The sequence below is a fragment of the Macaca fascicularis genome, chromosome 18 (assembly GCF_037993035.2).
Source record: "Macaca fascicularis isolate 582-1 chromosome 18, T2T-MFA8v1.1".
Taxonomy (NCBI): domain Eukaryota; kingdom Metazoa; phylum Chordata; class Mammalia; order Primates; family Cercopithecidae; genus Macaca; species Macaca fascicularis.
The window spans coordinates 14,790,380-14,862,468 of NC_088392.1; positions in this window are offsets into that span (position 1 = coordinate 14,790,380).

Below are 72,089 nucleotides of genomic sequence, written 5' to 3' on the forward strand. Positions count from 1 at the left end.
TGACATATATTATGCAGTAAATCCTTAAAGATAATTCTATTTTGAATGGGTTAAATGTGGTAACTAAAAATATTCTATTACAAATATAATACTTAAGCAGCCTATGGAAAGAAAAAGTTTAAAAATAAACAGTGACAAAGATAGTTTGACCACTCAAATACGAGATACAAATTAACCTATAAGACCCTGTAAGAGAACTACTGGGTTCATACTAAGTCCCAGGTTCTGTGTAAGACTTGGGATAATTGTAAATGTACAGATAGGCTCCATATTCTCATGCCACAATCTAATGGGGGGCAGAGATAATAAATCAAAAATGCATAACAATTATATATTAACAATGGTGACATCTATTATAAAGAACAAGTAAAAAGAAGTACAGTGTGTTATATGAAGGTATAACAGAAAAATTTGATCTTGATGAGATGTTAGGAAAGTAAAATTTACACTGAATGCTGAAAGATGCTTAAGAGTTAGGCACAGAGGAAGGCAGGCACTTCTCAAGAACCAGAGACAATCTATGTAAGAACTTGAACCAGAAAATACCTTGATGTATTTGGAAAACTAAAATAAAGTGCACTACTCAATGTAGTGAATTTTAAATATAACAGATAAAATTGTATCTCAAGAGCAAGAATTTCAATCACAGAAGTCCTTAAAGGCCACGTTGAGAAATTAAGAGTTGATCTTTAACAAAAAAAGGAGCCTGTTCAAAAATGTGCTTCAAAAAAGTAAAGAAAGAAAACCTATGGTATCTGAAGGAAATTTCACAGAAAAGATGCAGAACTATAAGAATATCTTAAAATTCTGAACTCCATACAGCATATATATCAGTTTTTACTTTACTCAGTAACAATGGTAAATACATTCCCCCAAGTAACCAATATTTGTATCACTTAAGAGAAATACTGTATATTAAAAAATGGCTAGGAGAAGGCAGACCCTCCTTCAGATACAGGAACCAATAATCTTCATCACTTAGACACATTTTTCCTAAACATTAAACCATAACATAGCAAATATCTACATGACTCTATTAAAATTTTCTGTGATATATCTCATATATACAAAAAGGTGTAACTATTGCATGACAGATGGGACTTCTGCCTCCAGTTAGACTGTAGAAGTTGATGAAAAAACACTCTAACAATTAACAAAATCAGATAAATTAAAATGCTTATTTTTTTTAAGTGTCGGAGAGTTGTGATTACAATGGAACTTAAAAGACCTGCAGTATAAAGGACAAGCCTAGGTGAGAAGAAGATGGGGTGCAGGGCCTACTTTCCTTCCTGAGGGTCCCTAAAGGAGCCTTAGCAGGGGCAGAATCAGAGCACCTGTCATGGGCAGAGGACCCAGATGAGTAATTAAAACCAGGCAAACATGGAGAACAGTTACCATTTTTCTATCTAATCATTCTGTTCCCCAAATCTTAGACTTGACTTTTTTTTATTTCAGAGAAAATCTCAACTATTATCTACGCACATGTTGGCTTTCTTCCTAATTTTTCATGTTATCGTCTGATTTTCCAATTAGATAATTAGATATTTCTCTTTTTAACACATTTTCACTTAAACTCTTCCATAATTTCTTTTCCTTATTTACCTAGTGGTGAACTAAATATCTGTTGACTGACTGGTTGGTCCACGTCCATATGATCCAAAACTCTAGGTCAGACAAAAAACAGCATCCTCATTGAATAGGAATTAGTGGAATTATATGGAATTTAAAGAATCTTTAATGAAACTGTTAGAAAAAGAGACTGTTTTTGACAAACCAGAAGCAAGTAAACTGTTTCACAATTACTGGGCACTATTCGATTAGAAAACTATTAATAAGTTTTGGAAATTTATATAATTACCCTTTATAAATACCATCATAAATGGTTTAAAGACTATATTCTTAAAGAAAACAAAGACACTCTTCAAAAATTGCTAAGAAATAGGTTGATCTGCAATTTAGATACTTATGTCAATATCAACTTTTCATCTGGTGTGCTGTATTGAACTCTTAGTTATTTGACTAAGAATTTTATATGACAAATGATTATCAAGCGATGTTACATGGTTCTTTTTGTTAATATTACCCAGGAGTTTTACTAATTCAGAAACTTTTCACACAATTCAATTATATAAAATATTGGATTAAAAAAATGGGAGAAAATTTTAGGTTAATAAGCAACAAAACAGTGTTGCATACTGTGTGTTCATTTTCAAAACGGTAATTAGAGCATGACTATTTGTGTAAATTACAGATTAATTGAATTTCACCAGGGTTAATTTTATGCTCATGATACTTATTTCAATGCTTTTCCGTGTGCAGTAGCTCATACCTGTAATCCCAGCACTTTGGGAGGCAGAGGTGGGAGTGCAAAAGGTTGAGTCTGCAGTGAGCCATGATCACACCACTGCGCTCCAGCCTGGAAAACAGAGCAAGACCCTGTCTGGAATAAATAAATAAATGTCGATATAATAGTACTAATAATTCACAATATAGAACAGAACCAATTTAAAATATAAAAATGTGTCAATTATCAATCCCAGTAAAAATGAAAGACTTTAAAATTTGCCTGAAAATCTGAAGTTATTATTTTGTGTATAAACACTAAGGAACCTAAAACATACTAATATTATATGTATATATATATTCAATGATAAATAAGCACTAAAATATTCAAAGTATTAAAAGACCCAAAGTAAAATAAATTAATTTGTATAACATATTGTTGAGAACTTTTTAATCATTTACTCAAGAATTCCATAATCATTTTGGTTAATTCAGAAGCCAAAAGCAATATAATAAGTTTTCATTTTAGAGTCAGAGAATCATGGGTTGAAATCTCTGCTTTTAAAATTCACCCTATCTTTTACCCCACAAATGCAATTTAATTTATCTGAGTCTCAGTTTCTCATTTATTCATGAGAATGAATAAATAAAATGAAAGGGACAAATATTAATCTCCTGTGCATGTGTAAAAATCAATTACATTCATTTTTATGAAGTATCTAACAGTAGGTTCAACCTGTAGTGAACACTGAGAAATATTTTCATTTGAATCAATAAACATTTTATCACGGTTCGCAAAGTTATTCACATATTTTTTTAAATCTCAGAAGTTCTACACGCAGCAAGAATTAAACCTCAGTGAGCTGGCAGAACCTCTCCCTGAAAACGCAGGTGGCAGAGGAGTAATGAACATCAACAACTTGTGTTTCTCCAGATTGTAAAGCTGAAGGATTACTTACATGTACATTGGTATGAAAATAGCTTGGTTTACAATAGTGAAGTAAAGGAAAGCAAAATATGGCTTGGAAGATAAGGATAGTCTCTTTAATAAATGGTGTTGAGAAAACTGGATATCCACATACAAAATAATTAAACGAGACTCTTATCTTACACTATACACAAAAATCAACATTATAAGGATTAAAGACCTAAATGTAGACCTGAAACCATAAAACTCTCAGAATAAAACTCCTTGGCTGGAAAGCTCCTTGATATTGGCGTTGGCAATGATTTTTTTTGACTGACACACCACACCAAAAGCTCAGGCAACAAAAGCAAAAGTAAGCAAGTAGGATAAAGTTAAACTAAATATGTCTGCACAACAAAGAAAACAATCCAAAAAAGGCAGCATAAGGATTGATGGAAAACATTTCTGAATCAAATATCTCATTAACCAAGGGACTAAATACAAAAATATATAAGGAACTCGCACAACTCAATAGCAAAAAGCAAAAACAAACAAACATTCGAAAATGGGCAAAGATCTGAATAGACGTATTTCCAAAGATGTCATACAAATGACCAACAGGTATGTTTAAAAAATGCTCAACTCTATCAATCATCAGAAAAATACAAATCATAACCACCATGAAATATTACATCACATCTATTAGAATGGCTGTTATAAAAAGACAAGAGGTAAGATGTAGTGAGCAAGGGCGTTGAGAAAAGGGACTCCTTATATGCTGTGGACAGAAATGTAAATTATGTTATTATGAAAAACTGTATGGAAGTGCCTCACACAATCAAAAACAGAACTACCATACGACCCAGAAACCCCTCTGCTGGCTATGTACCCGAAGGAAATGAAACCAGCATTCTGTAGAGATCGCTACAGTCCCATGTTCATTCTAACATCATTCACAACAGCCAAGGTACAGAACTAACCTGCATGTTCATTGATGAATGAGGACATAAATTGTGGTACACATATATAATGAAACATTATTCAGCTGTACAAAAGAAAAAAATACTGCCATTGGTGACAACACAGCTGAAATTGATAGACATTATGCTAAGTGAAAGAGGCCAAATACTGCATGATCTCAGAAAGACAAATATGGCATGATCTCATTCATATTTGGAGTCTAAAAATAAGCTGAATACATAGAAACAGAAAATAAAATAGATAGAGCAGTGGTATAACCAGAAGCAGGGAGGAGAAGGAAATGAGGAGAAGTAGGTCAAAATGTGTAAGTTTGCAGTTATATAGAATGAGTAAACTGAGGGACCTAATGTACTGCATGAGGACTGTAACTTAATAATATTGTGAAGCATAATGAAAATTTGCTGAGTGTAGACCTTGAGTCCCATTTCCTCAAAAGAGAAAGTAATGTTAACTATGGAAGGTGAGGAATTTGCTGACTAATTTGCTTGACTAATTATTTCACTATGTATATGTATACCAAAACCTTATTCTATATACCTTATATATATATGCAATAAAATAAATAAATAATGAAAATGTAGTAAATCCAAATTTGAATTACCATGCATATAAAATACAAAATGCACCTTGAAGACTTACTATGAAAAAGAATGCAAAGCAACTCATTACATTTTTAAATACAAATTTCGTGTTAATAGAGTAATATTTCAAATACATTCAGTTAAATATAACTTGCCTCTCTCTAACTTTGCTATTTCAAGAAAGTTACATAAATGGAATCATCTAGTATGTGATCTTTGGGGATTGATTTTTTTTCACTCAGCACAATACCATTGAGATACATCCACGTTGTGCTTATCATTAGTTTATTCCTTTTTATTGCTGAGTCTGTTCAACATTGACCTGTTGTAAGATATTTTGGCTTTTTTTTTTTTTTTTTTTTTGAGATGGATTCTAGCTCTGTCACCCAGGATGAAGTGCAGTGGCGTGATCTTGGCTCACTGCAACCTCCGCCTCCCGGGTTCAAGCTTTTCTCCTGCCTCAGCCTCCTGAGTAACTGGGATTACAGGCGCGTGCCACCACTCCCGGCTAATTTTTGTATTTTTAGTAGAGACGGGGTTTCACATGTTGTCAGGCTGGTCTCCAACTCCTGACCTCGTGATCCACCCACCTCGGCCTCCCAAAGTACTGGGATTGCAGGCGTGAACCACTGCACCTGGCTGAATTTTGCCTCTTATGAATAAAGCTACATATGAACTATCAAAGAAAGAAGAAGAAAATGCATGAACTATCCAGTTTAAAATCTAAATGACAAAACATCTAAGCCAACAACAGAGCTGCTCAGTACTTAGACAAATAAAGGTAATCTAGGTCTACAGTGCTTTCTAATTCTGGCTCAGTCCTACTCTCAGTAAGTTCCATGGCAGGCTTTGTGAGAAAGGGGGCCAGTCTATGTTACACTGTATTTTCCTTTTTTTTTTTTTTTTTTTTTTTAACCTTTTTTGTTATTAAACCAGCACAACCCTATCTCTTTAATTTTATTTCACGAATGCTCAACTTCTCATGCTTTGACCCAAAATTTAAATCTCTCTAGTGACTTTTAAAAAACTCTTGTTTTCCATTGCCTTTTGCTTCATATTGGAATAGAATGGTTCCTAGGGGAATAGGTGAATGAATCAGCAAATGGTCAGCAGGTGAATGTTAAATAGGCTCAGAAATAATAAAAAGGTATAAATTATTGGTAAACACAACATGGTCCCTAGGGGACGATCTGAGCCAATGTCCTATCTTCAGTTTACTGTTTGAAGAATAAATGTTTTTAGCATTTAACTTTCTATTCCAAGCTATATATTCTATTTTTTAAAGCTACTAAATTTTATAAAATTCCATCAGTATTATGTAACATAATTTTCTTTTTAAAGATTAAGAACTAGATAAAATCCTTTATTTGAAAAAAAGTGTATGTACTGTGAAGATTGTTATAGAAAGTCACAAATATTTCTTGAAAATCCTGTATGAAACACATAACGATGCAAAAGGATAGATTATTGATTGACTTATTTCTATTGGAACTGTATTTAGACTCCAAATGCTTAATAAAAACACTAAATTTATGTAAACAGAATTTCAGGAGCATATGACAGTGAATGTCATAAAGAATATTACTAAAAGTATTTTTAAAAATAGCTAGATTATCATTTGAGTATGTATATTTGAAAAACATAATATTAATTAGAAACTGCTCCTATCAAAAGATTAGGAGCATAAGAGGCCAATTCATTTTGTCAATGGCTTTCCCTGGATTATCTAGAAGGAAAGCATGAGACGGTGATACACCTCTCATCTGAAATATTGCAATAGCTTCTTAAATTGCTTCCTAGTTTTCCACCTAGGTGCTTTCACCTCTGATCATATTTCCTTTTTTTTTCTTTTGTATTTTTGAGAAAGGATTTCACTCTGTCAGGCTGTAGTGCAATGGTGCAATCATAAATCACTGGAGCCTCAATTCCTGGCTTCAAGTGATACTCCTGCTTTAGCCTCCTGAATAGTTGGAACTGCGGATGCATGCCATTAGGTACAGCTAATTTTTAATTTTTGTCTGGTAGAGATAAGGTCTTTCTACATTGCCCAGGCTGGTGATCATCTCCTTTTTTCTTTCTTTCTCTCTTTCTTTCTTTCTTTCTTTCTTTCTTTCTTTCTTTCTTTCTTTCTTTCTTTCTTTCTTTCTTTCTTTCTTTCTCTCTTTCTCTCTCTCTTTCTCTTTCTCTCTCTCTCTCTTTCTCTCTCTCTTCCTTCCTTCTTTCTTTTTTTTTTTTGATGGAGTTTTGTTCTGTTGCCCACACTGAAGTGCAGCAGCACGATCTTGGCTCATTGCAATTTCCAGCTCCTAGGTTCAAGCAACTCTCCTGCCTCAGCTTCCTGAGTAGCTGATACTACAGGTGCATGCCACCATGCCCAGCTAATTTTTGTGTTTTTAGTAGAGATGAGGTTTCACTCTGTTGACCAGGCTGGTCTTGAACTCCTGACCTCAAGTGATCCACTCACCTCAGCCTCCCAGAGTGCTGAGATTACAGGCATGAGACATTGTGCCTCTAACTGGTGATCATATTTCTAGCATGCTTAAAACCATAAAAATATGCCCCCAAAATCTTGTTTGAACAAGCATAATATTTGGTATGGTCCACAATGGGCATGTGTCTCTTGCATCTTGTGTCAGACCCTGCCTTCCTTTCTGTGAGCCTGCCATATGTATTCCCTGCATTTTCTCCAAACTCGAAGTCTTTGCCTGGAATTTCCACGGAAATTCATATCCTAGTCATCCTTCAGATATTGAATAAGTAGTTAATGTTCTGCCTTCTCCCTCAACAAAGACTAGGTTAAATTTCAATATTGCATTTATGTCACTGTGTATCACTCATTTGTATTTCTTAACAAAGTTGCAACTTTAATAATCTATTTGTATGAGTATTTGACCAATCTTTATGCCAACAGACTGACAAAAAAATAAAAAAGAATAGGAACCAAGTTTTCTTTTGTTCCCCAAAGTATCATCAGAATTTAGCACTATTTCTAGGAAATGGTAAACATCCAATAAATATTTTTCAAACGAATCAATCAATGAAAATGAGATAACATTCTGTGATTTCAAGAAGTTGTATCTACAGTTAGTATTGCTCTTCTTTGGAAAACTCAAGACCACTTACTGTGAACAATCATTTTTTGTTCAGTAAATCCTATTAGCTACACATGCACTTACTCCCTTTTGATGTGCAAATTAAGAAAATAGAATACAAATGCTTTCCAATGTGGGTTTATTCTCTTTCAGATACGTATTTAAATGGTTTGTCATCCTGAATTCTAGCAACATTGCACATTTATATTTGAAAGTACTTAGTGATGTCAGAAATAATTATCAAGTAATATGTAAAAGTATGTAATTACTTTGTGCTGACGTGGCACTTGTAATTGCTTGAGGGGGATGAAGAGCACACATAAAAAGTGAAATTAAATAATTCTGGGCCAAAAAAAAAGAAGACACGAAGGCTATTTGTTCCATGACAAAACTAATAATGTTATAATAAGAGGAAAAAAGAAGAGTGATATAGATAAGATAATGAAAAGAAGAGAAAGAACAGCATGTGTGTGTGTGACTTTAGAACTTGTCAATATTGGACTGCTACACTAGACTAGTTTTCTCTCTTCCCTACCTCTCTAATAAAATAGGGGTATTTAAAATGAAAGTGGAAACATAATCTTCCTAGTTTCTGTTTAAGTATGTATAAATATGACATACAACATTATTTTCACACAGTATATTTTGAAAAATCAAAATGTTATAAAATGAAAAAAACAAACAGACAACTGCATAATTTGGTCACTTTCTAAATAGTCTAGAAGAATTTGACCCGTTTTGAGTCTTAGTTCAAGTGAGCAACTACAAATGGCTCATTAACATTAGTAATCCAGGAATGACACTGCCCATTCATCAGAGAATGTGTGATTAGGCAGCAGGGTCTTAGTCTAGAGCCTCATCTTTTCTAATTTTGAAAGGCAGTGGGCGTATCTCATTTCTTCATATTAAATGTCTATGATGCTTATTTAGATTAGGAAGCATTAATATTTCCTCAACAGATGAAAACAGATGGCAAGCCAGCATCTTTTAAAAACTAAATGTATTTGAATTTTAAGAGGGAATACTGTTCACTTTGCTTAAATACATTTCTGTATCTGTCTCATTTGTCAATGCTGAAATCTTAAATCAGTCATTAATCCAGTATGATTTTTACCTAAAGGTAATAAGCACAATTGAATTTCATTTTGCTGAACTAGATGATAGAAAGTAAATAACTTTCTCTTCTTCGATGTTAATCTGCATTTCAGTAATGGTTATGATTGTTCCCATATATCACACACTTTCTGTAAATTGGCACTTTGTAGTTCAGGAAAGAATACATTTTAGAGGCTCTATCCTGGCTATAGAGCTACATTCAAAATAATGTGTCAGAAGAAATCCTGTGCAGCAAGTTATGCCCATATTCCAGTGCATTAAATATTATAGAATATAAAAGTTAAATATTAAATGAAACCATCTATTAGTTGAAGTTCTTCAGAGAAACAGAATGAAGTGTGTGTGTGAGTGTGTGTGTGCTTGTGTGTGTGTGTGTGTAAAAAATCTTCAAGATGAGCCAGCAGGTCATTTATCAATTAAATGAGTCCATTGCTAGTCCATGTCTTTATTACAGATCCTTGACAAGTAGATAGATGGAATATAAAATTATATACATATAAAAGCCAACTGCTTAATCAAATAACTTTTTTGCTAGAGATGTCCACCACTGACTATAAAATTTAAGAAGTTTTTTTAATGAATCTTGGGTAGGGAGTAAACTATACAAGAGTGAGCAAAATGACTTCCAAGGAATAATATTAAAAATACGTATCAATGCAAACATATTTAGCATCTGTTATTTATACTTTGTGTTCTAAGATTTTAAAATTTAAAATATATGTAGAATGGCTGAAGTATTTTTTGAACTCACTCTTCTCTAGAATTTCCCTGCTAGAATGACCACCATCATGTTTGCCTGGATTATTTGAATTTCTTTTATTTTATAATCAGTTATAGTTATTCTTAAATAATATCTTGTTTTGATTTATGCAGGTTATTTTCTCCCATTAGAACACTAACCATAGTTATGTAACTGAAGAGACTGGGCACTATATAAAAAGATGTATAAGAAAGATATCTATTAGTCTCAAAATTTAAAAACATAAGCTAGTTTTCACAATTACTATTAAATAACTGTTGCTACATGTTGAGTTCATAGACTACATTGCTACCATCTGTGCAGAAATACTACACTGAGCCATTGATAAGTATTGTAAATAGAAAATAAATGTGAATATTTCATGGTTCCTGAATAAAAATGGGAATACTCATTGATCTCCATGATAAAACTACAAAACAAATAAATTATAGACAAAAAGTAGACTCAGACTCTAACAAAAATTAATGTAATAATTCCCTTAATTATTTTTGAATTTTATTTTCAATCGCGGGCATTCAAGCTAGAAACTAGAAGAAAATAAAAGGACTGGCCTGACATGATGGCTCATGCCTGTAATCCCAGCACTTTGGGAGGCGGAAGCAGGTGGATCACTTGAGGTCAGGAGTTCAAGACCAGCCTGGCCAACATGGAGAAGCCCTGTCTCTACTGAAGATACAAAAATTATCTGGGCATGGTGGTGTGCATCCCACCTACTCAGGTGACTGAGGCAGGAGAGTTGCTTGAACCTGGGAGGTGGAGGTTGCAGTGAGCCAAGACAGTGTCACTGCACACAAGCCTCAGTGACAGAGTGAGTTTCCATCTCAAGAAGAAGAAGAAGAAGAAGAAGAAGAAGAAGAAGAAGAAGAAGAAGAAGAAGAAGAAGAAGAAGAAGAAGAAGAACAAGAAAGGGGAAATAATAATGACTAGTAGAAAATGGAGAAAACATGTAAATCATAATAAGTAAAAACCTGATAAAATAATTGTAATTGTGTTCATTCACATATTGAAAATATTGAAAAATATTTAACACTAACATTTTTATTTCAGTATAATTACTGAACAAAAGCTAGAACTAAAAATTAGGAATTTTATTTTTTATTTTTTATTTTTTATTCTTGTGGTATTACTACAATAAATCTGTCTTACCAGATCAATTGATTTTTATTTTAATATAAAAACTATAATCCTTAAACTCATATAAAACCTAGATTTTTTCAACTATCATAATTTCCTGTACTTATCATACAATCTCCAATTATAAAACATCTTCTGAAAATGATGTGAGATCATCTGCTGGAGAGGAGTAATGGTGTCGTAGCATAGTTTATTGTGTATAATGCTGTGATATTGTACAAAGAGAGAAAACATACACTACGCCAGACAACCTTGGTTTAAGTTTCCATGTTGCTGTTTTCTTATTGTTATGTATTTGGGCAAATTACTTAGTCTCTCTGTTCCTTAGATTCCTCATCTGTAATATGGGATTAAAAATAATACCTGGTAAATGTGAGAATAAAATTAGTTAATACATAGGGAGACCTTAGAGTAGTAGCTGACACAAAGTAAGCTGTATAAAGTATTAGCTATGAATATATTAAGAAGCAGTATCACAAATATTTTTAGCATGTTTCTCACAGTTAAGCACACATTTTTCAGGGCAGCACTGAAGTTCTTACCCAATGTAACCTGGTCTAATTTTCTAGAAATGTTTATTATATTTATGACTGTAAGCCATTGTTTTGTAGCTTTTTATATTAATACACTTTTATATCACCACCAAATTTTTAAATTGGAGTTTAGAATTTGAAATCGCTGCAGGAATTTGCTACCTAGGCTTAAAATATTTCTAAATTGTCACTTTGTTATCAATACCATCTTCTTGTTTTGAAAACATGGTTAATAACACTGACTAATTTCTTGAAGTCACTAGCTTATTTTGGGAAAAATCTTTAATATGACAGGGATACATATGCTTTGTTGCTGAGCTGAACTCACACAATGGACATGCTTAGCTCCCATACCTGATACCTCATGAAACATGAACGACAGACACATGCATGTAGAACCTAACCGTTCCATTTTCCCTGACACTTCCATTTACAGAGAGAAGTTTTGCTCATACAGGTTAGATCTCACTCTGCATGTTAGAGCAGGACTAGAAAAACAACTGTGCAAACCGAAACTGTGCAAAGTGATCTTTAAAACCAAAGAAGAATATACAATTGACTGTTCAGGGACCTTTAACCATTTTGACAAAACACTAAAAATTCTCACATTGTCGGTTATGAATCCATGGGAAAATAAAAAATATATTTAAATTTTATTTCGCAAACTGAAATTTAAAATATTAGAAACATAGACAAGTAGAATGTTGTATTCTTCATAAAATTTTATCAAGACTAGGTGAAAAGTTCTTGCTTCCTTCTTAGTATACCACTTATATTAAGGAGAGAAATAACTGAATAATTTAAATAGTTGTAAAGTTCTATTTTGTGTCTCTATTTTAGCTTGTTAGTTTTACATCTTTCGTTATTCTTTTGATGGTTGCCCTACAGAGTGCAACATACCTCCGTGATTTATTAAAGTCTAATATAATGTACTCCTATTAGCATTTTTCAGAAAGTACAAGAATTTTAGAGCGCTTTAACTCTATTTACATCCCTCTTAGGAATAAAACGAAGTCAGACAATTTTTCATATTTAATGTCCAGCATTCAAATATTACCCATCTTACCAGGAAGTAAGACTGCAGGACTGAAAACAGAGCAAAAAACAGACCATATAACATATCCATAGTAGGTTCAGCTATCAGAATTATCAGACACAGATCTTAAAATGCGTATGACTTATATATGCCAGAAATCAGATGATCTGATAAAGAAATACACTAACTTCTATGCTATGAAAACTACCAAATGGAAATTCTAAACCTGAGTAACACAATAAATTAAACTTGGAGCTGAAAATATGGATCTAAGCTTTTTTAAATAGAAGAAAAAAATGTATAATTGGAACATAAGTGTCATTCTAGGTTTATTCCAGCAATACCAGTTTACTTTATCATTTAAAAATCAATTACTATGATTTGCCATATTAACAGAATAAAGGAAAATGCACATTCCAATAGATCAAAATTTCGATATCTAGATACTTATTTTTGACTTAAAATTATGGCAAATTAAGAATAGAATAAAGCATGTTCAATCTGATAAAAAAAAAAGTATGTGAGAAATAAAATTACAACATGATAATTCAGTTGTGCTTTGCTTCCAACTCTATCTGGCAAAACTCTGTGGGTTAGCACCCAAATCTGCTCTTTTTTTCTCCCTGTAATTATAATAGAAGCTTAATTAATATGAGTAGCTTTTGCTGCAATCCCAAACACTCCATCTGGTGGTTACTTGATAGAAAATTGTGAGAAAGAAAGCACACAGCTTATCTTATGTATAAAGTCCTATATTGACCCTCAGTTTGCCACACATCCTGTCTGTCTTTCTTTTACACCTAAGAGGTAGGTGTAAAATATGTGAATTATCATCAACCTAAATGAAAACAAAGAATCTATCTACAAAATTGAGAAAGATCTTTTTGGGAGTTTTTCCAGTAGATTGCTTGTACAGTAGTCCACCTTATCTGTGAGGAATAGGTTTAAAGTCCCCCAGTCAATGCCTGAAACTGCAGATAGTACAGAACCTTATATATGCTGTGATTTTTTCCTATACATATACACCTAATATAAATTTTAATTTGTAAATTAGACACAGTAAGATTAACAACTAATAATAAAATAGAACAATATAACTATATACTGTAATAAAAGTTATATAAATTTTATCTCTTTTACTCTCTCAAAATGTCTTACTCTACTGTTGTGTTGTGCCATCTATGTTGCCACAAATGAGATAGTTTTTCTCTTTTTAAGACTGTATAGTATTCCATTGGGCATTTATACCATATTTTCTTTATTCATCCATTGATGGACACTTAGGTTGCTTCCATATCTTGGATATCGTGAATAAAGCTAAAATAAACATGGAAGTGCAGCTCTCTCTTTAAAAACTAAAAATAGAATTACCATATAATCCAGCAATGCCACCTCTGGGTATATACCCAAAGGAATTAAAATTGGTAAGTTAAAGAGAGATCTGCACTTCCATGTTTATTTCATCATTATTCACTATAGCCAACATATGAAAAGATGACTTTCTTAAGGAAGACATAAATATAAAATTTAAAAAGTCAAACAATGCTTCATTTGAATACATCCAAATGTAAAAACTTTCTGTGTAAGCAAAGAAATAAAAACAAAATTATAAGTACAATCTATTTATTGCACAAAGCATTAATGGCTATGAATATTTAAAGAATGCCTAGAAATCAATGAGGAAAATGCAAACAACTAAATAAGAAACTTGGCAAAGAATAGTGTAAACAATTCACATACACACGAAGTGAATGGGGACAAAATTCCCCATTAACCAGAATAAATCAAATGGAAACAATAAAATCTCATTTATTTCCCATGACACTGGGTAAAATTCAAAAGTCTAACAATAATATATAATGAAGATTTGGAGAAATAGGCACTCTCAAACACCAATGATGAAAGTACAATAGAACAGCCACCTTGGAAAGCAATTGCTGCTATACAGCATAGTTGAAAATATATATATACTGGTAACTGAAAATATTGTGTTTCTCTTTGGAAAAATTGTATAACCTTTTTTCTTAGTTTTCTAATTTCAAAACAAATAATACTGGCACGTATTATAAAAATGTTATAGGGATAAAATCAATAACCAAATGCAAAGCACTCAAAATCTGGTACTATTATTTTTATTATTATCATTAGTGTAAACTAGGAGACACTAATATATAGGCACATGGAGACATTTACAAGCAAGCATTGCAGCACTGTCTGCAAAACAAATGAGTGTAATGTAATTACTCATCAATAACATAGTGAGTATACAAATGAATTAGTCTCATGCTTAAATATTCTTAGAAATAATTTTTAGTATTTTTTAAAAAAAATAATTAATACATACCAGATACTTCATTTAGGATTAAATGGTATGAATTTGTTTATGATACTAATTCTCTTTAGTATTAGTATAGTGTAATACTAATAGGCAGATAAATAGGCAGATAAATCCATGTTCAATATGATGCTGTGAACCACAAAACCAGACAAGTAAGGAGACTGATTTTATTCAGGCTACTGCAAAGGAGAAAGCACCTTTCATCCTAAGATCAGAGCGTCTCAGCTGAGTGGTCCATACTAGATATTTGTAGGGACAGAGGATAAGTTACGGACTGGATGATTTATACCTGGGATTGTTTTGTAAGGAGGGGAAGTCTCCATCAGTAGGCTGGACAGGAAACATTTTCTCTGTGTTTCGCTAGTTTAAGGGGAAAAACATTTCTAAACTTAGCTAATAATTATTGGACAAAAGAATAAAAGTTAGCAGGAGGCAGAGTGAGTTCAGAGTGAGTTAAGGTCAGCCCTTGTTATTCATAAGTTGAAAACCTTTTAAGGTAGGCAAATAATACCAAAAAGTGTACGCACGCACACATGTGAATAAGTTCACTTACGTATGTGAACTTGCAAACGTAAGGCTGAATATTTGATGCAAAATTTATGATAGGCAATGCCTCTAGGAAAAGAGAAAATGGAAGGTATCTTGCATTAGATATCAAAGTAAACTTCAGCTTTAACTCTAATATTTATTTAAAGATAAAACAGGAGGTATTTGTGACAAAATCTTAACATTTTTTCCTGATCAGTGAGACTATATATGTCCCAAGATAATTATTTTCACGTATTTTATGATTTTATGAAATTATGGAAATGATAAAGCAAAATAATCAGTGAAAATAAAAGAAAGAAAAATGGAAGTGATAAAATAAAACAGAAGAGGTGAACAAGGGAAAGGAAAAGCATTAGTTCAAGAGTGTGAAAATGGGGGAAGTGTTACATAGAAGAACTGGAGTATTTCTGCTGTTGTGTTGTGGAGGACATTTAAGTCTTTTGTGAAAGTAAAAGTGACAGATGTCAGGTTGGAGTGCATCAAGGGATGAGTAGAATGTGAGAAAATGAAGACACAGCAAGAAATATTTGAGGAAAGAAAAGGCAGAAATAGAAAGACAATTAAAAATGTGTAAGGATGCAAGGAATAGCTTCTTGTTTTATTTGGCTTTTGTATTATTTTCGCAATGAGAAACAGTAAAGCAGTCTTACTCAATCGTGGCTACATGTTAGAACCACCTGGGGATTTTAAAAATTGCTGGTGCCTTGTCTTACTCTGTTCACGCTACCATAAGAAAATACCACAGACTGGGAAGTTTAAACAACAGACGTTTATTTCTCATAGCTTTGTAGTTGGGAAGTTCCAGATCCAGGCGTCGGCCAATTCAGGTTCCTAGTGAGAGCTTGGTTCCCGGTTGGAGATGGCTGTTTAAAGAAGTCATTCACGACACTTGTTAAGATTGTAAGAACATGTGGAGTGGAGACTTACAGGCAAGGGGTAGGGTGAGGTCAGTGGACAGAAAATTATGAAGTGGAAACATCGGGGATTTTGTTATTATTTTTTACCAAAACAGTTATTAATTAAAAAATAAAAGAAAGGCAAGGTACAGTGGCTCACACTGGAAATTACAGTGCTTTGGGAGGTTAAGCAGGAAGAATTACTAGAAGTTAGGAGTTTAAGACCAAACTAGGCAACATAGCAAGACCCCGTTTTAACAACAACAAATCAAAAAAATTAGCTGATTGTGGTGGTGCACACCTGTAGTCCAAGCTACTAGGGAGGTGTGATGGTTAATACTGAGTGTCAACTTGATTGGATTGAAGGATGCAAAGTATTGATCCTGGGTGTGTCTGTGAGGGTGTTGCCAAAAGAGATTCATATTTGAGTCAGTGGGCTGGGAAAGGCAGACCTACACTTAATCTGGGTGGGCACAATCTAATCAGCTGCCAGCAAATATAAATCAGGAAGAAAAATGTGAAAGAGAGAATTATATGCATACATCCTATTAGTTCTGTTCCCCAGAACCCTGAGTAATACAGGAGACTCATGTGAGAGGATCACTGGAGCCCAGGAGTTTGAGGAAAAAAAAAACAAACAGAAAAAAACAAAAAGAAATACATTTTTAAACTTTATTTTCTGTTAACGTCACTTTTACTTTCTTCATGGAGATCCAAGTTTCTGATCTATATAGCATTTTTCTTCCATCTCAAGTTTATTTTTCAGTTTTATTGACTTATAAATATCTTCTTTCGACATTTCTTGTAGATTACATCTGCTGGGGATAAAGTCACTCAGTTTTTGTTTTTTGAGAAAGTTTCATTTCTATTTAACTTTTCAGAGATGATTTTTGCTGAATATAGAATTCCAGGTTGATTTTTTTTCTTTCAATACTTTCAATACTTTGCTCTCCTCTTGCTTGAATAATTCCTAACCAGAAATCTCTTGTGATTCTGTTCATTGTTTCAGTACAGATAAGGTGTCCCACTTCACCTCCCCCACCCCCCAGCTTCTTTCAAGATTTCTCTTAGGTTTTATGCAGTTTGAACCTGATATTTCTAGGTAGAGACTTTTTTGTATTTATCCTGCCTCATGCTCTCTAAACTTCCTGGCCCTATGCTTTTGTGCCTGCCATTAATTTTGGAATACTTTCAACCATAATGACTTTCATTTGCTCCATCCTCTCTTTCTTCACATTCCAGTATTACAAATGCATGTGTGTTACACTTTTGAAATTATCTCACAGTTCTTGGATATTCTGTTCCTTTTTATTATTTTCATTCCTTTTTTTTTTCTCTTTGCATTTCTGTTTCGGAAGTTTCTATAAACATTTCTTAAAGCTCACTGATTCTTTAGTTGGCTGTGTAGCATTTTCTGATAAACCAATCAAAGGCATTTTTAAATTTTTGTTACAGTGTGTTTGATATCTAACATTTCCTTTAGATTATTTCTTAGGGTGTGCTTATATTACTTATCTGTTCTTACATGTTTTCTACTTTTTCTATTAGAGTTCTTCATATATTAACCATAGTTATTTTAAATTCCATGTCTGATCCTTCCAAAATCTGTGCTGTTTCTGAGTTTAGCTTTGATGCTTGCTTTTTCTCTTAAAACTGCTAACTTTTGTATTATAGCATACCTTTTATGTTTAAAGGCAGGCATGATACATCAGTTGATAGTAACTGGGATAAATTTGGCTTCAGGGTTAAGTTTTAGATTAATCTTGTTGAGTGTGGCTATGTTTAACATTTGTTGTAGCTGTGGGTGTCAGACGCCTCAATTTCTTCGTTTGTTGTTTTTGCCTCCCTTATTGCCTTTGGCTTTTACTAACAACCTCTTATGTACAATTTACAACTTTTTCAGCTATCATCCACTGTTATACTGGAGTCCTGTTTGTGTAAGACCTGTTTGTGGAGTCCTCTTTGTAAGGTGCAGTATTGGTGAAGCATCCTATAAAATTATGATTGAACCTCAGTCGTTAAATTGGTCAGAGTTCTTGGGCTGTGACCTTCACAAATGTGAAGGTGTTAGTTAGAGGAAATGCCCTCTCCTACATGTAATACGTATTTCATGCAAAATATTTTACCTTGTAGAGCACGACTTTGTCATGGAGAAGGTGGAGGGAATATTTCACAATGGTTATTCTTTTGGGCTCCTCACCATGAGAAGCTGGTGGGTGTCCTTGAAATAAAACCTTTAAAAAATGTGGGGGTGCCCTTGAGACTTAAGACTATGACCCCTAGAAATTTCTCATTCTCATGCTATTCTACACTCAGCCTCCAGCAATTTGTCAAAATTACCATTTAAGTGTTCCCAGCACTTTATGGCTCATTGGATTCTGCTCCAGGTAAGTCTGGATTTGCCTGTCTCTCCAGATTTGGGGTAAGGGGTGGTTATTGTCCTATGACCTCAGTTTTCAGATATACCAAAGAAAAATCATTGAACTTTAGTTTTTTTCTGCCTTTTTCTTTTTTTAAGGACATGAGTGAAGACTTCAGCTCTTACAGTTTGGATCTTTAGATGAATTCTTAATATCTCAATGACATAAACAAATCTGAGCCCCAGTTTTATTGGAAGTGAAAAGCACACCCTATTGGTGAGAGTCAAGGGAAATAATGAAAATGATTTTTTTTTTTAATTTGGCAAAGCATCTGAAGCTCCAACTGTTACATGAAATGCTATTGACAAAAAAATCCCTCCAAGGCAGTCTGTTAAAAGAGTCCCAATGATTACAGAACTCTAACACTGGTTTGCTATGAAAACTAGAAAGCCATAGGTTCTATTCCTGGATCTGGATAAATTCTCTGTTCCTCCTTTCTTTAAAATTTATAAAAGTCCAGTTTTTAATGCCTGTTTTATGGGCTATATTCACTTGCCTACAGTAGGCAAATTTGTTAGTTGTATGCTATGCACTAGGCACTGTTTAAGCACTTGAGGTTAAATAGTATGCAACAGAAAGAAAAATCCCTGCCCTCATGCAACCTACATTCTCATGTAAAGATAAAGAAAAATGAGAAAAATACATAAAACATAGTATGCTGGATATTAGTAAGATCTAAGAGGGGAAAAAGCAGACAATGGAAACCTGGGGAAAGTTATTTTAGATAACATGACCAGAAAAGAGTTCTTTAAAAAGATAGAGTAAATGCCTGAAGAAGGTAAGGGTCCCAACCATGCATCATAACTGAGGAAAACATTCCAGAAAAAAGGAAGAGCAAATGTGAAGGTTCTGAGTTAGAGCTGTCCCAGAGTTTTAAGGACCAACAACTAGGAAGCCAGTGTTGCTGGATTTGAGGCTAAAGGATGTAAAGTCAGAGAACAAAAGTAATATAGACAGGAGGCAGGGAAATACTGGGTAGAAGAGGGTGGTCCCCAGTGAGGGCCCCACCTTCAAGCCTTGACCCACAGCCCCAAATGAAAACTTTGCATCCCTGTTTTCCCGCTCCAATGTTGCCTTTTCCAAAACCACCTTTGCCCTTCCTGGCCCCCATCCTGTACCAATAAAATCCCCAGGCTCCACTGGCAGAGCAATGACAAAGAAGGAAAGAAAAGAAGCAGCAACTTGACATTGGAGAGAAGCAGCTTGACTTCGGAGGGAAAGCTTGATGGTGGGACCTCGGAGAGGAGCCTGGTCCCGGCCGCCAAACTCCTGCAGAAGAACACCTTCCCATTCCACCCCCTTTCCAGCTCTCCATCCTGCTGAAAACCACTTCTGCCGGCAATGAAATCCCCCACATTTACCATCTTCAATTCATTTGTGTGACCTGGTTCTTCCCGGATTCTGAACAAGAGCTCAGGATACAGAGGGCTGTCACACTGAGCTGTTAAACACTAAATCCATCCATGGACGGCAAAGCTAAAATAGGGCACTGTTAACACATGCCCTCTTGGGCTCTGGAGGGTCACGGATACCCCCGGAGATGCTGCCGCAGGGTGGCATGGAGTTCTGCTTCTGCCAGTGCCCAGAGCATTCATCTCAGTCCCTGAAACTGCTCACCTGCATGCTCCCCACCCTGCAAGGGGCTGAGAGCTGCAAGTTGAGTAAATGAAGCATCCCTTTCACAAGTCCCACAAAGGAGTCAGGGAAATTTTCGCATTTCAAAAGCAGAGTAGAAAGAGAAAACTCATCTTACAAGTGCTTATGTAGGATCTTGTGTCTCTCTCTGTGTGTGTGTGTGTGTGTGTGTGTATGTGTTTGTGTGTGGAGAGAGAGAGAGATTGAGAGAGAGAGATGAGGGGTCTTGCAATGTTGCCCAAGCTGGATTTAATCTCCTGGGCTCAAGTGATCCTCCAGCCTCAGCACCCTGAGTAACTGGGACCACAGTCATGCACCACTATGCCTAGCTGATTATTTTAATATTGCCAGAACTATAGGATCAAATCTGGGTAAGATAGAAATCCACTGGAGGGTTTTGAGCAGAGACATGACATAGTTTGACATAGGTTTAATAAAATTATTAGACCAGCTGTTCCTGAGTAGGGAGAAAATTATTGAAAGAATTTTTTAAAATGCATGTTTTTCCAGGCATGGTGCCAGGTATGTATCATAAAATAAATAGAGTTTCATTTTATATCAAAAACCATCATCTATGACAGATGGTAGAATTAGTGAACTACAGGACTAATAATATTTGATCGAAGGAAGATGAAGGAAAGGGAAGAAATACACAGAGGCAGACACGGGTGTTGTGGTGTTGTGCCATGTTCTCAGTATCCTAGGGCTGGGGTCAGAGACTGACATAAAAGAGGTGTCACTGAAAGTAGAGGAGGAGTATTACAAAGAGAAAAGATAACAAACTTGGAGTTTTGCTAAGATGCGACTCTGTCACAGCTATCTTATTCTGATTCCAGTGCAATTCCTTAGAATCATCTCAGCACTTTTATCCATTAAATTTTCCTTGCTTGCTGCCTGAGACATAGTTGTCTTCCTATTTAGTCTGAAAGTTCTTTAGTTTGTTTGCTTAACTTACATATAATTGTTATCATTCCTTTGCCCACTTCCCCAACATCTTCATACAAATATTTCTTTCAGATACACGAAAATGTGACCTCATTTTCTGATAACTGTTTCTCATGTGTATCAAAGCCCAAAGTGTTTAGCAATTCAAGAATGATATATTTTATTCTTGCTGAATATAACTTTAATTTTCTATGGTGATCAATAAAAACAATATAAATTCCTTTAGGAAATGTGTCCCTGAGAGAGGATAGATACATAAGTGAAACATGAACCTGACAAGAAATGAGAATCCAATAAACATTTACACATTAACTTGAGAGCACTTTGCAGCTTGCCACATTTCTCTAAATTAGGATTTGATATAGTGAGGCTTTATGAGAAATTTTCTCCTGTAAGAGCATTATTAAAGTTATTCACACTACATCTGAAGTCTTAGATTATTGAGAATCATCATTTTTCTGTCAAAGCAAGTATTAACTAATTGGTAACAGGGGACTAGAAGGTGTGAAAAAATACACATGGTCTTAGAGGTAATTTATTTTTTGAAAGCAGTTGTTGACGGTTTGACATTACACTTAGTTAACACTTCTAGGGGCTTTTAAAATTATTCTCTCTGTCAGGCAGAACAGTTTCTATGCTTTCACAAGACTTATGAACAGACATTCCTTTTTTGATTTTCTTTCCATGCATTTGAATTAAAATGCAAACCTCTGTTGCTGCCTTTGCCAGATGCTATACCAACATTTGTAACAGCTGCAATGTCCTTTACATTCAGATTTAACATTTTCACCTTTCAAAATGACAATTATTTTCAATATTTCGAATGTCTCTTTGGCAAGTAAGGAAGATCCCAGAGTAGAGCTAAAAATCTGTTCTATATAAATTCTGGAAAGAAGAGACGCTTAAGCAGTTGGCAGTAAACACCATCAATAAAGACTGCATTTCTTGCTATAGAAAATAGTCTGCCTTCTCCAAACATCTCACATTTTATTATAATTTCAACCGTTTCTCTGCTGGATGATGGTGACCTTTACAGATAATAAAAATTTTGTAACTGAATTATGATTTTTAGACTTAAAATCAGCTGGAATTAGGCTTCACTGAGGTATTTTAGATGTTGCTAAAAGGTGTGTAATACTTTTACCTAGACTGGGCGCAATGGCACAGTTTGTAATCCCAGTACTTTGGGAGGTTGACGCGGGTGGATTGCTTGATCTCAGGAGTTTGAGACCAGCCTGGGCAACATAGTGAAACCTCATCTCTACCAAAAATACAAAAAATTAGCCGGGCATAGTGGCACACACCTGTGGTCCCAGCTACTCAGGGACTGAGGTGGGAGAATCGCTTGAGCCTGGGAGGTGGAGGTTGCAGTGAGCCGAGATCATGCCACTGCACTCTAGTCTGGTACAGAGTGAGACCCCAAGTCAAAAAACAAAACAACAACAACAAAAGTTTAGCTACCTGCTCCCATGACTGCAACTACCCTGACAACTTGGTTTCTAACACTGGAAATGACTTAAAAAATGGCAATTGTTTGGGTTTTTTTCATAATTAGCTATAACATTGGAGCTGAGTGTGGTGGCTCATGCCTGTAATCTCAGGACTTTGGCAGGCCAAGGTGGGCGGATCACTTGAGGGCAGGAACTCAGCAAGGACCCCAGACCATCAGCACCTATAGGAAAAGTAAATATAATTTCTTTCTGGAGGAAGAGAATATTATCCTAAGACTCATGTTATTTGTATCTGTTTTTCTTAAATAAAATGTCTCATATACAAAGATCAAGGGAAATAGTGGGATGCATCACAAATGACCACAAACTAAATAAATAAATAAATAAATAAATAAATAAATATCAGGAGATAAAACTAGGCTTAAAAACTTCATCAGTGAACCAGAAACTCTAAAATTAGTATAGTAGATTTGTAGAAAAATTAAAATTCTAGAATAAAAAATACAGTAACAAAATTAAGAGGTCCCAATAGATGAGTTTATTAGCAGATTTAAAACAGCTAAAGAGACAGTTAATAATTGAAGACAAGTCAGAAGAAACTATAGATAGTGATAGGCAGAGAGACAAAAGATGGGGAAAGAAGAGATGGTATGAAAAACTGACATATGTTTAATTGATTCACATGAAAAAGCGAAAGTGAAGCAGAAACACAATATTCAAGTCTTAAATTTTTGCAAATTAAAGACACCAATCCTGACATGCAAGAACCCAAAATATTTTCAAGAAAGGATAATAAAAATAAACTTACAACTTGTAAAACTCCAGAAAGCCAAATGCAAAGAACAAAGTTTTACATAAAGACCCCCAAAACAGATGATCTTCAAAAAATTGAGAGTATGAAACTAATCTCTAGAGCAACAGTGGAAGTCTAAATAAAGGTTAGCTTGTGATTGATGGCAAAATCACAGTCTTAGTGTAAAGCAGTAAAAGTTTACTTCTTGCTCACTTCTCTATTCAGTGAGATTGGATGGATCGCATCCATCTTGTATGCATGGCAGAGAAGGCACGATTGTGGGCAGAGAAGAAAGGGCAGAAAGATTCCACAAGATGATTTAGAGAACCATGACCCAAAGTACCTTACTTCACTTTCTCATATCTCACATTGGCTGGAACCCCAATATATGGTCCATACCTAATTACAAGAGTCTGAAAATGTGGAGAAGACCATTGTTTGGTGAAACCTAGCCATCTCTCATGATTTTGTACAAGTAAAGTGAACACATTGAAGTATGTCCTTTTGAGCAAGCTATATACATATTTCTTGGCCCAACAGAAGGATGGATTCCTAAAAGATGTGTAAAATAAAAGTTTCAGAGGCTTTAAAAAAATCTAGGCTTGTGGTTTCTTTGGCAATATAACTTTCTCAAACTCTACATTGCATTATTTTAATTTTATTTGATCATTCAAATTTATTATTATTTATTTAAATGATTTATTATTTAAATTTATTTGATTTTTTCATGTGCCAGTAATAATATCCAATAATACTCCAAATTGTTTTCTTCAATCATATTCATAAAATATGCTCTTTTTTTTTTTTTTTTTTTAACTTTATTGACTTTCCTTTCTCTCTCTATCCCACCCCTTTCCCTTAATTCAGGCTACTCCAAACTTATTATTCTGGTCTTTGTTTGAGTTATTTTATCATTTTATCCAATTGGGTAATTTAATTGTTTGTAACATTCTACTTATGTTTTAATATTTTCCCTGAGTTACTATATTTAACTGAATAGTTTTGCTCAGCCTCTGTCTTACAAAGCCTTTCTAATATTTTCTATTTTGTCCTGATATTTTCAATACTTCAAGGTCTTGATTTATAGTGTTCTTTATATTACCATTCACTTTTTGACTTGTAATCTTATCAATAATTTCTTAAACTGCCATCCATGTCACTGCAAGTTTAATTGAATATTTTGTCATAGCATAATATGGATCACCAGATACTCTGGTGAACAGATTGTCTAGTCTCCTGTATAAACAGAGAATACATGATACATTTCCTCCCTTCACAATATATGGTTAGCATCTTATCTCTTGTTTGTATAAGGTCACGGAGTAAATCTGAATTTCCAGCATGTACATACTTCTCCATAACCCAGTAACTTCATCTGCAGAAGAATATGTACCTAAGTTTGCAGGAAAAATAGGTTTCCAGTGTGATGCTCTGTATATGTGCAATTTCAATATTAAAACACTCAAAATGAAGGTTCAAAGAGATATTAAGCATCACTTAATTTGCAGTCTAGTAGATAGAAGACCAAATTCCAAACATTTCCATTTCTCACACTGTTCATTCATTTTGATTCTGTTCAAAAAAAAAAAAAGTGAAAGTATTTTGAGTCCTTTTACATTTTAACCAAAGTTTACGTGATCAGAAGTGGGAATTCAGTTACAGAACATAAGATGAACCTACCCGACTTCTTCCTCAAGCAGAAAAGTTATTCCCACGGTTCTCAATGTGAAAATTGAGTCTCACCCCTAGGCACATAATGAGCAATCAATAAATTCTAGTTGCTTCTCTTTAAAGACAAGAAAGACACATTGCTTATTTAAAGCCGATGTATAAAGCTAAGCCATCTGTACAGTTTTATTGTTCCCTGCGGTAACAGAACTATCAGGGATTGCTAAAGAGATGGTTGTTTAAATATAAACACTGAAGGCCAATCCATCTAAATATTTGAGTGTGTTTGCATGTAAACTGATTAATACATATTTAATTTATGCTTAATAGTAAATTAGGACTACCATCAAGATAGACTTCACTGAACTTGAAAATCAAGACAAAATCTGTAATATTTATTTTCAGGGACCAACTTCTATTCTAAACATATTTAAATGGATACTTACAAACTTAAAATGTGTATTTTTTTGTGTAAGTGAAACTCAGAGTTCACTGAGAACCACTTTAACACTTATTTAGAAAACTATTCAAGTTACTAATGCATTTCCCAGCATCTCAATATATCAGCAACCAAAAGAATAATGTTATTTATAAATATTAATAAACATACTCTCCCTTAACACCAAAAGGTAGATGCATTTTTATACATAAGGTGTCTCATATTTACTTATTAATTCTCTAATAAGCAATTATATAGAATTTTGCTTCCAAGAACATCTCTGAAAGTTCTAGGCTTGGTATTTACCTGCTTGATGAAACTGGTTATTTATCTGAAAAGAAACTTATTATTTAACAAAAAATAACTCTTTGCACTCTATTAAAGAAGAATGAACAAAATCAATGCAATTCGATAGCTGAATTTTTAACAGGTAATAGCCTTTACACATACATGGAATTATATGAAAATTCCCAGTCTTTATGTAATGAGAGCAGTCTGGATGTTTGACTTGAATATATTATGTTACAAATTTTCTAGAATAAGACTGAGAGTTTTTTTTCTAACAGTTTTAATATACAATAAAATCCCAAATGTATATAGACATTCCACCACTGAATTAACTTGTCACATAGAATCTTGGTTATACCCATTGTGCCAAAGAGTTTCTGTATGTTAATGAATAGATACCGAAACATCATAGAATGTCACAAAAACAGAAAATATATTAGAAATAATTTAGTCCAATACTGCATGTTCTCATTCATAGGTGGGAATTGAACAATGAGATCACTTGGACACAGGAAGGGGATCATCACACACCGGGTCCTATTGTGGGAGGGCGGGGAGGGATAGCATTAGGAGATATACGTAATGTAAATGATGAGTTAATGGATGCAGCACACCAACATGGCACATGTATACATATGTAACAAACCTGCACGTTGTGCACATGTACCCTAGAACTTGAAGTGTAATAATAAAAAAAAACTTTAGACCAAACCCTTTCTTTTCAAAGAGAAAAGTGCAATCTCATATAAATGCCACTCCAAATCCTCCTAGTGGCAGAAGCAAGGCAGGTCTGACTCTTGACAGCACTACATGGTAAGGGGCTTGAACCAAATACCTTTCTTCTGGCTTTACTCCCAAAACTACCTGGCTAAAACATGGGAATTGGTGTTATTGTGTAATAATTACTCTGTACGAGGATGAGCTGAAAATAACTATCACCATTACTTGACCAATAAAAAACCAAGATATATGAATGTAAGAGGTATTAAATTCCTAGAAGCATGACTCAGTTACCCATTATTTCTCATTAAAAAGTCTCATGTTGATATTATTGACCTTTCAAGCAATACTTTTCTGAGATATTAGATGAGTAAATAGAAAATCCATTTACATGATTCAATGAGTGAAACCTCTGTCAACTAAAGGGTTATATTACGAAGCACAGCACATTTGGATGACTCATTTAGACCTCTAATTCTGTTTGAGATTTACTCCATTAAGCTGAAAACTAAATATAATTGGCTATAGTTCTAAAATAAGACATAAAGATAAGCATTCTATTAGGAATCTGTTCTATATAAATAATTTTATAATCTATTTTTTTAAAAAACATTTTAGCGATTGATAGGCATATGAATTAGGGTAATTTAAATGGGAATTGAAAAATTCAAATTTTTCCTAAACTGCAAAATAATTCTTTATCTTAACAAAGAGACTCACTCTCAACAATATTCAACATATGAGAATTAAGGACAAGGTATTACCTATAAATGACCACATTTTCTCTGCTAGAAAGGAATTACCTACACATAACTAAATTAGAGTATAACTTAAACACTAAGGGTATAACATACAGAAAATAAAATGGAAACTGTAGTGCAATGCAAGAGATTGTAGCAGGCTAATGGCATTGTTTTAATATATAGTTAGTACACATGTGTTTGTTATTACAATACAATCTAGAATTGCACTTAAAATAGGTTGTTTTAAAAGTTTAGCAAAAGAATAGACTAACTGATTTTACTCAACTTGAGATCTTTTAAGGAATTAGTAAAAATAATAAATAGTGCTTATAAAGTCCTTACTATGTATCAGGCTTTATGCTTATTATTTTAAGAAGGGCTCTACATTTAGTTCTCATCTCAGCCACTGGAGGTGGTGGGTACTCTTATGCCAAATTTAGAGTTGAGGAAAGTGAGATATATCAAATTTGCCCATGAGTGCAGCCAATAAGACGAAAGTTGGAGACTCAATTCAGAACTACAAAACTTCAAGGTCCAAACATTTAGTCATTATGTGCAGAGAGGTAGTGGCATGAAGGAGGAAGAAACCAGCTCCTAGTATGTGGCAGGCACTGCCCCAGATTCTGGATATAGGAGTGAGAAACAGGCAAAGTCCTTATCCACATAGAACTTAACATTCTAGCCAGAGAGACAGGTACTAGACAAACAAAAACATAAATACATATTAAAATATAGACTACAATACAATGAGTAAGTCATGAATAAAAAAATTCTATGTGAGATTATAGACTGAGTGCTCTCTTAAAGACGTTGATCAGAAGAGGTATCTCTGAGGAGTTAATATTGAAGCAAAGGAATGAATGAAGTAAATGAGTCAGAGAACATCTAGAATATCAAGAGAAAAGGTGTTTTAGGGAGGGGAACAAATAACAAACCCTGAGGTAAAAGTGTGCTTGGAAGAATAGAAGCCACTGTGACAGGAATGGAATAAACCAGAAAAAGAGTAGTAAGAAATGAGATGAGAGAGGTAATTAGGGGTCAGATCATGTGTGACGCTGAGTCCATGAAAAGGACTTAGGATTTTGTTTTGCATGGTGTGATTAACCATTGGAGGATAGAGACATAGAAGCTTCATAATTTGATGTATATTTTAAAAGACCCATTCTGAAAGCGGTGTAAAGAAAAAACAGTGTATGACCATGACTTGCAGTGAAGGTACTAGTTAGGGGATATTATGGTACGTCAGGCAAAACGGATGTATTAGTATTGCACCATTTCTATACGTAGTACTAGACTAGATGCTGGAGATTGAGGGAGTAAGAAGCAGTCAGATTGAATGTTGCTTTTGATCACAGATTTAATTTTATTTGCTGCTGGATTGTATATGTGATGTGACCAAAACAGGATTAAGAAAAATTTCATAATGTGGCTTAAAAATATATCTTCTAAAATTACTGGAGGATAAACAGACTTGGTCTGAGAAATAGTCAAGTAATCAGTGTGTACATATTAACTTTGAGATTCCAGTTGGTTTTCCATGTGAAGATGTTGAGTAGCAAGTCCAATATAGGATTCTAGAGTTTAGGAAGAATTTAGGGATGGAGATGTATCTTTGCACTCTTCAGTGAGTTGCACTATTCAGTGATGTATCTTTGCACTATTCAAAGAATGTATCTTTGCACTATTCATAATCAAGGAGACTAGAAGATTGCAAGTAAACCCTTGGTGTACTAGAAGATTTCAAGTAAACCCTAGAGAGGTGCTTTGAGGACTAACTCTAGAGGCCCCTCAAACCTTAAATTTGGAGAAGAGATGGAGGATTGAGTTAAGGGATTGAGTTAAGGAGGGTGAGAAAGGGTGGAAAATGAAGTAAGAAAGTAGAATGTGATGTTCTGAACATGAAGTGTAAAAAGTGTTTCAAGAAGGGAGAGATCAACTCTCAAATATTGCGGAAGGAACAAGTAAAATGTGGACTAATAATCTGACATTGACTTTGATAAAATAGAATAACTGGTGGTTACCAAAGGGACTGAATTATTAGACTTCATAGTCCCAGCAGATACTAAAACGTAGAAAAATATAGAAAATCCCTAACTTGACTTCCTCCAGGGATAGGTGAAAAGTTTAAAGTAGCTGCACCCAACCAGTATAATGTCTGGATGTTTTCTGTACCAGAATAACAATATCCTAGTTAGGCTACTATGAGAAGCCTCTTGCCTCAGGGTGAGAAGATCACAATTAGTTGCAAAGTGTAATGGTGGTAAAGAGAATATTGCACTTGTGAACAAAAACTGGGACTCTGAATTGAAGAACTGGGTTCAACGTTCAGTTGCTTCACTCAGAAATTCTATTACACTGTTGCTTAACTTCTCCGTTTCATTTTCTTCAATAATAAAGTGTTTTAAAAGTTTTCAGCATATAAGCTTGCTTTAACAACTTAGTAAATAGTTGGTTCATTATTACTATTATTATTGTGACAATGGCAAAAGAAGAGACCCCCTACATCAAGCTCCCCACACACAGAGCATTAACCTTCCATGTGCCAACCCATTTTCTGCACTGAAACCAGAATAATTGTTCTAAATTTAAATGTAATTAAGAGGAATTGTTAAAACAGGGAAACTACTCTGTATGATACTATAATGTTGGATACAGGTTTGCTCAAACCCATAGAACATCAAGAGTGAAAGCTAACATAAACTGTGGTCTTTGTGTGACACTTCCGTGTCAATATAGGTTCATAGACTGTACCAAATGTACCATCCTATTGACGGTGGTGGAGGTTGTGCATATGTGAGGCAAGAAGCATATAAAACTCTCTCTACTTTCTGCTCAATATTTCTGTGAACCTAAATCTGCTTTAAAAATAAATTCTATTAAAATTTAAAAATAAAAACATACTGGCGTATCTACATATTTTATGAGGATCAGAGGCCATATATTTTACAAGGATTGTTGGCCAGGGTGCAGTAGGAAGAGGATATAATTGGAAAACCGAAGTTATTTGTACCTTGACTTCTACTTAGAATGGCCTTATTTTTGCTAATATTTCTGTAATGGATAGGAAATTAAAAAGACAAATCACGTATAAAATGATGAGTTGCATTTTCCACATATATATGTGTATATATATATTTGAAACAAAAAAAATTATTAATAAACCCTTAAGTTATTATTTTGGCTAAAAACTTGTCTTCTCCAAAGTGGAAGTAGCCCTGAGAAACACAACATAAGAGTGTATTAGCTGTGGGGTCATAAAATCTGTGGACAGAATGCTTGGACTCAAGGCTTATCTCAAACACTCACTAATTGTGTGACCTTCGACAAGAGATGCAACTTTTTAAAATTGACAGATAAAATGTATATACGTCATGTGAATCATGATATTTTGAAGTGTATATATGCATTGTGGAATAACTAAATCTGCCTTTTCTCCAAGTTGCTCCTAGATGCTGAAGAATGCCCTGGGGTATTATTAAGTAACGTCCTGCTTTCATTATCCAAGTGGTACCTTAATATCCTGAAATAGCTGATTCAGCTGGCTAAACTCACTGGGATCAGATAATGTTTTAAACACTATGAGACTCTAGTGTAGCATTACATTGACTGAAAATTGTGAAAATAAGTTTTAATGGTCCACTTCAACAAGAACTATTACAGTTCCATTTTTAAATAAGAATAACTATTAACATAATAAATGGTATCCTGGCAATATAAACTTTTAAAAATTCAAACTGTTCTTTGTAACTAGAGCTTGGCTATTTTAAATATGCTCCTCAAATCATTGAGGCTCCTGGCCTTGCAATTCAATAATGTCCAGATAATACAACTAATGTATTTAAATGTATAAAGATGTATCTCATGGCTTTCTGCAGACCATTATTTTATTTCATGAATGTAAATGGTCTCATTAGCCAAGATTGCCATGGGCGTAAAGCATCAACCAGGTCTAAAAGTGCATTTTAAATGCTTTCATAATTCTTGGGCACCTTTTGAGAATTTTAGTGTTTTCTTTTTAACTGTCATTCATGAAATTAAGAAAAGAAAAGAAAATCACAACATAGAAGGGATGAGGTAAAATTCAGAAATTAAAGCCAGAATGAATATGTGGTTCCTCTGTTTCCTAACTAGAGACACTGTTTAAAATCATCTGAAAATATTGTAGAGGGGATTGAAGAGACGGGAGTTTTGAAGTAACATCTCTAAGGGAACTCTTGAATAAAAGAGAAAATTCAAAAAAGCCTAAGGGAAACATGAATGTTAAAATGACAGAATTTTACTACCCACTCCCCATCTGCCATAATCTTTTGTCATAACTTGTAATAAATAGCTACGTTTCTAATTGAGATTCTAATGAACGCTAAGAGAGTCTGAGTGGGTTTTTGGAATTTAAAGGAGGGGAGGGAAATAAACTCATACAACAAGGTTTCCGAAAAATCTAAACGGTTTAATTACTCAGTGGTTAATTTGTAAACCAGATTATTAGTCACTCAATTTTCACAGTTGATGTTTAAAACGTATAAAGCCATGGAGTTCAAACATTGGGATGAGATCGCCCATTCAATCTAGTGTTAAATATATACATAAAACTTAGCTCCTCTCTGTACCTACTGAATCCATTTTAATGAGTGTGGGGACCAGGGAACTGTCACTTTTATCAGAGTAGGACCACTGACCTGCCTTTTGCCTTATCACCAGTTGTGTGCCTATGGCTAAAATTTCATGATCAAATTAAAGGCTAAAGAAAATTATCCTCTTTTAATCACAAACCATATAATCCTCAGGCCAATTATATTCTTTATATTAGTAATATGACTCTCTCTAGGTTGCAAGGAGTCATGACCTCCTTGGGGGTCTAAATTCCTGAAATAACTAGAAAGTTATTGATGAGAATTTTGAGTCACCCTGGGCAATCTACCTAACTCTGCTGCTTACAGAGACAATGTTTTACATGGATTTTTCTCTTCCAGAACACAGGGTTTTAAAGCCTGGTTTCCTGATACTTACTAAATCTATGAGACAGTCCGAAAACGGGGCTGGCAAAAACCAAGGCAGTTTCTCCTGACTCCAAATCCTGCACGTCTTTCCTTCCCAGTGCAACACAGCAAAACATGGCAGACATTCTAGTTGGGCGCTCATTCCCACAGTCACACACTCACCTGACGCTTGTTTGGGTTGCTATTTGTGTGTTTTCTTGACTCTTTCTTTCACAAAATTGAAAATAATTTATGTATTTTCTGACTTCTTTTAAGTTGCATCATTTTTAATTCAATATTAATGATACATAGAGTTTTTTGTGTATAAAATTAACTCAAACTAAAACATTATTTATGAAGATAGTAAATGTTGGATTTGTTAAGTTACTTGTAAGCATAAAAAAGACAAAAACAAAGTGGACTAATGTGTTAATTCCCTAACATCGCTGCAGGAGGTAAGAGCAGGGTAGTTGTTCAAAGGCAGTTTTGATTGATCTTTCACCTTTAAATTTCTGAGTATACAATTGATCCATCTCCATCGAGCTTTCCAGCAAGCATGCTTTGTTGATGAATTTATATTTTGGAGACTGGATGCTTCCTCAAGTATCGTGTTTTTAGAAGGGGCCATCATTCCCTCTCCTTCAGTCTATCTGACCAGGCCTGGTAGAAATTACATAGGAGTTCAATGAAAGTCTCTCTAGACAGGTCACATTGGGATTAGAATTCAGGTTCTAGCAATTACTAACAAGAACCTGAAGAAGTCGAATGATTACTGTAAGCCTCAGCTTTCTCATCTAGCAAAGCAGGTAAGTACAGAAACTGCCTTATCTGTTGCTAATTATCTATCTATCTATCCATCTATCTATCTATCTATCTATCTATCTTCAACTGCAAAAGTTGAATTTGAAAATATTTTTCGAGACTTTGCAACAAAGTCTTCTAGATTGCAGGATCATAAAAGTGAAGAAAATATACAGCTCTCCTTAAAACGTTTGCAGCTTAGTTGGGAATTAGAACTTCCAGTGTGGGGAGAGTTAAGTGTAACAGAAAGACCAAATCAGAGGTCCATTGGGAGCTTATAAGTGGAGCACATAGCCCAGTCTTTATGCTTATTGTGCATTTTGGGGAGCAGTGGTGGAGATGAAGAAGGGAAGAGAGAAGAAGCAATGAAGAGAGCCTCCTGGGGGATTTTTGAAAATATATTCTTGGTTTATGAAAGTGATTATTTCCAGTCATTATTTTTTGATTAGTGCAGGAGTATCTGTGTTAAAATAGAACAGAGTTTCCTTAAAGGATAAAAACATTCTACCAAGGCAAGTGACTTTAAAAGCTGGTCAGAATATAGGTAGAAAATTAAATTTCCATTACCATATATTTTGTATTGATTTGAAAAATACCAAGTTATTTTCCTCACAAAAAAGCAATTGTCATGTGCATAATAATAGGTCTTATTAAGAGAGAACTGTAATAGTTACTATAAACCTTTAGGAACTAAATTGTTTAAAGTATGGCATATATTTTAAGAGCACTTTTCCTTCTTTAGCAAATTAACTTTTACATGCTCTTTAGCAAAAATGCATGGATCACCATTGGAAAAATATCTCCGAATGCTCTCACACCTCCATCCAAGTCTGATTTATATGTCCACATATTATCTTTGCACTGTCGTTGTTGGTTTGCTAATCTATGCTTTCTGCTAGACTCCTAGCCTTTATTGGAGTAATATACAGTTGACCCTTAAGTAACATGGGCTTGAATTGTGTGGGTCCATTTATATGTGGATTTTCTTCAACCTCTACCACCCCTGAGGCAGCAAGACCAACCCCTCCTCTTGCTTCTCCTCCTCAGCCTACTCAACATGAAGACGATGAGAATAATGATCCACTTCCATTTAATACATAGTAAATATACTTTCTTTTTCTTATAATTTTCTAAATAACATCTTTTTTGTCTAGCTTGCTTTATTATAAAAATAGAGTACATAATACATATAACATAAAATATATGTTAATCAACTTTTTATTATTGGTAAGGCTTCTGATCAACTATAGGCTTTTAGCAGTTAAGTTTCTGGAGAGTCAAATGTTATACACACATTTCTGGTTGTGTAGGGATTTGGCCTCCTTTACCCCAGCATTGTTCAAGAACCAACTATAATCTATTCTTTTATGTTGTTATTTACATGTCTATTTTTTAGCATCGAACTTGACTCTAATAACTTTTACCAACTGTATGGTGATTCAACTAGCGAAAGGATTAAACCGATCAAAGCCATATCTTAATGAAAGCCGTGACAGAAAGATTCTGGAGATTTGATTTAATAGGCAGAATCATGACCTCTCTCCAAAAGATACCATATCTTAATCACCCAAATCTGTGACTGTTACACAACATGGCAGAAGGGACTTTGCAGATGTGATTAGTACAGACCTTGAGATGGGGAGATTATCCTGAATTTTCCAGGTGAGCCTCAAATGTGGGGAAGGTATTTAAAAGTGATAAAAGGCAGCAGAAGAGGAGAGTCAGAGCAATGATCAGACAGAAAATGTTGCTGGTTTGAAGATAGAGGAAGAGGGCCTCAAGAGGAAAAAAGCAAGGAGATAGATTCACATCTAGGGCCTTTAGGAAGATACACTGCATGATCTGGCTGCTACCCACCTTCGATCTCTCTTCATTTTATGTCATGCTACCCTTGACTCACAGTGTTCTGGCTGAACTTGTTCATTTATCAGCCCTGCCACTGCTCTTACCTTCAGTATGACATGCTCTTTCCCTACATTTCCCCTATCCTAATTGATCTTACATATCCTTCCTGTTTCAGTTCAAGTATCATTTCCCCGGATAAACCTCATTGGTCAAGCTCTCCACTCACCCTCAGTAGAGGTCAGATCACTTTATTATTTGCTGTCACTGAACTATTGTTCATTCTATTAGAGTACTTACTTCATCCTGTATTTGAGCATTGATCAGAATGATGGCTACCTTCCACCAGACCAGAAGCAATGTGAGAACTTAGACTGGATTTGTTTTGCTTAACATTGTGTAACCAGCCACTGCCGTGTCACAGTAACTGGTATAACTCTAATAAGAACCAGATAAGAAATTTTTGAAAAAAACAATTTATTAGTGCATCTCAAAATAGGATATTGGGAGGTTTAGTAATATGGAATAGAGAGAAGCAATTTCATTAACCTACCCTAAATTTTGTTTATTCACTACGTGTAATTCCCAGATTCCTACCAAAATAACATATTCATTATTATTGCTCTCCCAAATATTTTTCCTTACTTCTTGATCACAGTTTGAGGTGACAGATACAATTATATTCAGTTTAAGGATAAACAAAAGCAGAGTTGTTAAATGTCATAGCCAAGGAAAACGTTAATTTTATAGCTAGGACTAGAACTCAAATTTTCTGATCATAAAATAAATGATGTAAGACTCTTTCAACTAAGTGTATATTTCTAAAATGGCTTGACTCAAATATTGACATGGAAATTTCTTTGGTATTCCGGGCTAGTGACCACTTTTTCAAAATTTCTCTTTTGAGACATAATCAAGATCCTGTCATCTTAAGATCTCAGAGCTCAAAGAGCATGTAAAAATTGAGCAGTGTGTTAAGGTGACATATTCCAAGGCCATTGAAAGACTCATAACTCAGAGGACATATTAACAAGCAGTACAAACCCTGGAGTGGTGTCAGTTCGAGACAGAGAAGCAAAGGAAATGAGATGAGTTCCTTTAAATAATGCCAAGATCATAAATTCAATAGTTGTATGAAAGAAAAGTATCAACAATGGGTAATAGAAGATCAACAAGAAAAATATTTTAATAACATGATATGAAAGTTGTGTTACATAGCATAGTCTATTAAAATCTTAATTTGATATTTTCATGATATTAAAAAGAATAAAGTAAATATAGCCCTAAAATATTACTTATCTTAATTTTTAAATTAGTTTCATTGAGGTATAATTTACATAAAATTGAATTCCCACATTTTAGGTGTACAACTTGATGAATTTGAACAAATATATGTAGTGTAACCACCACCATCAAGACATAGAACATTCCCATCACCCAAAAGAGTTTGACTGCACCTTTTTGCAGGCTGTATCCTCCCTTTTCCATGGTCTTGATAACCACTAATCAACTTTCTATCACTATAATTTTTCCTGTTGCAGGATTTCATATAAGTAAGATGATGCAGTGGTCTTTTGTGTCTTTTGTGTCTGTTTTCTATCACTTCACATCATGCTTCTCAGATACATCTGTGTTAATTGCATATATCAATGTTGTTTTCATTTTGGGTGGTTCTTATTTTCTATCTTCTACCAAAGTCCTTGTCATATTTTTTTCTTCCACTAAAGCCCTGTCAAAATTTTTATATAAAAATGCTTTAAAATGAATAGTATGATTAATTTAAAATTGATTGCTTTGATTTTAGCCCCAAATAAATGGTTTCTGATTTTCAAACCCCACATCTCTTTCCCACCCACAACTAAGGCCACAGGACTTTGGCAATCCGGTTCTAATCAAGCACCTAAAGAAGAAAACGACTTCACTTCCATTCTTGACTCACTGTCCACTAAATTGCATGCTTTTCTTGGTTGAAATTCTCTAATCCCATGATTTTCTTCACCTATATAATGATAATTAACAAAATTGTGTCTTTAGATCGACGGGTCACCTGAGTACCAGACCTTTAGGACCTTCCTCTTGATCATATCTACATGGCCGTGTCTGCCCCCACACAAAGGTCTGCTGGAACTGTGAAGAGTTTAAACTTTTACATTCCTTAGAAGCTGACAAGCCTTCCTGTCAGAGTTTCGTGGGTGCTGGTGGAACACATGAGACTCCTGAGCCAGAGATGAAGGACATCATCACACAGGCACAGTAGGCAGCATGAGCTTCATGTTGCTTCAGTTCCTCGCTCCTCCCAGATCTCATCAGATAATGTGAAGTGACCTGGGTAAAAGCTGTACACACAGTGGGTATATGTCACTGCTTAGAAACCATGACCTTAGGAAACTCCAATCTTTTAAGGGGACTGCAAGTGAACCTGTCCAATCGTTGCCCCAGAAGAAATCAGTGCCTTTATTTCCTTAGACAACGAACGAATCTACCCTCTGTCCCAAAGGGAGATGTTGTATCTATTTATGTTTAGTGTTTCTATCTCCTTAGAAAGGCAACCCAGAACAAAAGATGCTACAAGGAGAGCAGAAACATAAGAGACTCAAGGAAAACTATCTCTCAAGAATCTCAAATCCCCAAATCCTCAAAGTGCAAAGCATAACATCTTTCTTACTCTCTCAGAAATTTCTGCCAAGTGTGGTGGCTCACACCTGTAATCTCAGCACTTTGGGAGGTCAAGGAGGGAGAATCATTTGAGGCCCGGAGTTCGTCACTAGCTGGACAACACAGTGAAACTCCATCTCTACAAAAAATAATTTAAAAAGTAGCTGGGCATGGTGGCATGCACCAGTAGTCCTGGCTACTTGAGAGGATGAGGTAGGAGGATGGCTTGAATTTGCAGTGAGCCATGATCACACCACTGCACTCCAGCCTGGGTGACAAAATGACACCATGACTTAAAGAGAAGAAGAATAAAAGGAAGAGGAAGAGGAAGAAGAAGAAGCAGAAGGAGAAGCAGAAGAAACAGAGGAAGAAGAAGAAGAAGGAAGAAGAAGAAGAAGAAGAAGAAGAAGAAGAAGAAGAAGAAGAAGAAGAAGAAGAAGAAGAAGAAGAAGAAGAAGAAGAAGAAGGAGAAGGAGAAGGAGAAGGAGAAGGAGAAGGAGAAGGAGAAGGAGGAGGAGGAGGAGGAGGAGGAGGAGGAGGAGGAACTATTCTCTTCCTCCCTGTTGATTTTATTATCACTGCTAATATTGTCACCAAAAAGTATGAGGATAATACCAGACTTAAATGTAGTTACTTTCTCCTTCTTGAAAATGTTTATATCTAAATAGTTATCAAAATTATCCTCTTCTCTGCGTTCTTATAGTGTATTTTTAACCTGAGTCCTCTTTGTTACTGTTCTGAAGTGGTGCAATCACCTAGAATAGTAGTCCTCCAAGTGTAGTTTCGGGTCAGCAACATCACCATCAACAAAAAACTTGACAGAAATGCAAATTCTGGGCCCCACTCCGTAATTACAGAGTCTCTGGGGGTAGGACACAATAACCTACTTTTGCATGTCAAGTCTTCCAGGTGATTCTGATGTACACTGAAGTCCTAGAACACCCTGCTCTCAGTTGTACTATCTCCAGTCTTCTCTGAAATAGATTGTCCTCTTTGCCATAAAAGTGAGTCCATCAGAACACAAACCTCTATCACTCTCTTGTGAAAATTTTTAATATCTTTATAACTGGAGGATAAAGTACAAGATTCTGCTTAGGTAGGCTGCTCCAGAAATCCCTCCTAAAAGCCTTAATTTATAGAAAACCCTTCATCCCCTCACAACACCTGGGCATATTTTTAATAAACTACTTTAAGAGGCAGTTAGAGTTAGACTTCAAATTAGACTCACCTGAGATTGACTTTTTACTGCATACTAATTGTGTGTCTTTGATGAAGTAATATATCCTTTTTAAACTAGCTTTATCCTCTGTAAAGTTGGGATACTAATGGCACCTGCCTCAGAGTGAGAGTATTTAATTCAATAAGACATATAAATGCACAGTGCATTCTCCTTGTTAGCACTGGCTTATTTTCCATTACTTAAAATTTGTTTCACTAATTATTATTTATACTATTTATTATTATTATTACTAAGCATTATTATTATGGTTGTTATTCTGGCAACACAATATATATTACAGGTCTATGCTTACCTAACTGTACTCTTCTCTTATCTGAGTGATAACAGCAGCCCTGACAAATGGTTTTAAATAAATGTTTTTTAACTAAACCCACTTAATATGTTGTCAATAAAATATATAAAATCAAAAGAAATATAAAATCTATATAAATAGAAACTCATTCAGGTGAATAGTAATTTATATATTTAAGCCACCATAAATAACAAAAAAAAAATTTCAACTTATATTGATTTGGCACTTGTGCATTACCCTTGAGAATGCAAAGATTGATAAAACGTAATTCATGTCCTCACAAAGCTCAAGGTCTCATGGGGGAAGACATTCTAGTAAACAGATACATTGCAATGATGTATTTCATAAGGATATGTGCTATTGAAGTTGCCTCTCCCAAAATTTGATAGAATCACAGCCTGGGCAGGAAGGAATTGGGGAAAAGTTGTATCCAAACTCATAAAATAAGGTATTGCATATTGAGGATATAAAAAATACAAGCTGGCAGAAAAATTTATGATTTCGTCTCTTACAGCCTCTTCTTTATTGTCGAATAAAGTTGGTGATAACAGCTTCCCATTGAATGGAGAAGAAATAATTCATTTAGGAAATACTTTTCGTCCAATTGGGACTGAAGATTGGTAAGATCTTGACAAATGCTGTGTTGGGAAGTTTGCCAGGAGATATTTCTAACTGAGCAGCACCTTCGAGAAGTAGGACATACATGCACACCAGAATCAGGGCAAGAACACTCTTCATCTTTCCCAAAGTAGAACTCATAAAAAGAGATGATGTTGTGCTTCCAAAACCAAACCAATCTTAATGTTCCACTGATTATCTCAGGTATGACTGAGGCTATCAGACATTCTGCATAAAAATGACTGGAAACATGAAGCAAATTTAATCATCTACAGAAGGAAATTAACATTCCCAAGAGATCTTTTAAAATTATTTTTGTAATTTCAAAAATTGATTCTTCCATAAAAATAAAAAAATGGATTTTATGGAAGCTTGAAGATTTGCTCAGTATCTCAGTTTTTAATCAGACACCCTTTAAGAACTAAGAATTCCATCAACCCTTTTCCCTGCAAATTATACAACATTGTTGCTGTCATTGTCATCCAGGTTAAAATGGTGGGCCTTTTCTTTAACATGTGAATTTTACAAATATTCAATTTTTGTATTATAGGCTGTTTTTAACCTTGCATTAATTTGTAGAGTGAAACTTTCTCCACTTATTAACTAGGCTTTCGAATAAACCTATTTAAAACAAAAAAGTGATTGCCTAGAGTGAGTAATTTTTTAAAAACCTACATATCCTTCTAGAAAATAGAATAGGACAATATCCAGAATGTCTCTAATAGGAAACAGTGTCTGCCATTTAATGCCATTTTTGATAACTGCAAATTTTCTTATACAAACAAAATTTGAACTGAAATTTGCAGAGGTTCTATAAAAAACTTACTCACAGTATTTGGGCAAATAACTGCAGTCAGGTATCCAGTTACCTGTAGAGTGAATGGATAGCCTTCACCCACAAACATCTCCACTTATTAAGGACATGGATCCTCTAATGTGAGGTTTTCAAGTTTCCTTGAATCCTCTTCTACAACTAAATATACTCCTGCAAAACACTCCTGAATGCTTCTGGTCATATATTATTCTGCTCCCTCCCTCTGACGATATGTTACTGTAATAAATCATCACTATAGCGCACTGCTGCTCTGATGAGCTGTTGCTTCAGTACACCATTGAAGCTGTCACAGGGATGATGTATGAGAAAGGCATACTGATGATATTTTACGCAAAAGATGGTGCTACCCGGGGAACAAAAGGTTTAGGAGAAGATTCAACATAATTACCCGATAAAAGTCAAACCGCACACAGCATGTTAGGAAATGCATTCATGGGTATGGTAAATCACTTCCCCTTAGTGTGTGGTACTTCTGGTGCTACTGTCATAAGCCTCTTTCCCTGAGCTACAGATTGGTCTATTATAAACATTTTTTTAGTGGAAGCAAAAGCTTAAAGGGTGAAATTAAAATTCACCTAAAACTCAAATGTATAGGTTTACTCACAGAATCTGTACTGTAAACTAGTAAACTGGTACTGAAAGTTTTGTTTATGTTGTTGGAGAAGGAAATATTCCCTATTTGGAATGACCATGTGGGATTATTTCCCGGGAAAAACAAAACCTTAAAGGGTGAAATTAAAATTCACCTAAAACTCAAATGTATAGATTAACTCAGAGAATCTGTATTGTTAAGTAGTAAATTGGTGCTGAAAGTTTTGTTTATGTTTTTGGAGAAGGAAATATTCCCTATTTGGAATGACTATGTGGAATTATTTCCTGGGAAAATATTAATGCCCAGGCTAAACTCAAGAATTAATTAAGTTTTACACTCAATTACTTACCATGTAACATTTAAATGTCTGAGGAGCCACCTTTAATCATGACTGCTGGGACAAGGTGCCAAATTATTTAATTTAAAAATAGCCTCCTGATTTTCATTTTTCTTGCCTCAGTTAAAAGAACATAAAAACAGGAATATGCAGTTTCCTCAAGTTCTCAGAGAACTAAAAGCTTGACACTTTCCTTTCCTTCTTTCGTTCTTTCTTTCTTTCTTTTTCTTTTCTTTTTTTTTTTTTTTTTAGACAGAATCTTGCTCTGTCACCTAAGCTGGAGTGCAGTGATGCCATCTCGTCTCACTGCAACCCCTTGCCAAGCGATTCTCCTGCCTCAGCCTCCCAAGTAGCTGGGATTACAGGAGCTCACCACCATGCCTGACTAACTTTTGTATTTCTTAATAGAGACAGAGTTTCACCATGTTGGACAGCCTGTTCTCGAACTGCTGACCTTAGGTGATCCACCCTCCTCAGCCTCCCAAGTTGCCGGGATTACAGATATGAGCCACCGCACCCGGCCAATTGATGCTTTCTATATCTAGTTCTCCGTATGTAGTCAATGCTAAATAAATATTTGTTGATTTCATGTAAACTTCATAATTATTTGTTCCTTTATGATACCAGCTTTATTCCATGATGAGAAATATCAATCAACCAAACCAAGCAAATGAAATGAGCAGAAAGTATCCTAGAAGAAGAAGGAAATTTTTCTATGCTAAGTTTTTGAGGATTTTTGTTTGTTTGTTTTAAGTTAAGCTCTTGTAAAGAAAACAATATGGGGGAACGCTCCACATCAACCCCAGGATGAGGACCAGTACTGGTCTGTGGCCTGTTAGGAACTGGGCCACACAGTGGGAGGTGAGCAGCTGGTAAGTAAGTGGAGTTTTATCTGTATTTACAGTCGCTCCCCATCACTCGCATTACCTCCTGACCTCCGCTTCCCGTCAGATCAGAGGGGCAATAGATTGTTACAGGCGTGTGAACCCTATTGTGAACTGCGCATGTGAGGGATCTAGGTTGTTTGCTCCTTATGGTAATCTAATCCCTGATAATTGATTTGCAATGGAACTGTTTGATCTCAAAACTATCCCCCACCACCAGCCTGTCATCGGAAAAATTGTCTTCTATGAAACCAGTCCCTGGTGCAAAAAAGTTTGGGGACCTCTGCTCTACACCATCATGCAATCAATTAATTGCTATTTTGCTCATAGTTCCAATATAATTGACAATAAATTTAATGTTTGATCACATTCTGTTTTCATTTTCTATAAAAATTCATCCAGGTTGGTATAGGTAGGTTTTCAGGAAATTGTCTAACAAGCATCTGTACAGATTGCATTTGCTTGAATTGTTAGAAAATGTAGATTAGTCTCTAAAGAAGACATAAAAACTGTCTTTAAATTTTTACTTTGTTCCTTTTTCTACCTTCTGGAAAATACTTAAATTAACTTTTCTCTGGAACGTTGACAACTTATTGCTTCTTAATCTAAATCGGGTTTTGGTAACCTCAAAATCTCTTGTTTAAAAAATCTTCTCCTTTTATGCTGTATAAAGCTTACCTCAACCATCCTAACCTCCTGGGTGGTACAGCAAGGAGGTGGCCACTTGTTAGAATAAATCTCTCCTGCAACCATCTGCTTTCTGGTAGATGCCAACAAAGGCTCAGATAAATCTATCCACAACCAAGGAACCTGGAAGTAAAATACCGTCCGGGCGCAGTGGCTCATGCCTGTAATCCCATCCCTTTGGAAGGCCAAGGCAGCCCTACTAAACTATAGCTGCTTAGGATCAAGCGTATTTTCTAACATGTGCAGAACGTGCAGGTTTGTTACACAGGTACACGTGTGCCATGGTGGTTTGCTCCACCTATTGACCCATCCTCTAAGTTCCCTTCCCTCACTTCTCACCCCCCACAGGCCCTGGTGTGTGATGTTCCCTTCCCTGCATCCAGGTGTTCTCATTGTTCAACTCCCACTTATGAGTGAGAACATGCAGTGTTTGGTTTTCTGGTCCTGTTTTAGTTTGCTGAAGATGATGGCTTACAGCTTCACCCCCTGCAAAGGCCATGATCTCATTCCTTTTTATGTCTGCATAATATTCCATGGTGTATATGTAACATATTTTCTTTATCCAGTCTATCCTTGATGGGCATTTGGGTTGGTTCCATGACTTTACTATTGTAAATAGTGCTGCAGTAAACATGCATGTGCATGCATCTTTATAGTAGAATTATTTACATTCTTTTGGGTATATACTCAGTAATGGGATTGGAGGGTCAAATGGTATTTCTGGTTCTAGATGGAAAGATATTTACATGGCCAAAAAACATATGAAAAAAAAGCTCAAAATCACTGACCATTAGAGAAATGTAAATCAAAACCACACCATCTCATGCCAGTCAAAATGGTGATTATTAAAAAGTCAAGAAACAATAGATGCTGGCGAGGCTATGAAGAAATAGGAACACTTTTACACTGTTGGCGGGAATGTAAATTAGTTCAACCATTGTGGAAGACAGTATGGCGACTCCTCAAGGATATTTTCTTGCTCTTTTTAACCCTCTTCACTAGGTCCCTATCAAGAATTAAATAAATAAGTGTTAAGTGAAGACATGCAAATAAAATCATTACTGCCAAATATATGAAGCATGAATATTTGTAAATTCAACATTTACTTTTAGTATAAAATCTCTTTCTATGCATATTATAGGTATATCATAGATAATTTAGACATCATAGGTAATTACCTATCAAACTTGTTGGTGTTCAGTAAATATGAGCTTTTTTTCTCCTACAAAAAGCAAGAGTATCTACAGTGTGTGAACAGTTCAAAGAATGTAAAGCGCTGTAACCTAGAGTCATCTTCCTATGAAGATTTGGATCATTGTTCAAATATTGATCAGCATAGTGTTGTGGGAAGAACATGTGCTTTGGATTCAGACAAAGTGTAAGTGTTTCAACCACTTTTTTGAAAGTGTGAATTTGGTAAATTTCTTAACATTCTTCAGTTTCTATCTTTAAAGTAGAAATAATCAAACTTACCTATTACAGAAAGGGTTGCTGTAAATATCAGTGCAATGACCTTAGGATTGTGCTGGTTGGAAATGGTGACTCAGGAATGTTAGCTGCATCTCTAACTCAGTTACACCAGAGTTATGGATAATTAATTATCATATGATTAAGTTAATATCAATGTATTCTATTATGAGACTTTAGGTGAAGTTATTAATGTGCTTGGTGTTCTGTCAAAAATATATAATCCTTTTATATTTACATAGTGCCGCTACTAGATTATTCAGACCTCAGTGGCAATTAGAAGCTTAATACCAAGTAGAAGGGAAAACAGCAACCATTGGAGTCTATGGGAGAGGAAAGTGTTAAAATGGTTGTGGAAATTGTTAAAATGGTTATGGAAATTGTTAAAATGGTTATTAAGACTTTGTCTGAATCCAGAGAACATACTTTTTGCTTTATACTAGAGGCGTGTGTGTGTGTGTGTGTGTGCGCGCGTGCGCAAGTATTTGTGTAGTTATGACTCACTCTGCTTTGCAAGACTGATTCAGCCTACCAGAATCTAGATCAGAATCTAACGTAAGCATAACATTTACATAACAATAAAGTCCATCAGATATTATCAATTTATTTATTGATAATAAAAACCACCATATGATTTAAGAAGTAACCTGGTGAAAAATATTGAAAAAATATATTTTACATAACTTTTATGACATTACTTTTATGATATTATGAAGGTAAAAATCCTGTTTTCATAAAAAGAAAATCTATGATATATATCATTTGAGCACAATATGGTGTGTTTTTTAGAGAGATAGTTTGAATATTATTACTCTTGGCCTCATACATATGTGGTTCAGCAATTAAGCATAAGCAAACATTAACAAAAATAATTCAAAACAGATTGCAATCGAAAATAGAAATCATGAAGATTTAACGGGGCTACAAGAATGTTATTTACCTAAAGTGGTAGATGATTAATGTATTTTCAGAATTATGTTAAAAAAAAAAAAAAAAGAACCTCAACAGAAAAAAAAATACTTATCATTGTAATCCCAGCTTTTACATTATGGCACTCCATCTGTTTCTTATGAAGGTAATGTAATAAAGTGTATCCTATTGTAACACCAAAGAAAGAGATGGCTTGAAATTTGTAAGTGTCATTAATGGACTTTATATAATCTCTATCCACCTATCTATCCATAAAATTTGAAAAAATATTTCTCATTCCTATATTTATTAATCAGTATTTCAGAAGTCATTCACTTTAGAGTGCGTAGTTTACTGTGGAAAAGCATAGAACCACAGTGGGGTTCAAGACTCACTCAAATGACAATTTTTTTTCAGCTTGATTTTTTTTAAGCCCACTCTAACTTCACTCATGTGGCTGATGATTCAGGTTCTGTCATTTTGCTTTTCTGATTTCAGTTTTCTTTTTTCATTAGTCTTACTGTAAATAACATGACACAATAAAATGCAGCCCAAGGTAGTAATATATCATCTCTATAACAAAACCCATAAGACAGTTTTGCCATGCAGATTTGGAGTATGATATTATGGCAATTTGTAAGCTCACCAAAAGGAATTTTGGAAAATGCAGTGTTATATTACTTTCATGGAAATCTTATACTGAGCTTTATTTTATTTTCTCATTAAATAGTAGCACCTTTAATACATTGTAACTGATGAGAATCTCAACAGATATATTGTAAATGTGTGTGCCTATGATTCAAGGCTTGGAGAAGGAATAGACTAAGGAGGATCTACTTAAGTACCACCTATGCATAACTGGCTGCTACATCTTAGAGCGGGGATAATAAACAGATGTACAGTTTCAGTTTTTTGGTACAGCATTTTTCCCTCCACATTTACCCATAAAGCCTATAAAAAGATAAAATTTTCTTCTTGAAAAAGTATTTTATAACAATTCCCATCACCTATCTTAATCATTAAGTTCTCAGATTTTGTTAGCCACTTTTAAATAACATTTTTTTAAAAAGAGTGAGTGAACAGGAAGCAACATGAAGGAGGCAGACTGAATACTGAATACTATTAAACTATCAGGGTTAGGATTTAAACCAAAAGGGAAAAAATAGGCACATGTAGAATAACAATAGTGAGGATGCACATAGCAATATTATTTGGAGGGAATCGTGATGAAATAAAGTGAATATATTGAACCAGGAATCAGAAAATTTGGCTGTAACACTGACTACCACTAAATAGTATATTTGGTAAATTCATATTATCTGTCTGAGTTTCATTATATTCGCAAAAGGTTATACAGCTCATGACCTGCATTATACTTTTCAACTCTACATTTCTACAATGTTGATATAATTTCATAAAAACAAAATAGGGGCAACCCATTTTTGTTTCAGCACACAGTTTTTTAGATATAAGAATTTGTCCAGCATTGTGTAAATTAAAAGACTCAAAACTAGTGAGTCAGCAACAACTACAATGCAATCATGACTACAGGATAACAACCTCTCAAAAGGACTATAAAATGCAGCATTTGATACTCTGCAATTTACTTACCTTCAGGGCTGTGTCTTTGAGCAAAACTGTCTAATGCTGTGACCCCACACTTTTAAATGTTCCTGGGCCAGCGTTCTCATATGATCATTGGAACAAGCAGGTGTAATTTTTCTTTTTGTTTTACAAAGGGCTTCATGTTTTGCTTCAATTTTGGAGCTCTGGCACACAACAAGCTGCACCTACTCCATCCCACACTGAATGACTCACCATGATCAAAATGAAATATAATAGAAATTACTATGCCAGTATCCAGCCCTAGTGTAGCACACATACACACACACACACACACACACACACACACACACACACATATTTATCAATATTTGGCAAAGCAGGGCTCATAACTCTAGGTATGATGGACTGAATGGTGGCAGACCAACACTCTAACAAGAACATTAAGAAAAACTAAAAGAAAACAACAACAGCAAAAACAAACAAACAAACAAAAAAACCCAACCAACCAATCAACCAAACAAACAAACAAAAAAACTATTAAAATCGAAACTTGTGAAAGAGAGAAAATCAAGATATTGGTTTTCTGAAGAGGAAAGCACCCCAGAGATGTGAGCTGACTGTCTGGAGTGGCTTTTTTTCCCTAGGGAAAATGATGTGTCTTGGCACAGGGCAAGAGATTCACCATTTGAGTTTTGCAAAAACAGATGGCTGTGACCAAGGGGCAGGGGAACCAGTGCTGCTTTGTGTGATCTTGAAAGCTTGGAGAGACAAAGAATTGAAATCTGACTTGTCTCAGAGGTAGAATTATTTCTCATTGCATGGTATATGCTGAATTCTGAAACCAAGCATGGCAGAAGACTGAAACACTAAGAAAAATGTCTATGACAAGCAGAATTCAAAGCAGTCTCCCGAGATGATGAGACAAATATTAGAACAAACGTATCTCTAAGAGCAGATTCCTGATAAATTCACAAGCTCTGAGTTGAATGTCCTGCAAGAGGATGTCTGTGTTCAGGGGGAAATAGAACCAAGCCTTACCAAAATCTACTGACCTCCATCTGATTGCATTAAAGTGATCAGACAACACTGTATCTCTCTGGCAAAAGAAGTCAAACAATTGAGCAAAATAGAAAGGGTTTTAAAAAATATTTTAATTGATTTATTAATTTAAAAAGTTTTTAGGAAAGAAGTCAAACAAAGAAAGGAACCCTCTCTAAAGGAAGATAACATTGTCTGCAAATTCTACCATATTTCACCTGATGGTCTGGCACTCAATTCTTCATCTGCAAATTCTACCATATTTCACCTGATGGTCTGGCACTCAATTCTCTTAGTAGCCACACCAATAATGAAGACTAAGAAAAGGGGAATATTTCCTGTTTCAATAATGATCAAGAAACAAGAGAGAAACCACACAACAGAAAAATCATAGGTAATTAGAATATTGCAGTAAACTACAAAATAACATCCAGTAAAGGACATTTAAATATTGTAAGATTGTTATGTTTACTAAAATAGATTTTATATTAAACCAGTAGATGAAAACAGTAAGGTTGTTGTTAGAAAACTGATTCTAATAACTGATAAAAAGTCAATTATGTTCTACATTTTATAAGAACATAAATTCAAGAAATAGGAAAGTTTAATAAATAAAATTAAGAAACCAATGGATAGTGTTAACATCAGAATAAACATAATAGAAGACAGGTCCATAAAAAATAGCTGAACTGAGGCAAGAAAAGAAATAAAAATAAAGAAAAGCCTCAAAGGCATGTAGGAACCAGCAGAAATATCTGACATGTATTTAGAATTGAAAGAGAAAGATTATGAACAGAAAGAATACTGCAGTATTTAATGACCAAGTATTTTCAAACTTATGAAAGACATCAATACACATATCCAAGAAGTTCTACAGATGGGGAAAGCAAAGTGACAGCACTTTTTGCTTGACTAGAGAGCTAGAATGTTGCAAATCTGCTCACATTTTCTCAGAAAACTTTGCATAGCAAGCATGCCTCTGAATTCTGAACCCTAAATATGTCAGGTTTTTAGGCCACCTTGGTTGGTGGTGATATGATTACACCACTGTCCAGGCTGCTGAGACTGAGACTTCTCTCTTGCCGACCAACAAGACACCACCTATATTAGACTGAAAGCTTTGGACAGTAGATGGTAGAGGCACTCACGAAATTCTGACCTAGTGGCAAATGGCAAAGGAGTTCTAGCTTTCTGAGAGAGTAGTACGAACTTATATTGGAGGCATTGCCAAATAATTGTCAATTTGTCTTGGTTCTTAGGTGACAGTGTGAGAGCAAAGAAGGCAGTGGCAATGCCAAAGATAGCATACCAAATGCCACTATTTTATGTAATGGACTCAGTTGCAGTCACAGTGTCCAGAAGAGATGGAACAATAAGAATAACAACTAAATTCAGTTGCTAATCGTGGCCTGTAAGCCCCCAGTTACGTTAGCATTTTTCACTTATACTGAGCTGTTTATTTGAAATATTGCATCTCTTACAAATTCTGTAAACTTTAACTACTTAAGCCAGTGATTTCCTTCTTTCTTCCTGGAATGCTCTATTGTTGCTTTTGGACCACCCCAACGGGATGGGGAAACTGATTGAGGAATAATTCAGGTGTCAGACTATCATTTCTCTACATGTTTGTTTTCCTGATCAGAATCCACTATGTACTTTATGAGCATTTGCAATACAAGCAAGTAAAACATCAACAGTACTTATATATTCACCAGTGGAAACCAGAATAATATATTATTTGGATCCAAACTGTCCCTCCCTCGAAGATGAAAGTATAAACTAGTATTTTGCACAAATCTAAAATGATATGTGTGAATTAAAACAATGTCGGTGTTAAGTGATCTTACCATAAAAAAAAAAACTATGTTAGGTGATGGTTATGTTAATTCACTTGATTACAGTGATCATTTCAATATGTATCAAAATGTCACATTGTACACTGTAGATATATATAACTTTTTTCATTTATTTTTCATTTTCATTTTTGATAGAGACAGAGTCTCTCCCTATGTTGTCAGGGGTGGTCTCGAACTTCTGGGCTCAAGTGATCCTTCCACCATGGCCTCCCAATGTACTAGAATTACAGGTATGAGCCACTGTGTTCAGTCCAATATATATACATTTTATTTGTCAACTACACCTCAATAAAGTTGGTGTAAAAAAAAAGACAATGTCTATAGGAAAAAAAAAATAGAATTAATAAGAGAATCTCTCGAGAAGTTGGATACAATGCCAATAGAAAAAATGAAAAAAGAAAAAAAAAATAGGCTAGGCGTGGCGGTGCATGCCTGTAATCCCAGCACTTTTAGAAGCCAAGGTGGGAGGATAGCTTGAGTCCAGGAATTGGAGACCAGCCCAGGCAACATAGGGAGATCCCATTGCTACAAAAAATTTAAAAATTATCTGGGCATGGTGGCTCGCATCTGTGGTCCCAGTTACTCTGGAGGCTGAAGTTGGAAGATTGCTTGAGCCCAGAAGGTTGACGGTGCAGTGAGCTGTAATCACGCCACTGCACTTCAGTCTGGGTGACAGAGTGAGACTCTGTCTCAAACAATGACAACAAAAGACACTTGTTTATTAGAAACAAGAAGCAGGAAATCAAATTTTAAAAGTGATATCATTTGGAATGGCATCAAAAAACTTTATATACCAAAGACTAAATCTGAAAATACTGCAATTGTATTTAAATAAATTCTTAAAATCTAAACACGAGAAAAAATTCCTTCATTTGTGGATTGGAAAATTCAATATTATAAAGAAATTAATTCTTCCTAAGTTGATCTAAGGATTCAATCCATCCTAATCAAAATTCTATCAATTTTTTTGTGGACTGTGACAAGCTGAATTTTAAAGAGTGAAAATACAAAGAATCAAAAACATTTGAGAGATCTGGAAGAAAAACAAAACTAGATGGTATAGTCTACAAGATATCAAGGCTTATTGTAAAGCTGTAGTAACTACAACGCGGTGGCTATGGGACAAGAGTATGTAAATAGACCATTAAAATAGAACACAAAGTCTGGAAACAAACCCGCTCCTATACAGATACATAATCTATAACATGAGTGACAAATGAACACTGAGTCAATTTTATGAAAGATAAATAATTCCATATAGAGTGTTGATTTATATGTTAAAGATAAATAATAATAAAGGCTTTAGAAGGAAATATAGGAGAATATCTTTATGTTCTTCATATCCCATGGCAACATTTTCTTAAGTAGAACACAAAAAATACCAACCATAATAGCAAAAACAAAATTGGATTACATTAAAGTTAAAAATTCTACTCATCGACAGTTAGCACTGATAAAATTGTAAGCCACAGAGTGGGAAAAGATATTTTAGACACATTCAACAATGACCTACGTGGAGAATATATGTCTCTTAAAAATCAATCAGAAAAGGACAGTCACATAATTTTAAAATAATAAATAAAAATTCTGCATAGGTTTTTCAGGAAATAAGATATCTAAAATCCAGTTAGTGCATTAAAATATGTTCAGCTTCATGGCTGTTGGTACAATACACATTAAAATTGTAATGCAATAGTACCACACATCCACTGGAAAGGCTTTAAAAAAAATAAAAATAAAATAAAATAAAAAGTAAAACATATCAACTGTTTGCAAGCAAGTAAAAACCACCAGGTGTCTCACATACTACTAGTAAACACATAAATTGGCTTAACCACTTTGGAAAACTGGTGCCATCCATAAAGCTGAAAATATGCATGACTTATGATCTAGCAATTCTCTTAGGACAAAAGGATATTCAAAAGAATGTATACATATGTTCACCAAAAGACATTCACAATTATATTATTTGCAGCACTATCCATAGTAGCCAAAATTGAGGGGAAAAATGTCCAGAGGTTGATGAATAATGTATGACATAGTCACGTAATTGAATATTGTATTGCCTTGAAAGAACTAAACTATGTATAACAACATAGATGGATCTCATGAGCCTAATGCGGAGTGAAAGAAGCCATATAATAAATAGCGCACAAATTGTAAGATTCTACTTACATCAAGTTCAAAAACAGACAGAATGATTTATTATGTAGAAGTCATAATAGCCACTTCTTTAGAGAGGAGTAGGGCCCAGAAAGTGTTCCTGGGGATCCATTAATGTTCTGTTTCCTCTTCTGAGTATTGTTATAATGAAATGTGAGCTTCATGAGAAGTCATTGAGCTGCATCATTACAATTTGTTCACTTGTATAAGTATTTCTTTATTAAAAAGTTTACTTACAGAGTCAAAAGCCAAGAGCTCTAAAGGGTTATGTTTGTGCTGCAGCAAATGGACTGGGTAGAGTAGGTTGAGTTTCTTGTTAGGCTGATTTTGAGTGGAGATCTTGAGCATTCAAGATGTTTATGTGGGGGTAGGCTTGGAGTTCAAACCTTCATGTGTAGGGGAGAGGATGAAACCAGCATTGGACAGAGGTAGAAGGCAAGCTGTAATGCAGTCACAAAGAAAGACTCAGCTCACCTATGGAGAGCTCGAAGCTGGACAGTTCTTAAGAGTTCTTCACAATGGTGATAAGGGCGTCTCACCTTCTGGGTGACCAGTTATTGGACATGGCCTGCCCCTGGAAAACCTGTAATCTGAGTTAGGCAGTTTTCTTTAGCTGGAGCCACCCAAAGTCAATGTGAGCAAAGGTCATCTTCCCAAAGGATGCCCAGCAGACAGGGAAATCAACTCTCCATTCCTGTAGGGGTCTTTTGGTGGCCCGCCACAACATTCACCACACAGAGGATCCCATCTGAAGGCTTGAAGAAAACAGTATGTGACAACGAAGGGAAATGGAACATTGAACAATGTTAAAATAAGTAGGAGGATATCTCCTGTTCAGTCATCCTAAATTCTCAAGAATATTCTTCCCTATAGCTAATCTTAATCTCTCATGGGGCAGTTTTACATTCATTTAAATCTGGCATCAAAAAGTAAAATAGCTGCTGAATAACAGAAAATTTTATTTCTACCCTTTCAAAGCCAGCACTGTAACCTACACCTACAAGCCCAGACAAAAGATTTTAAATTGCTGAGCTAAACATTTCAATTCACAAAGGCTTTTGCATTTCCTCTTGTAAAAACCTTTGAAAGAATTCAGTAAAATGGCAACCTTCTTTCATTTTTCCTATGTCTCAAAATAAGAAATAAGACAGATTCGAAAAGAGAAAAATCACTCTCTTAAATATTGAGCAACATTTAGACTCAATATTTTTCCAAATTCTAAATTTAATACTTGAATATTTTTGTTGCAATATATCATTTGGCAATAATCAGAGGTATCGATGAGACTGGTTAAATGACTACGATGTTTTGTTTCCTTAAGCTTGATTGAGATTGTATGAAGACCTCAAATATTTACTTTATGCTATGTATGCATATTAATTACTCTGCCTATTATCATCATAAATCATTCTTTCCCCTAATGGCATACTTTTCACACTAATAACTGAAAATTATAAAGGCAAGCAAACTAATCTATCGCACAAAGATGCTTGATTTTGTGAATTCAATGAAGCTTAGCCCTATATGTCTAACAACAACTGTCTGGTTATATTTTTCCCTACCCTTGTGCTATGAATGCCATGTATTAGGAGCAAAATCTCGGACCACAAGGAAACTCTATTACTCTTTAATATCTTTTTTTTTTTTTTTTTCCTAAGACGGAGTCTCGCTCTGTCGCCCAGGCTGGAGTGCAGTGGTGCGATCTCTGCTCACTGCAAGCTCCGTCTCCCGGGTTCACGCCATTCTCCTGCCTCAGCCTCCCGAGTAGCTGGGACTACAGGCGCCGCCACGCCCAGCTAATTTTTTGTATTTTCAGTAGAGATGGAGTTTCACCTTGTTAGCCAGGATGGTCTCGATCGCCTGACCTCGTGATCCGCCCGCCTCGGCCTCATAAAGTGCTGGGATTACAGGCATGAACCACCGCGCCCGGCCTATTCTTTGATATCTTTAAGAAACCACAGGAAAATAGGAAATACGCTATCACTTATAAAAGGGCAGACTATAGTGTCGGCAAATTTATCTAATCTAAGTAAGAAAGAACCTTGGTAAACTAAAGCATTATGACATCCCTAAAACCTGATATGGCCCAAGTCATATCAGGAAATACATTCCCTTCCTTTGAACTGATACATATTCCTAGAATTCAGGAACGGCTTTCTATGTTTATGTCTACCATGCATGGTACAAATGCTATAGTCATTAACAAAAAGCTTACACTTTCTCAGGCACAATTTGTTAACCTATTTAAAACATGCAAAATCCCTATTAGATAGCTTTCTTTTTTTTCTCTCTGCTTTAATGATGAAGAAATGAAGTGACCAATGCCTTGCTCAGGGACAGGAGTAACTAGAGAGTGGTGGTGAGATTTCAACCCAGGCATCCACCCAGGTGGCAGGGACTCGTACTAGGCTGTCAAACTACACTGCCCCTCTTGTATCTTGGTAAATAGTTTAAGTAACTACATGCTTGGATTAGCTGGGATTTCTACTCTCATGTTATCTTCATATTAGTACTGTGTAGTAAAGAATATGTTTCATAGCACTGGTGATGTTGGACAAGGCAAGTGTTGCAAATGGAGTTCTGTTAATAATGAAACTATGGAACACACACCAACAATCTAAGAAGTTGTTACAATAGGCTTTTCCAAGGCTCAGAACCAATGCTGTAAATGCTGCATTGCATCATCAGTCATGATCATCATCAAACAGCACTTTTTTCCTTTTTCAAGAACAGTCTATTGGTGGGTGAAAGCATCATGACTTTTAATCACTGGGTGATTAATATGCTACTCAGTATTTCTGTCCTGAGTGACTGAAAGAACTAGGTACAACTTGTACTTTTGATGTAGCGGCTAGTGCCAACTACTTTCCCCAGAGAAGGACAAGAGAGGACCAGACAGGAGCTGGTATTTCAGCAGAAAATTTAATCTTATTTTTTTTTTCTCTCAAAGCAATCTTCAGCATCATCTACAATAATCTAGAAACCTCAGTGTTAAAGAAGAAATCTATGAGAATTGTACTCTAAATTAAGATATAATATTATTTTTTTTAGTGGGGAAAGAGGGAAGCATTGTAAATTACACATCTCTTCACTGTATTTTCTTCTTCATCATCATCATCACCCCTTTCCCTGACTTGAGCGCATTTAATGAAGAAGTAATAAGATCAGTCACAAAATCAATATACATTTCCCAAACAAATACTTAAAGTAAATTATGTTGGTCTAAACAAAGTGAAAACTGTGCTTTTTGAAAGGGCTGTATTTTCACATTAAAGAAAACAATGAAAAGTTAAAAGTCCATTTCATTTTCTTCCTTTTCCAAATTTAATAATGAGGAAAAATAATTCTTAATATAAATATTTTATAAAAAGTTAACTGACTCAAACCTTTCTCAAAATCAGTTACTTTCCTTTTTAGAAGTTTCACATTGCAAGTTCATTGTTTCTATGTATGCTATGAAACTGCTGAGGATCACATATATTACATCCTTCAACATTCTTTATTTTATGCCAATTAATTATGATATGTTCTCCTTTATTCTAGAGCAGGGAGCACATACATCATCATGTTTTTCTTACTGCTTAGTACCATGGAAATTCAGAAACAGATTTTTAACTTGTCCTCTGAAAATAAATAAATATTACTTTTAGGTAGCTTCTTTTTCTTGTCCCTTTTTTCTTAAAAAAAAAAACTAGCATTTTGTAATAAGTGAGCTCAAATATGTTTTAGAGACAGGATAAATAAATAAAATTAAAATATTTAGATGTAATAAATCAATACACAGAAAAAAGAAATATTAAATAACACATTAGACATGAATTTCAAGTTTAATGGTATGTAGAAAGATCACTATCATTTTGCAATTTTTATATTCACATTCTGGAAATAAAGTTTTGTGCTATGTAAGTTGTAGGTCCAGGTATTAACTATAGAAGCTATGCTTCTCTGAATACATCCCTTTATCCTTCCAAGTATACTGTTATTTTTTAGCTATATGTGCCAATTTTATTCTGTAATATGGTCACTGTAACTATAAAACAAATTCAGCAGATGCAGGTCACTTAAAAATGTCCAATTCAACTGTGTGCTTTTCAGAATAGATTTGTCATGATCTCTAATCAATCAAAGGAAAAATATTGTTTGCCAAGTATTCAGAGAAATAATTGCCTGTTATCTTCTTTGGAAAACAAAACAAAACAAAATGGCCAAAGGGTAATAAAAGAAAAGCAATCAAATCAGTGGTAAAATGGTGCAACATTGTGTCCCTGTGGATAGAAAAACTTCGGAGAACAGAGGAGTCTCCCTGAGCCTGATGGTTCAAGGGTTTTTGAAGATGAGATTGAGGTTAAACCCAAGAAAATGACAAGAAGATGAAACAAGACATACTGTAAACAGAGCTACAGATATTGGAACATTTCAGGCTTGAGTAGAAGGTTCATGTGAGGAACAATGAGAACATTGGGGTTAAAAATTAAAATTTTTAATTAAAATTTAACATTGGGGTTAAAAATTAAAATAGTATCCTTCTCAAAGAAATGGCAATTTTGTAAATGAATGTAAGATTTTTCTCCTGACTGTTAACTGCCTCAGGACCCCATCTTCTCCGTTCAGTTTCCACAGAGAAAGGGCCTCTTCTAGTCTCAAGGGCTAGGCAAGTGGCAATCACTTTGTGCCTCAGTTTCCTCAGCAGTAAATTAATGATAGCAGTATCTAACTCATAGGGTTGTAGTGAGATTCAAATGTGTCAATGCATGGAAAAATACTTAGTACAGTGCCTGGAGCTTAGAAAATTGACAATAAACATCAGCCATTATTATGTCAATACTAAATAAAAACTCCTTCCACCTCGTATATACTTCTAACTACTTCAGTGATTCTCTTTCCTTTACAAAGTCTAATTGATGGAGGGCAGGTGAACCCCTAAACTGGGGCTTCACCTGGGAGGGTTTTTGTCTTCACCTAGGAAATAATCCAAAAGCACGCTGGCGGAGTCAGCATTTTCATTGTAGCAGCAATGTACAGTAGCAACAGAGGTATTGTCCCTCATGGAGCAGGTCTACCCCATGGCAGCTGTGCCCAGAGCAGCAGTATATGGGGGTGTGGGTCTCTGTATTTATACCCACTTTTAATTATATTAATTCGCATGTAATTAAATGTGGTTATAAATACAACTGCCAACCAAATTCAGTGGGCCATGCAGAACTTTCTGGAAAAATGTTTCTAGAACTTCTGAGGTATTTCCAGGACCATATAAGGTAACTTTCTGGTCTTTGCCAAAGCCCATTGCCATGGCATTTATAAACTGTCATGGCACCAGTGGGAGTGTCTTCATGTTAATGAGGAGTGAGGGCAACTAGAGCTTGCTTTCATCACCATCCGCTGGTTTCAGCGGGCTTTTTCACTGCTCCCTCTTTCAACAAGATGTGGCTTTAATTAGCAGGGTTGCAGCCAGGGTCAACCTGTGCTCAGAAAATAAGTCCTGATGAATTCCTACCTCATAATGATATCTCTTGATATTCAAGCTTACTCATTTATAAAGATCAGAGGGTGTTCTAGTCAGGATTCTTCAGGAAAGCAGAACCGATAGGTTAGAGATAGATGATAGACAGACAGATAATAAGGAATTGGCTCACATGACTGTGGAGGCTGAGAAATCTCAGGATTTGCAGCGGGCAAACTGAACATCCAGGAAGGCGGCAGATGGCATAGTTCCAGTCCAACCCCAAAGGCTTCAGAAACAGGACAGCTAATGGTGTAGATTCCAGTCCAAGTTGAATCTGAAGACAAGAGAAAGCAGATGTCCCAGATGGAAGACAGCCTGGCACAGACTGAAAATTCTTTGTTATCTCACCTCTTGTTCTTTCTTGTCCTATTCAGGTCTCCAAGGATTGGATGAGGCCCACCCACTCTAGGAAGTGTAATTTGCTTTAATTAGTCTCCAGACTCAATGTTAATGTCATCCAGAAATAGACTCTCAGATACACCCAGAATGATGCTTAAGCAAATGTCTGGGCACCCTGTGGCACAGTCAAATTGACTCTCACAGGGAGTGAGAGTCACAATGTTCACTCCAATTTGTTCTTTCATTCCATCTGGTATTTGTCAGTTTCCTAGCATTCCACTGAAGTTGGCCTTAGTAATATTACTTCTACTCTGCATGTGATCAAATCCATGTATCCTCTTCCCCTCATCTAGCTTGTCCTCTCGGCTTCACTGGAGACGTCTATCATTTCCTTTCTGACTTCAATGAAACCACATGTTTTCATGCTTAGAGTTTACTTTTCTAGGCCTACTTTTTTTTTTTTTTAACCTGACCTTGAAATGTTTAGTATTTTGAGCACTTTGCCTTTAAAATACTACATAGGTAGGTTATTCATCTATTGTGTCTGAGCTCCAAAATCACTCTTCTATAGTTTGCTCTGTCATACAGGCCTGGAACTCTGCAAACTGTAGGTTTTAGACTCCTTTGTCAGACAGCTCCTTGATCTGCCTATTTGTTGGTCTGCCTAAAAGGAAAATTAGAAGATAACAGGAAGTTTTGTTGTCCTGGTCACATCACACTAGCAGTTCGGTTTGCCCTATTCTTCAGAAAATTGTGGTCATTCCCAGAATCAACCTCATTTACATCAGTACCACCAGGAGGAAACCATTCAAGTTCTTCTGTTACCTATGAAACCTATTAGATTTCCTCTGTTTGAAAGTTCAAATAATGTTTCCACCTTCCTGAATGGATTCTGACTGATATATCGTTACACGCTGACATTTTCACTTTAAGATATTCAGCCCAGAGCTGGATTTCTATTCATGTAATTATGTTTTTCTTTTTACAGATTGACCGTGGTATCGTTTGAATACCATGGAATTCACTATATTTAAATGTACAATTCAATGACTTTTAGTATGTTTCCAGAGTTGTGAAACTATTACCACAATTTGATTTTAGAACCTTCACATCACCCCTGTAAAAAATGATGACCATTTGCAGTCTCTCCCCATTCCTTTGTGTAGCCAAGGCAGCAATATTACTTTATTTCTCAATTGATTTACTTTTTTGGGACATTTTATGTAAGTGGAATCAAACAATATATGGTATTTTGTTAGTGACTTCTTTCACACACCATAATGTTTTTCAGGTTAATCCACATTATAACACTTAAGAGTACTTCTTTCTTTTTACTGTCAATAATATTCTATTGTATGCGTACACTACATTTTGTTTATCCATTTACCAACTATTGGATATTTTCTCCCTTTTTTGGCCATTAAGGGTAGTGTTGCTGTGAGTATTAGCAAAGAAGTATGTACATATGTTCTCATTTCTATCAGGTATATACCTGGGGATGGAGACATTGGATCATATGGTAACTCTGTGTTTAACATTTAAAGAAACTTCCCAACTATTGTACAAAGTGACTCCACCATTCTACATTCCCACCAGCAATGTTTGAGGATTTTAATTTCTCCACATACTTTTCAACCCACGTTCTTGCCTTTATTTATTTTTTTTATTTTAGTCATTCTTGTGGGCGCGAAGGAATACCTCATTATGGATTTAATTTCCATTATTTAGAAACTAATGATTTTGAGTATGCTTATTGGTCATTTGTGTAAATTCTTTGATGAATGTCTATTTAACTCTTTTGCTCATTTTTAATGGTATTTCTTTCTTTTCTTTTTCTTTCTTTCTTTTTTTTTTTTTCAGATGGGATTTCACTCTCTCTGTTGCCTAGGCTGATTTTAAGGCCCTGGTCTCAAGTGATTCTCCCACCTTGGCCTCTCAAAGTATCAAAGTACTAGGGTTAACGTTTGTTCATTGTTAAAATATTATTTTCTTATTACTGGGTTGTAAGACTTTTAAAAATCTCCCTTCTCAGGTCTATACGTTGCAAATATTTTTTTTCCCAGTGTATGGCTTATCATTTCACTTTCTTAATGGTGTCTTTAAAAAACAAAAGTTTTTAAGCTGATGGTCTTATTTTATTCTTCTTTGCTTGTCATTCTGGAGCTATGTCTAAGAAATCTGTGCAGTACTTATTTATTTTCTCCAAAATTGCTTATATAGGTTTAACTCTTACATTTAGTTTTATCATCAATTTTGCCTCATCTTATAATAAATTTCTATATCAATTAATTTTGATATCTTCACTTATATGACTGATAAGATCTCAGACAGCATCTCAGAGTGAAGGTGCTCTTGGAATTTTTCACAAGTCTTGGAATTTTGTCTCCTTACACTTCCCTTTCCAAGCAAGCATTGCGAGTATTCATTTATTTAATAAATATTAAACATTGAATCATCTTTAGTCCTATCTTTTTTTCACTTCTCCCCAACCAATTTCAGCATCTCAGTTCTGTCCAACTCTTTGTATTTTCACTACTCTTATCCTAAAAATCAGCCAGCTTATTAGTTTTCCAACTGATATCACCATTTCCTTCCAAATAGGTGCAATCTCTACTCCACATAGAAACAAAATTGTCTTATAAGACTTGAATCTGATTGTGTCCCTCCCTTGCTTAAAACAATGCTCTTAAAACAAGAAGCTCTTAATAGGTTTTAATTGATTGTTTCATGCTGTAGGCCTGCTTTACAGTCTGGGGAAACCTATGAGCCCCTTCTCAGAGTAATGGTTTTAACTATGTAAAATGACATATATAGTATTACAAAGAAAATTGCTGAAGTACACTTATCAAACTATTTTTTAAACTAATTTGTGAGATAATGTAAGAAATTCATTTAATACATTAAACAACAAAATTTAATGGAATGTTAAAACTATTATACTTACATAGTGCTGACAGCATAAATGTTGAGATGTCTGCAACAACTATAAAGTACCATGAAAATATCTCTCATTTCTTTTGATGACAAAGTCACAGTTTCTTCAAATGTGATGGTTATTTGATAAATTTTATTATGGGTGGGAAAAAAGGATGCAATGTTGACTCATTCAAGTGAAGAACCCTTAATTCGTTTTCCGGGTTTTTGTTTGTTTGTTTATTTGTTTGTTTTGTTTGTTTTTAGTTATAACAGATTACCTGAGACTGGGTAAGGCTGGAAAATCCAAGATCAACGGGCCATATCTAGTTGGCTTCCGGTGAGGGCCTTGTGCTGTGGCATAACATGCTAGAGAAGTAGAAGGAGAACTAGACAGGTGCAAAAATAGTACACAGGAGAGGCAGCCTCATTTGAGGCTGTTCTCACAGTAACTAGCCCAGTCCCTTGAGAACTCATCAAGTCTCACTTAATGACTATTGACCTCTTAAAAACCTCACCTGTTATTGCTGTCACTTCAGGGATTAAGCCACAACCCGAGTTTCAGAGGGAACAAAAATTTGAACCATAAAAGACCCTTAAATTCTATCCACACGTCTCCAAGGAGTGACCCGTAGTAGGAATTCCTAGGAATGGTTTCAATTGTGTTTACAGCAAACCCCTTACCACGGCTTAAAAGACTCACTTGATTTGGTACCCACCTGCTTTTCACCTCAGTGCCTGCCCTTTAATCTCACTCACTAAGATCTAGTCTCACTCTGCCTTACTGTCTCTCCAGGAGTTCTAGAATGTGCCAAGCTCATTTGGCACAGGGTCTCTGTACATGCTGCTCCTTCTGTCTGGAATGTTTCCCCGACTCCATAGCTGCTTCCTGACCAGTCTTCCTCAGTACACTTTATTTTTGTCATAATAAAATGAATCACACATTTTAACTATTTTATGCAATGGTTTTACTTGCTTAAAAATATTTTCTCTCCTACTAAAATATGTTTGTGGGGCTAGAGAACAAATATAATGCCGTCAATTATACCCCATCCCCTGATATAGAGGAATCACACAGTTATCGGTATATATTGCAAAACTAGTGTTAAATAAATAAATGATCCTATAAACCTCCACAATCTTTCCCCTGAATGTCATTTTTCCAAGTGTACTATTGCAATAGCTGCAGCCCTTGCTTTCTTACTTGTGTTTTGTTGTTGTTGTTGTTTGTTGTTGTTTGTTTTTGAAACAGAATCTCACTCTGTTGCCCAGGCTGTAGTTCACTGGCATGATCTCAGCCCACTGCAACCTACACCTGCTGGGTTCAAGTGATTCTTCTTCCTCAGACTCCTGAGTAGTTAGGATTACAGGCGTGTGCCACCACGCCTTGCTAATTTTTTGTATTTTTAGTAGAGATGAGTTTTCACCGTGTAGGCCCGGCCAGTCTTGAACTCCTCACCTCAAGTGATCCACCCTTCTAAGCTCCCAGACCTGTGTTATTTTTAATGAAACAGCCAGAGTTGTCTTTACTTATTTTTATTTAATTTTTTATTATACTTTAAGTTCCGGGATACATATGCAGAACGTGCAGGTTTCTTACATAGGTATACACGTGCTATCGTGATCTGCTTCACCCATAAACCCATCATCTACATTAGGTATTTCTCCTAATGCTATCCCTCCCCTTGCCCTCCACCCCCTGGCTGGCCCCAGTGTGTGATGTTCCCCTCCCTGTGTCCATATGTTATTGTTCAACTCTCATTCATGAGTGAGGACATGCAGTGTTTGGTTTTCTGTTCCTGTGTTAGTTTGCTGAGAACGAGAGTTTCCAGTTTCATCCATGTCCCTGCAAAGGACATGAACTCATCTTTTTTATGGCTGCATAGTATTCTATGGTGTATATGTGCCACGTTATCTTTATCCAGTCTAGCACTGATGGGCATTTGGGTTGGTTGCAAGTTTTTGCTATTGTGAATAGTGCTGCAATGAAAATACTTGTGCATGTGTCTTTATAGTAGAATGATTTATAATCCTTTGGGTATATACCCAGTACTGGGATTGCTGGGTCAAATGAAGTTTATGGTTCTAGATCCTTGAGGAATCACCACACTGTCTTTCACATTGGTTGAACTAATTTACACTCCCATCAACAGTGTAAAATGTTCCTATTTCTCCACATCTTCTCCAGCATCTGTTGTTTCCTGACTTTTTAATGAATGCCATTCTAACTGACACGAGATGTTATCTCATTGTGGTTTTGATTTGCATTTGTCTTATGACCAGTGATTATGAGCTTTTTTTAATATATATGTTTGTTGGCCACATAAATGTTTTCTTTTAAGAAGTGTCTGTTCATGTTCTTTGCCCACTTTTTGATGGGGGTGTTTGTTTTTTTCTTGTAAATTTGTTTAAGTTCCTGGTAGATTCTGGATATTAGCCCTTTGTCAGATGGAGAGATTGAAAATTCTGGATTGAAAATTCTTTTCTTTAAGAATGCTGAATATTTCCCCCCAATCTCTTCTGGCTTATAGGGTTTCTGCAGAGAGATCGACTGTTAGTCTGATGAACTTCCCTTTGTGGGTAACCCAACCTTTCTGTCTGACTGCCCTTAATATTTTTTCCTCCATTTCAACCTTGGTGAATCTGACGATTATGTGGCTTGGGGTTGCTCTTTTTGAAAAGTATCTTTTTGGAGTTCTCTGTATTTCCTGAATTTGAATATTGGCCTGTCTTGCTAGGTTGGGAAAGTTCTCCTGGATAATATCCTGAAGAGTGGTTTTCCAACTTGGTTTTATTCTCCTCTTCACTTTCAGGTACACCAATCAAACGTAGGTATGGTCTTTTCAGATAGTCCCATATTTCTTGGAGGCTTTGTTCATTCCTTTTCACTCTTTTTTCTCTAATCTTATCTTCCCACTTTATTTCATCAAGTTGGTCTTCAATTTCTGATATACTTTCTTCTGCTTGATCGATTTGGCTATTGATACTTGCGTATGCTTCATCGAGTTCTCGTGCTCCATTTTTCAGCTTCATCAGGTCATTTATGTTCTTCTCTAAACTGATTATTCTAAGTAGCAGTTCCTGTAACTTTTATCAACGTTCTTAGCTTTTTTGCATTGGTTAGAACATGCTCCTTTAGCTCAGAGGAGTTTGTTATTACCCACTTTCGGAAGCCTGCTTCTGTTAATTCATCAAACTCATTCTCTGTCCAGTTTTGTTCCCTTGCTGGCAAGGAGTTGTGATCCTTTAGAGGAGAAGAGGCATTCTGTTTTTTTGGAATTTTCAGCCTTTTTTAACTGGTTTTATATCATCTTTGTGGGTTTATCTATCTTTGGTGTTTGATGTTGGTGACCTTTGGATGGAGTTTTTGCATAGGCGTCCTTTTTGTTGATGTTGATGTTATTTCTTTCTGTTTGCTAGTTTTCCTTCTAATAGGCCCCTCTGCTGCAGGTCTGCTGGAGTTTGCTGGAGGTCCACTCCAGACCCTGTTTGCCTTGATATCACCAGCAGAGGCTGCAGAATAGCAAAGATTGCTGCCTACCTCTTCCTCTGGAAGGTTCGTCCCAAGGGGCACCTGCCAGATGCCAGCCAGAGCTCTCCAGTATGAAGTGTCTATCAACCCCTGCTGGGAGGTGTCTCCCAGTCAGGAGGCAGGGAAGTCAGTGACCCACTTGAGGAGGCAGTCTGTCCCTTAGCAGAGCTCGAGCACTGTGCTGAGAGATCCAGTGCTCTCTTCAGAGCTTACAGCCAGGAATGTTTAAGTCTGCTGAAGCTGCACCCACAGCCGCCCCTTCCCCTTTGAACTCTGTCCCAGGGAGATGGAAGTTTTATCTATAAGCCCCTGACTTGGGCTGCTGCCTTTCTTTCAGAGATGCCCTGCCCAGAGAGGAGCAGTCTAGAGAGGCAGTCTGGCTGCAGCAGCTTTGCTGCACTGCATTGGGTTCTGCACCCAGTTCGAACTTCCCAGTGGCTTTATTTACACTGTGAGGGGAAAACCGCCTACTCAAGCCTCAGTAATGGCAGACGCTCCTCCCCCAGCAAGTTCGAGCATCCCAGGTTGACTTCAGACTACTGTGCTGGCAGCGAGAATTTCAAGCCAGTAGATCTTATCTTGTTGGACTCCCTGGGGGTGGGATCCACTAAGCAAGATCACTCTGCTCTCTGGCTTCAGTTGCCTTTCCAGGGAGTGAATGGTTCTGTCTCACTGGTATTTCAGGTACCACTGGGGTACGGAGAAAAAAAACAAAAAACAAAAAACTCTTGCAGCTAGCTCAGTGTCTGCCCAAATGGCCACCCTGTTTTGTGCTTGAAACCCAGGGCTCTGGTGGTGTAGACACCCAAGGGAATCTCCTGGCTTGCAGGTTGTGAGGACCGTGGAAAAAGTGTATTATCTGGGAAAAGCATAGTGTCTGGGCCACATAGCACTGCCCCTCATGGCACAGTCCCTCATGGCTTCCCTTGGTTAGGGGAGGAAATTCCCTGACCCCTTGCACTTCCCAGGTGAGGCATAGCCTCACCTTTGGCTCACACTCCGTGGGCTGCACCCTCTGTCTAAGCAGTCCCAGTGAGATGACCGGGTACCTCAGTTGGAAATGCAGAAATCACCTGCCTTCTGCATTGGTCTTGCTGGGATCTGCAGACTGGAGCTGTTCCTATTTGGCTAACTTGCCTGGTCCCAGCATTGTCTTTATAAAATGCATATCATATTGTCACTCCCTTATATAACACTACTCGATGGCTTACTTAGACAAAATCCATGGTACTTACTTGTCCTACAAAAACAAGCATGGCTTCACTGTTGCTTTACCTCATCCATTTTAAATGTTTTTTCACTCTTATTAAGCAACCATAAGTTATGAATTTCATTTCTGAGTGGTGAATTTTGCTAGTGTTATTTCTACTTATGGGAATAAGCGTCCTTTATCTTTTTCTTTCATTCTTCAGTTCTCAACCTAAATGTCACCTCTTTAGAGGAAATATCTCTGAATATGCTAACCAATTAGGTTTTCCCATGGTTTTCACGATTCTCAAATGTGCCAGGAATTTTGCTTTGCAGTAGTGAGTTGCTTTGCGCTCACTGTGTGATAGTGAGTGCAGAATGGATTTATCATGAAACAAATAAAGCTTAAAATCCAGAGCCTTCCTGTTTGCATGGACCCTGTCCAAGACTATTGACAAGTCTTAAATATATTTAATTGATGTTATGCTCTTGCAAAAATTTAAATGCAAAGGGTTCAGTCTACTCTTTCTCAATATTCTGGCCTATTATTTATCAAATAGTAACTAACATTTATCTGTATGTTATTGTAAGAGCCATGAGCATTTGTAAACTACCTTAAATAAAACCTATAAACAGAGTTAGCCTGGATGAGAAAAAGCTGCCATGTCCCTGCTTTAAACTGTGTATCCGTATAGTTTCATGACAAACAGAGACATTAAGTGGAGGATGACACATCTAGTGCAAAAATTACTGTGCTGGAGAAGCCGAGGAAGTCATGAAGACCTACTACAGTGAAGATCAATTTAGTCATTTTAATATATCTGTCAGAGAAGTGTAAGGTATATTATCATCAACTATTTTAAAGATAATGAATCATAAATTGAAACATGGTCTTACTAGAAATCAAAGCAACACAAATTAAAATAATGGAATATTATGTATCACCTATCAAATTGGCAGAAGTGAATAATATTAAATTATGGAAAGGAGACCAGGCGTAGTGGCTCATGCCTGTAATCCTAGCACTTTGGGAGGTTGAGGCAGGAGGAACTCTTGAGCTCAAGAGTTTGAGACCAGCATGCATAACACAAAGAGACTTCATCTCTACAATTTATTTTATTTTATTTTTTTGATTAGCTAGATGTGGTGGTGCATCCTTGTAGTTCCAGCTATTCAGGTGGCTGAGATGGGATAATCACTTGAGCCCAGGAGGTCAAAGTTGCAGTGAGCAGTGACCATGCCACTGCACTCCAGCCTTGTGGAACAGACAAGACAGTGTCTCAAAAAAAAAAAATAATAATAATAAATTAATTTTTAAATAAATAAATTATAGAGAGGTAATCATGTGACACTATCTCCTAGACTTTGAGAAGCAATTGGTTGTATGCAACAGGAACTTTCGTAAGGATCACAAACATTGGCCTAATAATTTAACATCTAGGATTCCATCAAGGACTGTAGGAAGATTTATATGTAAAAATTGTGTATTTTAATTTTAGTTACAAAAGCATATCTTTGATAATGATGAATTGAGTAACAGAAAAAATGGTTAAATGAATTGTGCTACATGTATATGATAGTGTTTGGAATTTTATTTTTTATTTATTTATTTTTTTAAAGATAAGTTCTAGGTCTTTGGGTCAGGCTATAGTACAGTGGTGCAATCCTAGCTCACTGCAATTTTGAACTCCCTAGGCTGCAGCAATCCTGCTGACTCGATCTCTAGAGTAGTTAAGAATATAGGCACATGTCACCATGCCTAGCTATTTTTAAAATTTTTGTAGAGATGGAGTCTCTCTATGTTGCTCAGGCTGGTCTTGAACTCCTGGCTTCAAGCAATTTTCCCACCTTAGCCTCCCAAAGTGCTAGGATTATAGGCAAGAACCACCACACCCAGCCAAAAATTCTACTTTGAGAGACTTGTTAAGGAAAAGAGAAAATATGCATAATATATTGTTAAGCAAAAGAAAGGAGATAAAGAGCCAAGCATGGTGGCTTACGCCTGTAGTCCCAGCTACTTGGGAAGATTACTTGAGAAGTTTGAGGCCAGCCTGGGAAACATAATGAGACCCTGTCTCTAAATATAAAGAAATAAATATTAAAAAGAAAAGAGACTGAAAACCTGTCTACATAGTAAAATCTTGGTTACGTATAACTACCAGAAACAAATATACCAAAATGATAACAGAAGTTTTCTCTGGTACAGAGATAATAATGTACAGCTTTTATTTTCAATTTTTAATTTTCTATATTTCAAATTTTCTGTAATGAGCATGTATTATTTTAAAAACATAATGAAAAAATACTATGTCATATAAGCAAATTAAGTCATTTTAATAAGAAAAAAGTGGTTAAAGTATAGGCTTCTTGAACACAAATGGAGATTGCATACACTCATGAAATTGTAGTGAAAACAGACAAGATGAATTCTGATGAATCAACTCTGCCTCTTGTAAAGGTTTTCTTCTTTGGCACTTGGGTGGTGTTGGGTAATTAGCATGATGCTGACAGATGCTTAAAAGAAGTGTTTGAAATAAAGTTTTCTGACTTACTGATGAAACTGCAAGGACAAAATCAAATGATTCAATAGAACTCGTGATCTTAGAAAAGACTGATAATGAATACTAAATTTTAATGAAGTCCACAGTAACACTGAAATGCACCATTTCATTTGCCGTTAACCTTTCTGGTATGCTACTCAGAGGTCTTTAAATTCTTAGGACAGGATACCATTTAACGACAAGGACAGGTGACTGTTTCATTTAAATGAGCACACTTTACTAAAACGTGGCTGGGGAAGAAAATCAGTGAATGATATATGTGAAGAGATATGGAAAATCTAGATGAAATTAAGGCAAAAACAAAGGAAGGGAAGGAGTGTTTTTCACAGAATTTAGCAAACTACTGATACTTCCATATGTGTTTTGGATATAGAACATTTTTTCAAAGTAATAAAATGTTCAAATGAATAACAGTCTTTTACAGATATCTGACAAGAAACATTTAAAGCTAATTCCATAAAGCTTTCTTCAAGTATTTATTCAAATAAAAAACAATCTCTGCAGAGAAGTTCTGCTAAGGGAGCAATTCAGTAGTGAGATCTGAGTTGGAACACATATTGTTGGAAATTGGCAGTATTGAAAAAAATAATTTTGCAACATTTCCACTATCACATTTCATAGCAGCAGAAAATTGTGAATATCAAAGTTACACTTCACAGCCCAGGTTCAGGATGAGACAGGTGGCATAGTAGTATGAGAGATGAATCAAAAACTTAGGGTACTCTTTCACACAATACTACATGTTTTGAGTTGATTTTATTTTTGGCTTTGTGGTTGTAATGTCACCAAAAAATTCAGAGGCAACGCATCCAGTTGAGTGAGGAAAATAAGTGCACTATAATCCTCTGTTTTCTGCTGCAACTCCTAACCGCCTTCTTAGTCTCAGCATCTGATCCATGCTACCAGCCAAGTACTTTCCTGAACCCTGGTAAATGGCAATGCCTGCTTCCTAAAGCAAGGTTATTCATTCCCTTTCACTAATGTAAGAACTTCTCACATGGGTTTAAGTTTAGGGTTTAAGCCAACACCTATTGACTACCTCACAGCTTCTGCAGGTTAGAACTCTGCTAGCTCGAGTGTACCCCTAGCTTAGAGTCTCACTAGCCTCACTGAAATCAAGGTGTCAAGGCCTGAGTTCCTTATTGGAAGCTCAGAGGAAGAATCTGCTTCCAAGTGCATTCAGGTTGGTGGTTGGGTTTAGCTCAGTGGGATTGTAGAACCAAAGTTCATGACTCTTAGCTCTCAGCCAGAGGCCTGTCTTTGCTCCTGGAAACTTGCTCCCATATCTTCTCAGGCTTTCTGTGAGGCCCCCTCCAGCAGGGAGAGGTGAGACCCTCTTATGTTTCCAATCTTTCTGATTTTGCCTTCTGCTGCATTTCTCTAACTCCAGCCAGAGAAAGTTCTCTGCTTTTAAGGACTTTTGTGAAGACTCAGATAATCTAGTTAAATCCCCCCATTTAAGGTCAGTAACCCTAACTACCTATATGAAGTTACTTTTGTAATGGAAGGTGACATAATCAGAGATTCCAGAGATTAGGAAATTGATTTCTTTGGGGGACCAGGCTGTCTACTACACAGATACTAGATGTGTGCCAGATAATTTATTATTGACTTGTTTTCATTGAATTTTAAAAATAATTAGAATAGATTTGTAAGATACAACCAGTTTTGTAATTTTTAAGATGTTTTCAGAATAGCTGTAATTACCTGGTCATTTAGAATGTATTACAACTTTCAAGTAAAAAATTCACCAAATCCATTAGAGCCATTACCTTTCAGAGAAAACTTTGGGCATTTGCTCTGCTTTATTTATCAGTATTTTGTCAAAACCAACAAGCAAACCCCTCACAAGAATTTTTCAATCCTTAGTAGCTGCTTTCTGTCATTAAATTCAAGAAACTAAGCATATATTGTTAACCAACATTTTATTAATTTATCTCAATAAAGGATTCATTTTGCAAAAGTGAAACTTCGTATTCTTTGATAAATATCATCCCATTTGATCATTTCACAATGCATATATATCAAAACATCAAGTTTTACACTTTAAATATGTGTAATTTTTGTCAGTTATGCCCCAGTAAATGAAAAAAATAAAGTATGATAGTTATCTATAAAATAAAATTGCATCTAAAAGTATAAGTCTAAAGCACTATTGATGTATATATGAGTTATTACACATTAAATAATAAGCCAAAAACCATAAAGAAACTGACATTTTAATGACTACACTTAAGCAATGATGACTTACAATTTAAGAAGCAAAATAGAAACATTTTAATGAGGATTTCAAGATCATGCTTACCATGGACTGACAGCAAATACTTAAAATTTCAGGAATTCCAAATACATACACACATTCACATACACAGAGAGAGAAAGTGCTTTACAAACTTGCCAATTACTGTATGGCAACGAGAATTCACAGAATACTGATTTAGAATTCTTAGTAAACTGATCTGGTAGGGCATCACTTTAAAATTATGAACAACTAATCAAATAACATTTTTAAAATAAATTGTTTTAGATCTAGTAAAAAAAAAAACCCCTATGTTGTTGGTAAAAGTACAATTTTGTAGAGATATTCAAAATATACATTTTTAAAATTTACCTTTTTGGACACTTCGCATCCTACTAGCAGGATATTCTTTGCCAGTGAGTGGTATGCAGACTAAGTGCCTCTCCTGATACATGAAAGCCCTGATTTGCCACATTTCCTATTACCATGATATGAATACTCCCACCAGGGCCCATTTCAAGGTCTCCACATGATGTCGCTGAACAGGTTGCTAGAAACATATGCACATAATCAGATCTCCTGAGCAGGTTGGAGGCAGCTCCAGTACACCACAATCTGTAACCTGGTATCATACTTTGAGAAATATTGTTCTGTGGTTAATGTGCATCCGTCATCATCAAATTTCATTGTCAGACAGACTTGGGTCAATAGTCCAACTCTTTTCAATGACATCAACTTAATAGCCTCTGCAAACAATTAACTCATCCATTAAGAGAGGATAATACTACTTTCTTAACAGTTTTGTCATGAAGATTAAATTATATAACATATGTAAAGTGTTATACCCAGTGAATGCATTAACTCATATTATTATTATCATTGTTACAAATCTGTTCTAGAGAAGCAGATTTTGCTACCCCAGATATAGAATAAACTCTGTAAATAAGCTCTGTAAAACATCATAATGAGAGTCTCCTAACAATATAGCATAATGTACAAAATATTTATGAGGTTTCAAGAATAGCCTACACACACGTGCATGTGTATACACACACTGAGCCCAGTACCTTTAGAAAACCTACTGTACTAGTCTGTCCTCACACTGCCAATAAAAACATATCTGAGGCTGAATACTTTATAAAGAAAAAGTTTTAATGGACTCACAGTTCCACATGGCTGGGGAGGCCTCACAATCATGGTAGAAGGTAAAGGAGGAACAAAGGCAGGTAAGAGAGCATGTGTAGGGGAATTGCCCTTTATAAAATCAGATCTCGTGAGACTTATTCACTATCATGAGAACCGCATGGGAAAAAACACACCCTCATTATTCAATTTCCTCCCACAGGGTGCCTCCCACAACATGTGGAGATTATAGGAGAGACAATTCAACATGAGATTTGGATGGGGACAGAGTCAAACCATATCACCTACTATGCAAGTGTCTTTACTTATCAACTGATTTTAACACTCAAATATAGAAAGAAATGACAAATTTTAAGGCGTGGATATTTATAAGCTCCATTTCGTATACCATATTCTTTGAATTATTGTTCCAAAATATATGGAAATTTTACTTAGCAAAAGATGTTTGAATTAAATCATTCATAAATGGCTTCCTAAAAATGACTAAGAGAAAAAACAGAAACAAACTATACTGAAAACCATCTTTCATATGAGTATCCTGAAAAATATGCAGTATTCTTGCAAAATATGTTTGGAATATAATCTATATTTCATGAAGTTTAGTA